At 41.5% G+C, this 72,089-nt stretch overlaps 1 pseudogene across 1 annotated transcript; it reads right to left on the reverse strand.

The window, feature by feature from the left end:
- Nucleotides 1-31,254: 31,254 nt before the first annotated feature.
- LOC306661509 (AP-3 complex subunit sigma-1-like) lies at nt 31,255-32,044 on the reverse strand (annotated as a pseudogene). The gene has a single exon. The product of its transcript is annotated as an AP-3 complex subunit sigma-1-like (transcript).
- Between the last annotated feature and the right edge of the window lie 40,045 nt (nt 32,045-72,089).

The raw sequence follows: 72,089 nt of genomic DNA on the forward strand, positions 1-72,089 counted from the left end.
CAACCATTTTCCCTCCCACCAGCCCCTGGCCTCCACTGTTCTTCTCTGTCTCTAAATTTGCCTACTCAGGTAAATGGAATTGTACGACACTCATCCTTTTGTGACTGGCTCATTTCACTTTGCATAATGTCCTCCAAGTTCATCGATGAAGTGTTGGTCAAATTCCTTCCTTTTCAAGGCTGAATAGCATTCCACTCCGTGTGCGTGAGTGTTTGTATACCATGTTTATTTATCCATTCACGAATGCACAGACATTCGAGTTGCATCTCCCTTTTGGCTGTTGTGAATCATGGTGCGTTGAACACCATGCATAGAGATCTGTTGGAGTCCCTGCCTTAAGTGGAAAAGCTGGGCCACACGATAATTCCATGTTTATATATTTTAGGAATTTCTATATGTTTTGAAGTAAGTTGTTTTTCCATTTTAATGAAGAAGAAACAGAGAGAGATTGGGTGATTTGCTCAGTCGTTCAGCCAGCAGTTGAGAGAACTAGAACCCGGAATTGGGACCACAAGTTGATAATCTCGACTTCTGCACCATATGGAACGCATCAAAATGCGTGCAGGCTCTTCCCTCACTGTGCTGAACCTCTAGGTCTCAGTGAGCTTTTCAACATTAAAAGCAGCACTGCCTCAAATAGCTTTGCATATGTATGTGTGTTGCTATTTACGTCATTAGGAGTAAATTTTAAAAGTGGACTGAAGAGGAGAAGGGGCACGAACATTGAAGAATTTTAATATGCACCACGCCGCCGTGTCCCCCTCCAAGGCGGTTTTACCGATTGATTTTTCACTGCTGTGCACAGGGGCCCTTGAATCACTACGCCCTTGAGTACTGATAGTTAAATATGTGATTGACAATTTGATAGGTGAATATAATTTTAATTTTTGTCTTATAAGTTACTGGTGAAGTGAAGCATTTTATTCCTGGTTGTTGAACAAAGTCTTGCTCCTGAGTCTGACGACACGTTCATTTGTCTCAATGGCTACTGAGCTGTTGGTAAGCACCTGTGCAGTGACATCTTTGTCCACAGGTGACAAAAATAAAAGGCAACTTGGGGCCGTGAGCCTCCTGGGGTGAAGCATGTTCCCAGGGCACCCTCATTGAACACTCTGCCACTCACAGAGAACTGGGCTTAGTGTGCAGGTAGCCGGCTGGGTGAGTGAGCTGCGGTTGGCACTTCTACAAGCCAAGGCCCCCCAGATGTGGTCTGAGGGCTTGAGAGAAAAGCACTGGCACTGGAAACAGCGGAGGCCAGGACGAGGAGGCCACAAACTGCGCACCATACTCAGCAAAAAAGAAACAACGAATGGATAAAGAAAATGTGGTATGTATAAACATGATGGAATATTACTCAGCTTTAAAGAAGAATGAAATTCTGGCATTTGCTGGCAAATGGATGGAGTTGGAGAATGTCATGCTAAGTGAAATAAGCCAATCCCCAAAACCCAAAGGCTGAATGTTTTCTCTGCTGTGCAGAAGCTGACTCACATTAAGGGGAGTGGCTAGGAAAGAATAGTTACTTTATATTCGGTAGAGGGCAGGGAAGGGAGGGGAAGGGGCATGGTGGATGGAAGGATAGTGGAGTGAAACAGACATTATTCCCTCAGGTGCATGTATGACTGCATGACCCATGTGATCCTGCAAGATGTACAATCAGAAAAATGAGAGGTTCCACTCCCTTTATGTGTGACCTATCAGAATGTATAAATGCACTCTACTGTCGTGTATAATTAGAGACAAATAAAATTAATTTTTTTTTAAAAAAAGGCATGAATTTCTGGCAGAGCTATGGCAGAGGCGAATCTCACAAATGTGCCAAGGGGAAGAAGCAGACACAGAGACCTTCCCTTTAAATGCAACGTTCAGGACAGGCAATTGCAGAGAGAAAGTGGATCCGGTTGCCTGGGGCTGGGAGCGGGACTGGACTTCACGGTGAAGGGCATGAAGGATCTTCCAGGCGTTGACGATGCTCTGAAACTGATTCACGGTGCCACTCAGTGACGTCACTAAGCAGATCAGAGTTGTACACCTGAAATAGGTGAACTTTATGATATGCAAAATATATCTCAATAAAACGGTAAAGAAAAAGAAAAAGGCAAGCTGTCTACGTGATTCAGAGGCTCACTGACTTAGACACGCTGAAGACAGCGCATCACCTGGAAAGCCGGGGAAACAAGAAAGGGATGAACCAACCCAGCGCAGGCCCCGGCCTAAACCTCCTAAGCTGCCCTTTCCACCGCGCATGCTCGGCGCCTCTGTCCTCCGCTGGGTGCGTCTGGGAAACACTGAAGCCAACTTAAAACAGCCTTTTTTGCTGGGCACACTGACACAGGCAAGTAATCGCAGCAGCTGGAGAGGCTGAGGCAGGAGGATGGAAAGTTTGAGGCCCTAAGCAACTGAGCAAGACCCTGTCTCAAAATAAAAAATAAACAGGGTTGGGGATGTGGCTGGGTGATGAAGTGCCCCTGGTTCAATCCCAGTACCAAAAACAAACCCACAAACAAAAAAACCCACAGACTAAAACCAAACGGCTGCATCACTTTTGTCTGCTCCACCGTAGGGAGCAGTACAGATGTCCAGGGAAGTTCTACTTTAATCATTTGGAGCTTGGGAGTTTTCACTGTTGCTCCGGCGAGCCCAGGGGCAGCCCCGGGAGGACCGCTGCTGACGCCATTGCTGCCTAGTCTTCCAGCTCTGGTGTCTGCCCGCCCTTGGGCGTATGGGGTTCATTTTAACCTCATGGTCTAGGATAGTGGTTGGAATTCCAGCCATCACATTTGTGCTTCAGGATGGAGGAACAGGAGACAAAGAAGGGACGTGTCTTTTCACTTTCAAGGCAATTTCCTGGAAGTCCGTCTCCCTATCTGTAAGTCCCTCTTCTTCTGCATTGGAGAGTCACATGGCTCTTCCCTTCTCTAAGGGAGGTTAGGAAATGTGGTAGCTACACGCCCAGGTAAAACTCAGGATTCTGTTACTAAGGGAAAAGTAATCGATGGGTGGATATTTGGAGACAACGGGAAGATTCATCTTTTCAGATAAGAAAAATTGAGGTAGAGCTGCTAAGTGAAATATAGACTGCTCAGTTAAATTTGAATTTCAAATGAATAACAATTTTTTGAAGAACAATTGTATTCTAGATAATGTACAAGACATACTTATGCTAAAAATTATTCATTGTTTATGTGAAATTCAAATTTAACTCAGCTTCCTGTGCTTTAATTTGCTAAATCTGACCATCTTGTTAGCCTCTGAGCTGCGTGCCCAGCCACCACGCTGGAAGTCAGATTTATCCAGCCTTTCTATCAGGATCTTTTGCTCCTGATCTATCTTTTAGGTCCTCCCTGTGAGATAGAGGTCACTAGCCACCTTCTGTAAATAAGAAACCCAGGCTCCGAGGACCTGAGATGACTCCAGCTTTATTGCTTACTAACTACATGACCCCGGACAAATTATTTAAATTATTTGTGTCAAAATGCCCTTATCTGAAAAGTAAGCAAAATAATAATAATGATAATCATAACTCTTGTTGGGTTGGTGTAAGGATTAAGTGAATATGTGTCTAAAGCTTGCAGTTCAAGGCTTGGCATGGAGGAAGCCTTCAATTATGTTAGGGAAATTGATTGTTTCTGCTGGTTGTTCCACAATCACAGAGATCTGCTCTGACTCAGATATTCTGGCAGCAAGACCATATGGTACTGCGGGAGTCATGCAGATGCACGTGAGGGATGTGACTGTGGACACTCTTCTTTCGAGTACTAGGATTGAACCCAGGGCCTTGGGCATGCGAGGCAAGCGCTCTACCTCTGAGCTACGTCCCAGTCCAGGTCACTCTTCAGGAGAGTAGGAATTCAGCCACACTGTGAAGTGCGGCAGGAAGCGAAGTTTCGTTCCTCTTCCAAACATGGACTCCTGGCACAATCTGTTGCATCCCTTGACAGATGTCTCTCGGTTTCAGTGCACTGATGTACGCCGTCTGTCTTTTTAATTGATCGATTTTGCTGCAGGCCTATTGAATTTATTAGTCTTTTACAATAACTAGCTTTTGATTTGATGACGTCTTATTTTTCCTATTTCTTTAATTTCCAATATTTTCTCTATGGTTTCAGCCTTTCTTCCTCAGGGTTTTTGTTAAAACTTCTTGTGTTTAAGCAGAGTTAATTAATTTTTAATGTTTCTCCTTTTACATCAAAATTCTTTAAAAATTTTTGTATGTATTTCATTCACCGCACACACACACATATGTGTTTTTACACAAATGTAACCAGATTCTGTGCTTCCCCATATTCCTGCTTTTGCATACACGGTTTTCAGTGTATACTTCTATAATGACATACATTGAATCTTCCGTTTCTCTTAGTATTCATATGATCCAATAGAGATACTTACATACATACATATACATATACATATCAAAAACGTGTCGCCATTGTTTAACTTACAAAAACGGGATAATAACATATTATCTGTCACGTTCATATTGTTTTCACTTGATGCTTCCAATGGTTTAGATGTGAGGTGTCCCCCAAAAGCTCAGGTGTGTGACAGTGCAAGAAAATTCAGAGGCGAAATGATTGGGTTTTGAGATCCTGGGCCCAATCAGTGAACTAATCCCCTGGTGGGGATTGACTGAGAGGTGACAGTAGGTGGGTAGGATGTAGCTGAAGGAGGTGGTCATTGGGGTGAGCCGTTGGTATATATTTTGTGAGCTGAGCTTAGTCTCTGTTTCTCGGTGTGATGTCCCGAGAATCCTCCCTCCACCACACTCTTCCGCCATGATGTTCTGCCTCACCTTGGGCCCAGAGCAATGGTGTTGGCTGCCTGTGGACTAGACCTCTGAAAGCGTGAGCCCCCAAGTGATCCATCCTTATCTAACTTTTCTTATCAAGTCTTTTAGCCAGAACAGCAGAGAAGCTAAGTAAAATAATGCTGTTTTGAAACCCTTGCAAGTCGTCCAGCAGGTCTCACTGGTTTTCTACCGTGGACTACAGGGTGTCCCACAGTGGGCTGCTTCTTGGTTTGCTCAGCCACTTCTCTGTTGGTGCTTGTTCACTTCATTTCTGGTTCATTGCCACTCAGAGCAACACTGAACCAACACCCCGGTGCTCAGGTCCTAGGTACTCAGGCTGAAGTTTCTAGAGGAGATATACTATTAATTGAATGGCGTGGCTGAAGGGAATGTGTATTATTAATTTTAATAGATGTTAGCTAAGTTGTTTTTCCACAAACGCTGACACTGATTACGTTTCCACCAGCTAAAGCAGGCTTCTCAGTTTAGCCCATTTGACTTCAGGGGTCTTCCACTGTAGTCTCACAATGTTGTTCTCATGATTATCTCCTCCTCTTCCTCCTCCTTTCCTCCCCTCCTTCCTTCTTTTGGATATTCCTGGGCATTTTTTTCCCTTGTGTATGGTATTAAAATGTGTACAGGGATGGTCAACTTATAATAAAATAGAGAATTCAGACACTGATCCCAAAATATTTGAAAAGCTTAATTAGTGGAATTTTAGAAAGTTTGCTTAGAAGGGATTGATTATGGACCTAGAAGAAAATAATAGTGAATTCACATAATACACTCTCAATCTGCTCAGCTGCCCTAACAAAATTAGACCCAGTGGCTTAAACAGCAATGCATCTTCTCACATTTCTGGAGGCGGGAAGTCCAAGAGCAAGGGGACAGGAGGGAGAGGGCTCTGCTCATGGCATGACTTGGTCACCCTCTCATGTGGTGGAGAGAGCAAACATCAAAACTCGAGTACCAATGTCCACCCTATGACTTCATTTAACACATTATCTCCTTGTGAGTCCTGTCTCCAAATACAGTTAGATCAGGGGTTATGAAACTGAGCATGAGACAATTCAGTCGATACCATACGATGCATACCAAAAATAAGTACATTTAAACATTTAAATATATTAGAATGAGTGAATAAAAATCTTAAAATACATCCAGAAAACCACATGGAGACCTTCCTATCCCATAGCTAGAGACCACAGAATCTCTAAGGACCAAATCAGTAATAGGCATGAAAACATTTTAATATTGCTGATAGATCAAGAGGCAATGTCTAGAACATAAAAATGTGCTTACGATTTGACTAGAAGATAATATTAGAAGAAAATGGATTTGAAAGGGCATCTCAATGCTTGTTTCTTTTTAACTGATGTCTAGCTGAGAGCAAATGTTCACATCAGTAGCTATGTAGCTACTGTACAGATTAAAAGGTAGAAAAACTCCGACACCCCAAAAGACTCCCTCCAGCCTTTCCTGGGTCAACATTGCCACCTTAGCAGTAACAGCTGCTTTTATGTCATCGTAGGTTAATTTTGTCTGTTCCTGAAGTCCTGAGAGTGGGATCACATTGTATGTTCCTGTATCACTGAGCATCCAACCAGAAGATGTAGTGAACTGCTGCCTCTCAGCCAGCTCATCTGTGAGACTCTTGCTGAGTTTTCAGTTGAGTTGTCAAAGTTTAAAAAATATGTTTTCTGGATGTAGGTCCCTGTCACGTGTACATTTAGTCTGGGGTTTGCCTATTTGCCTTATCTTTTTTTTTGGGGGGGAATAGTAGTTCTTAATTTTTGATGAATAGTTCTTTGCATTTAAAGAAATTCAAATTATATTTTTAAAAAATATATAAAGAAATCAGATCCTAAGTCAACATGGTGAAGATTTGGGCCTACTTTTTTCCTAGTAGGTGCAGGGTCTCTGGTCTAGTGCTTAAGTCTTTGATCCACTTTGAGTTGAGTTTCATCAGGGTGAGAGAAAGAAGTTTAAATTCATTTTGTTACATGTGGATTTACAATTATCCCAGCACCATTTATTGAATAGGCTATCTTCTCCAGTGAATGTTTTCGGCACCTTTGTCTAGTATGAGGTAACTGTATTTATCTAGTTTTATCTCTGTGTCTTCCATTTGGTACTGTTGGTCTACATGTCTGTATTGGTGCCAGTACCATGCTGTTTTTATTACTATAGCTCTGTAGTATAGTTTGAGGTCTGGTATTGTGATGCCTCCTGCTTCACTTTTCTAGCTAAGGATTGCCTTGGCAATTCTGGGTTTTTAAATTTTTCAAATGAATTTCATGATGGCTTTTTCTAATTCTATGAAGAACATCATTGGGATTTTAATAGGGATTGCATTAAATCTGTATAATGCTTTTGGTAGTATGGCCATTTTAACAATATCAATTATGCCTACTCAGGAGTATGGGCGGTCTTTCCATCTTCTAAGATTTTCTTCAATTTCTTTCTATAGTGTTCTGTAGTTCTCATTGTAGAGGTCTTTCACCTCTTTTGTTAGATCGTTTCCCACATATTTTATTTTTTTTGAAGCTGTTGTGAATGGGGTAGTTTTCCTAATTTCCCTTAATCACTGATGTATAGGAATGTATTTGATTTATGGGTGTTTATTTTATAACCCGCTACTTTCCTGAATTCATTTGTGAGTGTTAGAACTTTTCTGGTGGAATTTTTTGGCTCTTCTAAATATAGAATCATGTAGTCTGCATATAGCGATAGTTTGAGTTCTTCTTTTCCTATTCCTATCCCTTTAATGTCTTTCTTTTGTCTAGTTGCTCTGGCTGGAGTTTTAGGACTATCTTGAATAGAAGTGGTAAAAGAGGGCATCCCTGTCTTGTTTCAGTTTTTAGAGGGAATGCTTTCAATTTTTCTCCATTCAGAATGATGTTGGCCTTGGGTTTAGCATATGTAGCTTTTCCAGTGTTGGAGTATGTTCCTACCTATTCCTAGTTTTCCTAGTGTTTTGAACATTAATGGATGCTATATTTTGTCAAATGCTTTTTATGCATGTATTGAGATGATGCTATAGATTCTTGTTTGTAAGTCTACTGATATGATGAATTACACTTATTGATTTTCTATGTTGAACCACCCTTTCATCCCTGGGATGAACTCTACTTGATTTGGTACACTATCTTTTTAATATGCTTTTGTATGCAATTTGCCAGAATTTCATTGAGAATTTTTGCATCTATGCTCATCAAGGATATTGGTCTGACGTTTTCTTTCCTTGATGTATCTTTGTCTGGTTTTGGCATCAGGGTGATATGAACCTCATAAAATGAGTTTGGTAGGGTTTCCTCCTTTTGTATTTCATGGTCTATATTGAGGAGTATTGGTGTTAATTCTTCTTTGAAGTTCTTATAGAACTCGACTGAGAATCCATCTGGTCCTGGGCTTTTCTTGATTAGTAGGTTTTTGATGGTGCTTTCTATTTCATTACTTGTAATTGATCTATTTAAATCCTCTTGTCCTCCTGATTCAGTTTAGATAGGATGTATGTCTCTAGAAATTTGTTGTAAAATCAAGAATCAATAAATGGGACAGATTCAAACTAAAAATCCTCTTGTCAGCAAAGGAAACAATCAATAATATGAAGAGAAAGCCTACAGAATGGGAGAAAATCTTTACCACATGCACCTCATAGATAGAGCATTAACCTCCAGGATATATAAAGAACTCAAAATCTTAACACCATAAAAACAAATAACCCAGTCATTAAATGGGCTAAGGAACTGAACAGACACTTCACAGAAGAAGAAATGTCATCATTCAACAAATGTATGGAAGAATGTTGAACATCTCTAGCAATTAGAGAAATGCAAATCAAAACAACTCTAATATTTCATCTCACTCCAATCAGAATGGCAATTATCAAGAACACAAGCAACAATAAATGTTGGTGAGGATGTGGGGAAAAAGGTACACTCATACATTGCTGGTGGGAATGCAAATTGGTGCAACCACTCTGGAAAGTAGTGTGGAGATTCCTCAGAAAACTTGGAATGGAACCACCATATGACCCCACTATCCCACTTCTCAGTTTATACCTAAAGGACTTAAAATCAGCATATTATAGTGATGCAGCCAAATCAATGTTTATAGTCACTCAATTCACAACAACTAAACTATGGAACCAACCTAGATGAACAGATTTTAAAAAAGTTTAAAAAATATATATAATATATATTATAATATATATATGATGGAATTTTACTCAGAAAAATGAAATGATGGCATTTGTTGGTAAATATATTGAGCTGAAGAATATCATGCTAAAAGAAATAAGCCAATCCCAAATAACCAAAAACTGAATTTTTTTTTCTGATATGCAGATGCTAATTCACATTGGGAGGGGGCTAGGGAAGCATAGAGTTATTTTAGATTAGGTAGAGGTGATGGAAGGGGAGGGGTATGGGGACGGGAAGGATGGTAGAATGAATCAGACATTATGACCCCGCAAACCTATATAACTATATGACCAATGGAATTCTACATCATGTGTAGCCAGAAAAATGAGAAATTATACTCCATTATATATGATGTGTCAAAGTGCATTCTACTGTCCTGCATAACTAATTAAAAAACAAATGAAAAATTTTTGAAAAACTGTCTAATGTTTTCTGTGTCCTGATTAAGAAATATTCCCTTCCACAAGGAGACGGAGATATCGTCCTGTGTTCTCTGCTGGACATTCTCTGTTTGTGACCTCTACTTGAGATCCATTTTTGGTGTGAGACAGAAGTCAAGGGGCTCCTTTCTCTAATGAGTGGCCTGTGAGTCACTATAACAGGTACTTGATATAATCAGTATGTAGAGAGTGGAGGTTTTTAGGTTCTCAGTTCCAGAGGTCTCTGTCCAACACCAGTTGGCTCCCTTGCTTTTGGGTCTGTGGCCACCTATTTATGGCGGGGGGACATGGCGGAGCAAAATTGCCTTCCTCCTGGCCAGATTGCAAAAGGGAGAGGAGGAAGAGGGGGTTGGGGTTCCGTGACCTCAGTGGCTGCAAATGTCCACTGGGCCCCCTCCCAAGGGCCCCCCACCTCCTACTCCTGCCACATGAAGCCTTTAGCATGTGGAGCCAGTGCCTCAGCATAATGCATTGACAGCAGCGTTCATTGGTGATGCATATTCCAAATTGCTAAAAAAAAAGAAAAAAAAAAGGAGATTTCTTACCAGAAGGAAATGATGTGCATGTGGAGGTGGGGCTATGCTGTTTGGGCTGATTTAATCCTTCCACAATGTACACACAGCTCATGACATCACATGGCGCCCACACATGTGTAAGTAGTGTCTGTCAACCAAGAATAGAATTCAAACATGCTTTTAAAAAAGAAAACACGATTTCTCACCCCTGAGCTGCAGCAGGGCACAAGCAATCCCCCAAGTGACCCTGTCTGGGGTCTACTCCTGACTCACTCTTCTCCTTCTGTGCATCTATCATTACACCAATACTTGAGAATTTTGGAAACTTCTAGTCAATGTCCTCCAGATTTCTAACTCAAAAGTTTTTTAATTGTGTTTTCATATAAACTTTAGAATTAGTTTGTCAATACACACACACACACACACACACACACACACACACACACATTCTTTCTGGGTATTGATGGACATAATATTAATCTATAGATCAATTTGAAGGGAATGGTCATCCTTATTATAGGAAGACTTCTAAATCCATGGAATTATACTTTCAGAATTTTATTTTTTTGCTGCTATTTTAAATGTCTTTTCAATTTTGTTTTTAATTGTTTACTGTTTTGCATATACTGACCTTGCGTTCACTGACCTTATTAAATGTATTTATTTAATCTAGCAGTTTCTTTGAAGGATCTAGCTCAATGGAATAGAAGTAATGATAGAAATTTTATCTTGGTCCCAACATCACACTTCACCATTGAGTATGTTTTGAAGATACCCTTTATCAGATGAAAACAAATATTTTTCAATTCCTAGTCTACTAGTTTTTATTTTAAAAAAACAAAATGATGTTGAATTTTGCCAAATGATATTTCTGCATCTTTTGAGATTAGTGTATGATTTCTGCTTTTCTTCTGTTTATCATGAATTATGGAACCAATTATGGAAGATGAATGTTAAATCATCTTTACCTTCCCAGAATAAATCCTTCTACATAATTTCTTTTTTTTCTCTTCCTCTTCCACTTCCTCCTTCTTTCTTCCTATTTAGAATTTTTTCTATATTCACAAGAGAGATTAACATGCAATTTTTAAACTCTGTTTATATGGATGTTTATATGAATGTTTATTTACTATATTCCTGGAATAAGTAAAAATAATCCCTGAATTAAACTTGCTAATATTTTGTTTTGGATTATTGCTTCTACAATCATGAGAGATATGGATCTAATTTTTCCTCCTTACAATTTCTCATTGAGTTTTTGGATGTGGTTATACTGAATTCATAATGGGAGTCAGGAAGTGTTGTGTTTTTCTAGTTTTCTGGGAGATTTTTAAAATATTTGTGCACTCTACATCTAATGGAATCCACCAGTGGAGCCAATTAGTTATAGGACTACTTATATTTTCTATTTCTTCTACTATCTGGGTAAGTGTGGTTTTTAGGGAGCCTGTCAGTTCTATCCATTCAAAAACTTATTGGCATACAACAACACCTTAAATAAGGCGTTAATTTTCAGGATATAAAAGAACTCAGAAACCTTAACACCAAAAAACCAAATAACCCAATCAATAAATGGGCAAAGAAACTAAAAAGGCACTTCTCAAAAAAAAAAAAAAAAAAAAAAGAAAAGAAAGAAAGAAATATGAATGGCCAACAAATACATGAAAAAGTGTTCAGCATCTCTAACAATTAGAGAAATGTGACATTTCACCTCACTTCAACCAAAATGGCAATTATCAAGAATTCAAGAGATCCAAGATGGCGGATTAGAGGGAGGCTGTGTTCCTTGTAACTCCCATTTCAAGCAGAGGATATCTGTTTCTTGGCGAGGCAGTTTTTGCTGCTTATTGATCCCCTGCTATTTACCCCATTTGTCTGCTGTGATCACCTACAGTCTGTCAGCATATCGATGCCTTTTTTGAGTGCAGATTGCTCACTGTCAGGCGTCTATCATCCGCCATTTGCCTGCTTCTCGCCTGTCCATCGCCTGCCTTACACCTATCCATCACCCAATGCACAAGTTTCACCTCCTGATTGTCCAACAACAGTCAGCAAACTGATCGCCGACCACCAGTGGAGCACCAGCTGCTTGCTGTTGCCTGAAAGTTCACTGTTATAGTACCTGCAGGTTTTTTTTTTTTTTATTTTTTATTTTTATTTATTTTTTTTTTTATTTTTTTTTTTTATTGTAAACAAATGGGATACATGTTGTTTCTCTGTTTGTACATGGCGTAAAGGCATACCATTTGTGTAATCATAAATTTACATAGAGCAATGTTGTTTGATTCATTCTGTTATTTTTTTCCCTTCCCCCCACCCCTCCCACCCCTCTTTACCCTCTATACAGTAGTTCCTTCCTCTATACTTGCCCCCCTCCCTAACCCTAACTCTAACCCTTCCCTCCCCCCCATTATGTGTCAACCTCCACTTATTAGCGATATCATTCGTCCTTTGGCTTTTTGAGATTGGCTTATCTCACTCAGCATGATACTCTCCAATTTCATCCATTTGCCTGCAAATGTCATAATTTTATCATTCTTTATGGCTGAGTAATATTCCATAGTATATATATACCACAGTTTCTTTATCCACTCATCAATTGAAGGGCATCTAGGTTGGTTCCACAGTCTGGCTATTGTGAATTGAGCAGCTATGAACATTGATGTGGCTGTATTTCTGTAGTATGCAGATTTTAAGTCCTTTGGGTATAGGCCAAGGAGTGGGATAGCTGGGTCAAATGGTGGTTCCATTCCAAGTTTTCTAAGGAATCTCCACACTGCTTTCCATAGCGGCTGCACTAATTTGCAGCCCCACCAGCAGTGTATGAGTGTACCTTTCTCCCCACATCCTCGCCAACACCTGTTGTTGCTCGTATTCTTGATAATCGCCATTCTAATTGGGGTGAGATGGAACCTTAGGGTGGTTTTGATTTGCATTTCTCTTATTACTAGAGATGTTGAACATTTTTCCATATGTTTGTTGATTGCTTGTAGATCTTCTTCTGTGAAGTGTCTATTCATTTCCTTAGCCCATTTGTTGACTGGACTGTTTGAATTCTTGGAGTAGAGTTTTTTGAGTTCTTTATAGATTCTGGAGATTAGTGCTCTATCTGAAGTATGATTGGCAAAGATATTCTCCCACTCTGTAGGCTCTTTCTTCGCATTGCTGATAGTTTCCTTTGCTGAGAGAAAGCTTTTTAGTTTGAATCTATCCCAGTGGTTGATTCTAGCTTTTATTTCTTGTGCTATGGGAGTCCTGTTAAGGAAGTCTGGTCCTAGACCAACAAGATGAAGATTTGGACCTACTTTTTCTTCTATAATCTGCAGGGTCTCTGGTCTGATTCCGAGGTCCTTAATCCATTTTGAGTTTAGTTTCGTGCATGGTGAGAGATATGGGTTTAGTTTCATTCTGTTGCATATGGATTTCCAATTCTCCCAGCACCATTTGTTGAAGAGGCTATCTTTTCTCCATTGCATATTTTTGGCCCCTTTGTCTAGTATGAGAAAATTGTATTTATTTGGGTTTGTGTCCGTGTCCTCTATTCTGTACCATTGATCTACCTTTCTATTTTGGTACCAATACCATGCCGTTTTTGTTACTATTGCTTTGTAGTAGAGTTGAAGATCTGGTATTGCAATACCCCCTGTTTCACTCTTCCTGCTAAGGATTGCTTTAGCTATTCTGGGTTTCTTATTCTTCCAGATGAATTTCATAATTGCCTGCTCTATTTCTGTAAGGTACGTCATTGGGATTTTAATTGGAATTGCATTGAATTTGTATAGCACTTTAGGTAGTATGGCCATTTTGACAATATTAATTCTTCCTATCCAAGAACATGGAAGATCTTTCCATCTTCTAAGGTGTTCTTTAATTTCTTTCTTTAGTGTTGTATAGTTCTCATTGTAGAGGTCTTTCACCTCTTTTGTGAGATTGATTCCCAAGTATTTTATTTTTTTCGAGGCTATTGTGAATGGGGTAGTTTTCCTAATTTCTCTTTCTGAAGATTCATCACTTATGTATAAAAATGCGTTGGATTTATGGGCATTGATCTTGTAACCTGCTACTTTACTGAAATCACTTATGAGTTCTAAGAGTTTTCTGGTGGAATTTCCAGGTTCCTCTAAATATATAATCATGTCATCAGCGAACAGGGATAGTTTGAGTTCTTCTTTCCCAATTCGTATCCCTTTAATTTCTTTGGTTTGTCTAATTGCTCTGGCCAGAGTCTCAAGAACGATGTTGAATAGAAGTGGTGAAAGAGGGCATCCCTGCCTTGTTCCAGTTTTTAGGGGGAATGCTTTCAGCTTTTCACCATTTAGAATGATATTAGCCATGGGCTTAGCATAAATGGCCTTTACAATATTAAGGAATGTTCCCACTATCCCTATTTTTTCTAGTGTTTTGAGCATGAAGGGGTGCTGTATTTTATCAAATGCTTTTTCTGCGTCTATTGAAATAATCATGTGATTCTTGACTTTAAGTCTATTAATATGGTGAATTACGTTTATTGATTTCCTGATGTTGAACCAACCTTGCATCCCTGGGATGAAACCCACTTGATCATGGTGCACTATCTTTTTAATATGTTTTTGTATGCGATTTGCTAAAATTTTGTTGAGAATTTTTGCGTCGATGTTCATTAAGGATATTGGTCTGAAATTTTCTTTCCTTGATGAGTCTCTGTCTGGTTTAGGTATCAGTGTGATATTGGCTTCATAGAATGAGTTTGGGAGGGTTCCCTCCTCTTCTATTTTATGGAATACTTTGAGAAGTATTGGAATGAGCTCTTCCTTAAAGGTTTTGTAGAACTCGGCTGAGAACCCATCTGGTCCCGGACTTTTCTTTGTTGGTAGGCTTTTGATGACTTCTTCTATTTCAGTACTTGAAATTGGTCTATTTAAATTGTTTATGTCCTCCTCATTCAGTTTAGGCAATTCATATGTCTCTAGAAACCTGTTGATGTCTTCGAAATTTTCTATTTTGTTGGAGTATAGATTTTCAAAATAGCTTCTAATTATGTTTTGTATTTCCATCCTGTCTGTAGTGATATTTCCTTGTTCATTCCGAATTTTAGTGATTTGGGTTTTCTCTCGTCTTCTCTTTGTTAGTGTGGCTAAAGGTTTATCAATTTTGTTTATTTTTTCGAAGAACCAACTATTTATTTTGTCAATTTTTTGTATTGTTTCTTTTGTTTCAATTTCATTGATTTCAGCTCTGAGTTTAACTATTTCCTGTCTTCTACTACTTTTGGTGCTGTTCTGTTCTTCTTTTTCTAAGGCTTTGAGCTGTAGTGTTAGGTTGTTTATTTGTTGAGTTTTACTTCTTTTATTAAATGCGCTCCATGAAATAAATTTCCCTCTAAGTACTGCTTTCATAGTGTCCCAGAGGTTTTGATATGATGTTTCTTTGTTCTCATTTACCTCTAAGAATTTTTTAATTTCCTTCCTAATATCTTCTGTTATCCATTCATCATATAATAGCATATTGTTTAATCTCCAGATGTTGGAATAGTTTCTGTGTTTTACTCTTTCATTTATTTCTAACTTCAATCCATTATGATCTGATAGAATACATGCTAGTGTCTCTATCTTCTTGTATTTGCTAACATTAGCTTTGTGGCATAATATATGGTCTATTTTAGAGAAGGATCCATGTGCTGCTGAGAAGAAAGTGTATTCACTCTTGGTTGGATGGAATATTCTATAAATGTCCGTTAAGTCTAAATTATTGATTGTGTTGTTGAGATCTATGGTTTCTTTGCTCAATTTTTGTCTGGAAGATCTGTCCAGTGGTGAGAGCGGCGTGTTAAAATCACCTAGTATTATTGTGTTGTGGTCTATTTGGTTTCTGAAATTGAGAAGGATTTGTTTGACATACATAGATGAGCCACTGTTTGGGGCATAGATGTTTATGATTGTTATATCTTGCTGATTTATGCTTCCCTTAAGCAGTATGAAATGACCTTCTTTATCCCTTCTGACTAACTTTGGCTTGAAGTCCACATTATCGGAAATGAGGATGGATACTCCAGCTTTTTTGCTGAGTCCATGTGCATGGTATGTTTTTCCCCATCCTTTCACCTTTAATCTATGGGTATCTTTTTCTATGAGGTGAGTCTCTTGCAGGCAACATATTGTTGGATCTTTCTTTTTAATCCAGTCTGCCAGTCTATGTCTTTTGATTGATGAATTCAGGCCATTAACGTTCAGGGTTATTATAGAGAAATGATTTGGTTTCCCGGTCATTTGGTTCATTTTTAAAATTTTGTTTATTTATTTGTTTGACACAACTTGTTTCCTCCTTTATTTGACAATTCCTTTAGGATAATTCCTCCCTTTGCTGATTTGCTTCTTTGTTTTTCATCTCTTCCTCATGGAATATTTTGTTGAGAATGTTCTGTAATGCTGGCTTTCTTTTTGTAAATTCTTTTAGCTTTTGTTTATCATGGAAGGATTTTATTTCATCGTCAAATTTGAAGGTAAGTTTTGCTGGGTATAAGATTCTTGGTTGGCATCCATTTTCTTTCAGGGCTTGAAAAATGTTGTTCCAGGACCTTCTAGCTTTTAGGGTCTGGATTGAAAAATCTGCTGATATGCGTATTGGTTTCCCCCTGAATGTAATTTGGTTCTTTTCTCTCACAGCCTTTAAAATTCTGTCTTTATTTTGTATGTTAGGTATTTTCATTATAATGTGCCTTGGTGTGGGTCTGTTGTAATTTTGTGTATTTGGAGTCCTGTAAGCCTCTTGAACTTGATTTTCCATTTCATTCTTCAGATTTGGGAAATTTTCTGATATTATTTCATTGAATAGGTTGTTCATTCCTTTGGCTTGTTTCTCTAGGCCTTCCTCAATCCCAATAATTCTTAAATTTGGCCTTTTCATGATATCCCATAGTTCTTGTAGATTCTGTTCATGATTTCTTACCATCTTCTCTGTTTGTTCAGCTTTGTTTTCAAGGTTAAATATTTTGTCTTCAATGTCTGAGGTTCTGTCTTCCAGGTGTTCTATCCTATTGGATATGCTTTCTATGGAGTTCTTAATTTGGTTTATTGTTTCCTTCATGTCAAGGATTTCTGTTTGGTTTTTTTTCAATATCTCTAACTCTTTATTGAAATGATCTTTTGCTTCCTGTATTTGCTCTTTTAACTGTCGATTGGTGCGATCATTCAATGCTTGCATTTGCTCTTTCATCTCATCATTCAATGCTTGCATTTGCTCTTTCATCTCCTCGTTTGCTTCTCTGATCATTTTAATTATGTACATTCTGAACTCCTTTTCTGTCATTTCTTCTGCCATGCTGTCATTGGGTTTTATTGATGTAACATCTAGATTTGTTTGCAGCATTTTCTTTCCTTGTTTTCTCATGTTGTTCAGATATCAGTGGACCGCTGAGATATTGCAGATTTCCTCTGTTGATTTACAATGACCCTGAAGATTTCTATATATATCCCCTCTTAGCCTTCAGTAGGCTGAAGTCTTGGAGGAGGTTGATAATGCGGTGCTCCACAAGGAAGCTGCCTCTCTAGGAGTGGTGGCCTTCAGGTGGGGTATATTCCCTGCTAGTGGGCAGAGGTGCCTCCACTTGTTGACCAAAGGTCATCCAAAGGGGACCTAGGCTGTGGGCTGAGGCAAGGCCTGTTTGGGCCTGAGCCTCTGGTTTTACCGTCCTTGTGGGAAACCTCACCCAGCAGGGAAGACTCACCCGGTGGGGAGGTCTCGCTGGTCAGTTTCCTCCTAGAGGTTCCCCTCAATTTACATCTACTGCCTGGGCTGGGCTGCCTTCCTCTGCAAAGTTTCCAGGGGCCCGGCCCTACCTCCTGGGCCTGGGAGCCTCACCCTTCGCAGATGAATCTCCTTAGGCTGCCCCTCCTCAGAGAATTTGCCCATAGGCCTGGAACCTTCGCTCCGCCCTAAGCCTGTCTCTGTGCGGCTCTTCCACCCAGAAGCCTCCTAGATCCTGGGACCCTGTTCTGCACCTAATCGCCTGGCTGCGTGGCCCCTCCTCTGAGCAGCCACCTGTGGCCCCGAACAATCGCTCTGAGTCCCAGAGACCCGCCACAGGCCTCTTCCTCCAGACAGCCACCCAGTATGCCGGTGCGGTCACTAGGAGTCCAAGAAACTCACTTCGTGCCTCCTCCTCCCACCAACCATCCGTAGCCCGGGGCAATCAATCACTCCGAGTCGAAGTGACCCTGCCCGTTCCTCCTCCTTCTCCAGATAACCCCCCGGGTGTTCAGGAGCAGTCCCTCTGAGTGGCTCTGAATCCACGTGACCCGCTGCACGGGTCCTCTGGGCCACCGCCCGGAGCTCTGGTGTGGTCCCTCAAGACCAAGCGTCCCACCACGCTTCTCCTCCAGGCAGCCCCCCTGTGTTCAGGAGCTGTCACTTTAAGACCAAAGCACTCACCACTTGCCTTCTCCTCTGAGCAGCCGCCTGGAGCGCTAATGCAGTCACTGCGAGTCCAAAGGACCCGCCGCGCTCCTTCTCCTCCTTCTCCTACTCCTCCGGGCAGGCCCCGGGGTTCAGAAGTGGTCAGGGTCCAAACAGCTCGCCACGCAGCCCCTTCTCTGGCAACCGCCTGTAGTTCCCGTATAGTCACCCGAATCCAAGCGGCTGCTCCTCTTCCTCCTTGTCCTCAGGGCAGGCCCCGGTGTTCAGAAGCGTCGTTCTGATTCCAAACAGCTCGCCGCGCGGCTTCTCCTCTGGCAACCGCCTGCAGCTCTGGCGCAGTCTCTCCGAATCCAAGTGGCCACGCTCCTCTCCTCCTCCTCAGGGCAGGCCCCGGTGTCCTGAGTCCACACAGTTCTCCCCGCCACTCCTCCCCCGGGCAGCCGCCGGAGCCCCAGTGGCTGCTCCGAGTCCCAGCGCTGTGCCCAGCGGCCTCCTCTATGGCGCTCCAGCGGGGGGAGGGGCGTCTCGCCGGCAGTTCTACTTCACAAAGTTTCCTGCGTTCCGGGACCCCCGTCCCATCCGGGATGCCCCCCCAGGGGGTGAGAGTCACCCGGCTACTTTGAGTTGGTCCCAAGCGTCTCAATATCTCCTCTCTTGAATCCTGAGTTCTGGAGCAACACGTAATGCAGCCACCCTCTAGGCCGCCATCTTGAAAACCCGTACCTGCAGGTTTGATTACACATGACTGCCGCTATTTTGAGACAATAGCCAGGCCCCGGAGGACCCCTGACTGGACTGACTGAGCCCTGTCTCCAGGATTCTTCAGCCCAACCATTCACTCCCTGGCCCTGGAGCCCTCGCATTGACTGGCTACTCCCTCTCACCAGGGCCCCCAGACCAACTGACTGTGCCCTATCACTGGGACCCCAGAACGAATGATTGCACCCGGCATCCAGGATCCCACAGCCACACCAAACACACCCAACCTCCAGGACCCCTGCCGGACCAACCACATCCCACCTCCAGGACCTCCAGCTGACCATGTCCACACCCTGAGCTGCAGCTCCCCATTTGCCGACACATTTCGAAGCCAGAGTGGCCATCTTGGATAATCCTGGAAGCCTTAGCTCCAATCTTTAGGTGGCGCAAATCCCATCCTGAGGCGCCTGCTGGAGGCTTGAAGCTCATTGTCAGGTACCTCTCATGCATCAGGCTACTGAACACTGGGAGGTTTCATTACTATATGACTGTTATACAGTAGATTTTCTTTTTTCTCCTTATTGAAAATTTTTGTTTTTATTTCTTTACTTTTCTTGCTCTCTTTTTCTTTTGTTTACCTGTTCCCTCAGAGTATCTTTCTCCCTTTTTTGCATGCTAACATCCAATTTCTTTTGATTACACTCTCACCCTTTCTATTATCTAGAACTTCTGTATATTCTTTTCTTATCCCATTAACAGCCACATTCTACATCCCTCTGCATCCTCTTTGTCCTCCATTAGAAACTGCAGACCTTATTACAAATCTGTTTGTTTTTCTGAAGATAATATTTGAACTCATTCTTTTTATTATGACAATTTTGTTTTTGTCCTCATAGGGGCTATTTGGTCTAGGATTGCATAGTATCTGAATTGGCACTGCTAATATTGATCTCCCCTTAAAGAAAGGGTTTTGGAAACCTATAGGGCCACTATAAGCCTATAGGGGGAAATCTGCAATACCCCCAGATCTGCACTGCTAGAGGGGAAGATACATGAACAACATGAAAAAACAAGGGAAGAAAATGATCCAAACAAATCTAGATTCTATAGTAATACAATCCAATGACAGTATGTTAGAAGAAATGTCAGAAAAGGACTTCAGATTATACATAATTAAGATGATTTGCAAAGCAAAGGATGAGATAAGAGAGCAAATGCAGGCAATGAATGATAATACCAATAAGCTGAAAGAGCAAGTGCAGGAAGCAACAGATCATTTCAACAAGAGATAGAGATTCTCAAACAAAACAAAACAAAACAAAAAAACAAATGGAAATCCTTGAAATGAAGGAAACAATAAACCAAATAAAAAACTCAATGGAAAGCATCACCAACAGACTAGACCACTTGGAAGACAGAACCTCAGACAATGAAGACAAAATATTTAATCCTGAAAATAAAGTTGCCCAAACAGAGAATATGGTAAGAAATCATGAACAGAATCTCTGAGAACTATGGGACATCATTAAAAGACCAAATTTAAGAATTATTGGGATTGAGGAAGGCACAGAGATATAAACCAAAGGAATGAACAACCTATTCAATGAAATAATATCAGAAATTTTCCCAAACCTGAAGAATGAAATGGAAAATCAAATACAAGAGACTTACAGAACACCAAATGCACAGAATCACAACAGATCCACACCAAGGCACATTATAATGAAAATGCCTAACATTCAAAATAAAGATAGGATTTTGAAGGCTGCGAGAGAAAAGCATCAGATAACATATAGGGGGAGACCAATACGGATAGCAGCCGACTTCTCAACCCAGACTCTAAAAGCAAGAAAGGCCTGGAACAACATATTTCAAGCTCTGAAAGAACATGGTTGCTAACCAAGAGTCCTAAACCCAGCAAAACTACCCTTCAGATTTGAAGATTAAATAAAATCTTTCCATGATAAACAAAAGTTAAAAGAATTTACAGATAGAAAGCCTACACTACAGAATGTTCTCAACAAAATATTCCATGAGAAATAAATGAAAAACAACAATGTAGATCAGCAAAGGGAGGAACTACCTTAGAGAAAAAGCACTCAAAGGAGAAACCAAGCCAACTTAAAAACCAAAAATAAGCCAAATGACTGGGAATACAAATCATATCTCAATAATAACCCTGAACATTAATGGCCTAAACTCCTCTATCAAAAGACATAGACTGGCAGAATGGATTAAAAAGAAAGATCCAACAATATGCTGCCTGCAAGAGACTCATCTCATAGAAAAAGACATCCACAGACTAAAGGTGAAAGGATGGGAAAAAACCTACCACGCACATGGACCCTGTAAAAAAGCGGGCGTTTCCATCCTTATATCAAATGAAGTGGACTTCAAGCCAAAGTTAGTGAGAAGGGATAAAGAAGGACATTCATACTGCTTAAGGGAACCATGAATCAGGAAGACAAAACAATAGTAAATATTTATGCCACAAACAATGGTGCATCCCTGTACATCAAACAAATCCTTCTCAATTTCAGGAATCACATAGACCACAATACAATAATTCTGGGTGAATTTAATGCACCGCTGTCACCACTAGATAGATCTTCCAAACAAAAACCAACCAAAGAAACCATAGAACTCAATAACACAATCAATAACCTAGACTTAATAGACATATATACCATATTCCATCCATCAACGAGTGGATTCACTTTCTTCTCAGCAGCACATGGAACCTTCTTGAAAATTGACAATGTATTATGCCACAAAGCAACCCTTAGGAAATGCAAAAAACTAGAGATACTGCCTTGTATTCTATCAGATCATAATGGACTGAGAGTAGAAATCAATGACAAAATGAAAAACAGAAATACTCCAACACTTGGAGACTAAATAATGTGAAATGTGCTATTGAATGAAACATTGATAACAGAAAACATCATGGAGGAGATAAAAAAAATTCTTAGAGGTCAATGAGAATGATGATACAACATATCAAATCTCTGGGATACTATGAAAGCAGTACTAGGGGGAAAATTCATTGCATGGAGCGCATTCCAGTAAAGAATGAAAAGTCAACAACTAAATGACCTAACATTACATCTCAAAGCCCTAGGAAAAGAAGAACAGAATAACAGAAAAAGTAGTAGAAGACAGGAAATAATTAAAATCAGAGCTGAAATCAATGAAATTGAAACAAAAGAAACAATTCAAAAAATTGATAAAACAAAAAGTTGGTTCTTTGAAAAAGTAAACAAAATAGACAAACCCTTAGCCACACTAACAAAGAGAAGGAGAGAGAAAACTCAAATTACTAAAATTCGTGATGAAAAAGGAAATATCACGACAGACACCACTGAGATACTGTACATAATGAGAAGCTACTTTGAAAATCTGTATTCCAACAAAATAGAAACTACCAAAGACATTGACAAATTTCTAGAGACATATGCTCCTCCCAAACTGAACCAGGAGGACATACACAATTTAAACAGATCAATATCAAGCAATTAAATAGAAGAAGCCATTAAAAACCTACCATCCAAGAAAAGCCCAGGACCAGACAGATTCTCAGCTGAGTTCTACAAGACCTTCAAAGAAGAACTCATTCCAATACTTCTCAAAGTATTCCAGGAAATAGAAAAGGAGGGTACCCTACCAAACTCATTCTATGAAGCTAATATCACCCTCACACCCAAACCAGGAAAAGACACATCAAGGAAAGAAAATTTTAGACCAATATCCTTGATGAATATAGATGCTAAGATCCTTAACAAAATATTGGCAAACCGTATCCAAAAACATATTAAGAAAATCATGCACCACGATCAAGTGGGGTTTATCCTGGAATGCAAGGATGGTTTAAATCAATAAACATAATCCATCATGTCAATAGACTTAAGGATAAGAATCATATGGTTATTTCCATTGACGCAGAAAAAGCGTTCGACAAAATACAACACCCCTTCATGCTCAAAACACTAGAAAAAATAGGGATAGTAGGAACATACCTAAACATTGTAAAGGCTATTTATGCTGAGCCCATGGCCAACATCATTCTTAATGGAGAAAAACTGAAACCATTCCCTTTAAAAATGGGAACAAGACAGGAATGTCCTCTTTCGCCATTTCTATTCAACATTGTCCTCGAAACTCTAGCCACAGCAATTAGGCAGACTAAAGAAATTAAAGGGATATGAATAGGAAAAGAGGAACTTAAGCTGTCACTATTTGCAGATGACATGATTCTATATTTAGAGGATCCAGAAAATTTCTAGACCTTATCAATGAATTCAGCAAAATAGCAGGCTATAAAATCAACACGCATAAATCTACAGCATTTTTATACGGAAGCGATGAAACAGCTGAAAGGGAAATGAGGAAAACAACTCCATTTGCAATAGCCTCAAAAAAAAAAAAAAAAAAAAAAAAAAAAAAAAAAAAACAAACTTGGGAATCAATCTAACCAAAGAGGTAAAAGATCTCTACAATGAAAACTTCAAAACATTGAAGAAAGAAATTGAGGAAGACCTTAGAAGATGGAAAGATCTCCCATGTTCTTGGATAGGCAGAATTAATATTGTCAAAATGGCCATACTACCAAAAGTGCTATACAGATTCAATGCAATTCCAATTAAAATCCCAATGATGTACCTTACAGAAATAAAGCAAGCAATCATGAAATTCATCTGGAAGAATAAGAAACCCAGAATAGCTAAAGCAATCCTTAGCAGGAAGAATGAAACAGGGGGTATCGCAATACCAGAACTTCAACTATACTACAAAGCAATAGTAACAAAAACGGCATGGTACTGGCACCAAAATGGACAGGTAGATCAATGGTACAGAATAGAGGACATGGACACAAACCCAAATAAATACAATTTTCTCATACTAGACAAAGGTGCCAAAAATATGCAATGGAGAAAAGATAGCCTCTTCAACAAATGGTGCTGGGAAAACTGGAAATCCATATGCAACAGAATGAAACTAAAACCTATCTCTCACTCTGCACAAAACTCAACTTAAAAAGGATCAAGGACCTCAGAATCAGACCAGAGACCCTTCATCTTATAGAAGAAATAGTAGGTCCAAATCATCAACTTGTTGGCTTAGGATCAGACTTCCTTAACAGGACTCCCATAGCACAAGAAATAAAAGCAATAATCAATAACTGGGATAGATTCAAACTAAATAGTTTTCTCTCAGCAAAGAAAACTATCATCAATGTGAAGAGAGGGCCTTCAGAGTGGGAGGAAATCTTTGCCAATCATACTTCAGATAGAGCACAAATTTCCAGAATCTATAAAGAACTCAAAAAACTCTACACCAAGAATACAAATAACCCAATCAACAAATGGGCTCAGGAAATGAACAGACACTTCACAGAAGAAGATCTGCAAGCAATCAACAAACATATAAAAAAAGTTCAACATTTTTAGTAAAAAGAGAAATGCAAATCAAAACTACACTAAGATTCCATCTCATCTCAATTAGAATGGCAATTATCAAGAATACAAGGAACAATAGGTGTTGGCGAGGATGTGGGGAAAATGGCACACTCATACATTGCTGGTGGGGCTGCAAATTAGTGCAGCCACTCTGGAAAGCAGTGTGGAGATTCCTTAGAAAACTTGGAACGGATCCACCATTTGACCCAGCTATCCCACTCCTTGGCCTATACCCAAAGGACTTAAAATCAGCATACTACAGAGATACAGCCACATCAGTGTTCATAGCTGCTCAATTCACAATAGCCAGACTGTGGAACCAACCTAGCTGTCCTTCAATCGATGAATGGATAAAGAAACTGTGGTATATACAGTGGAATATAACTCAGCTATAAAGAATAATAAAATTATGGCATTTGCAGGTAAATGGATGAAATTGGAGAATATCATGCTAAGTGAGATAAACCAATCTCAAAAAAACCAAAGGACGAACAATCTCGCTGATAAGTGGATGATGACACATAATGGGGGGTGGGAGGGGGGTAAGAATGGAGGAAGGAGGGACTGTATAGAGGGAAAAGAGGGGTGGAGTGGTGGGGGGAAGGAAAAAATAACAGAATGAATCAAACATCATTACCCTATGTAAATGTATGATTATGCAAATGGTATGCTGCTACTCCATGTACAAACAGAAACAGGTATCCCATTTGTTTACAATAAAAATAAATTAAAATTAAAAAATTTAAAAAAATTTAAAAAAGAAAACAAACAAAAGAATTCAAGTAATAACAAATGGTGGTGAAGATATGGGGAAAGATGCATTCATACATTGTTGGTGGGACTGCAAATTAGTGTAACCACTCTGGAAAGCAGTATGGAGATTTCTCAAAAAACTAGGAATGGAACCACCATTTGACCCAGTTATCCCAGTTCTCAGTATATACCCAAAGGACTTAAAATTAGCACAGTACAGTGATGCAGCCACACCAATGTTTATAACAGCACAGTTTACAATAACTATGATATGAAACCAAACTGGATGCACATCAACAGATGAATGGATAAAAAATTTGTGGTATATATATACACTGTGGAATACTACTTAGCCAAAAAGAAGAATGACTGTATGACATTCACCAGTAAATGAATGGATCTGGAGACTATCATGCTAAGTGAAATATGCCAGTCCCCAAAAACCAAAGGTTATATGTTTTCTCTGATATGTGAATATTAAACCACAACAAGGGAAGTGGGGAAGGATAGAAGTTCACTGGATCAGACAAAGGGGAATGAAGGGAATGGAGGGGGAGAGGACTAGGAAAGACAATGGAATGAATCTAATCTAACTTTCTTATGTACATACATGAATCCAGCACAACTAATCTCAACATCATGTACATCCACAAGTTGGGAATCTAATTAGAATAAGATGCACTCCATACTTATAAAAATATATCAAAATAGATTCTACTGTCATGTATAACTAAAAAGAACAAATAAAAAATTATTGGCATAAAGTTGTTCAAAATATTCTTGCATCATTTAAATGTCAAAAAAATTCTGTAATATTGTCTCTTTATTCCTGACATTTGTAATTTAGTTCTTACTCTTTGGTTTGTTTATTTGTCTTGCTATACTTTCATCTCTTTTACTAATATTTTCAGAATTAACTTTAGGCTGTGTTGAATTTCTCTATTGTATGTCAGTTTTCTCTTTCAGTTTTTCTGCTTTTATTTTTCTTATTTTCTTTTGTATTATTTGAACTTAATTTGGTGGGGCCTTTGTTTTTTTCAAGTTTATTTGAGCTGGAAGCTTTTATGATTGACTTTCCAATGTTCTTTTCCTGATATGTGCACCTAAGTATTTCCCCTCTCAGTCCCACTTTAGCTTCATCTTAAAATTTAGATTTTTGGTATTTGAATTATTTAATATTCAGCTAAAATATATTTTAAATTCCATTTTGATTTCCACTTAGACACATGTACTATTTAGAGGTATGTTGTCAAATTTTCAGTCATCTAGTGGTTTTCTAGTTGTCTTTCTGTTATTGAATTCTATTTCAGTCCACGTTATTGGAGTTTACTCATTAAATCATTTCTCTCCTTGGAATGTTTTGGGATTTGACTTACAGCTCCCAGTACAACCTGTTTGTGCACATGTTCCTTGTGTATTTGTAGCAGATGTATATTCCGCATTGTTGGATGCACACAGTTCGATCAGTTTGCTTAATCATATTGTTCAAATTTTCTTTAACCTCATTATTCTGGCTGCCCTATGATTGACTGAGAGATCTATGTTAAGATTTCCAACTGTTATGTGGTCTGTGTACATTTCCCTAAGATTCTATCTAGTTAAAATTTATACATTTTAAAGCTATGTTATTAAGGACTTTTAACTTTAGGATAATTATGTCTTCCTGTTGAATTGACTCTTTTATTATTCTATGTCTCACTTTTTCTCCCACAATAACTTTCTTTGAAGCTGCCTGTCTCTGATGGTAATAAGTTATCCATGCTTTCTTAGTATTTTCCTATTGAATGATACATATTATCCATCCTTTTGCTTTGACCTTGCCCTTTATGTTTAAAATGAGTTCTTGTAATCAGCACAAAAGTGGTTCTTATTTTCTCCAGATTGACAGTCTTTCCATTGGAGTGCTTATTTTCCTTTAATGGAGTTACTGATATAATTGGGATCATGTTTATCTTGCTGTTTGTTTATACATCCTTTCTGATCTTTGCTCCATGACGCCCTGGTCACTGTGTAGTTGGTATTGATCAGTATCTTTATTAGTCCATTTTGTCTTCTCTTTTTCTTGGGATTAGTCCTTCACGTATCTCCACTTACCTCTTTCCTTTTTTTTTTTTTTGCTATTATTGGAGCTTATATCCCTTAATACATGCTGTTATTTTTATAAAACGTTGCTATTGTTGCTTGGAGCAGTCAATACATTTTTAAAGGGACCCAGCTATACTTCACTCCATTGCTTTCACTCTTTCTGCATTTGCATGCATCTGAAGGAGGACTCGATGGTGGTACCAAGTGACTTCATTTTGTGACTCTGTTCCATTCTCTGAGTCACTTTCTCCTTCTCAGCTAATCTCAAACTCCAGGAACAGTGGAGTGGATCTCATAATGGGGACCACATAACTTCCTCAAGTAAGGACGATTCCCCTGTCCCCAAAAACCTCGCAGAACCAGACCGAGGTGATAATGGGCAAGCCACAGTCTCACCAAGCCTGCCTGCTTCCCTGAGTACTGCAGTAGGGATGCCTTCTGCATTGCTGGATGCGTTCAGCTTGGTCAGTTGGTTCAATACTACAAATACTGTTTAGATGTGAGTGTCCCCCAAAAGCTTGTGTGAGACAGGGCAAGAAAGTTTAGGGGTGAAATTATTGATTTTTGAAAGCCTTAACCTAACCAGTACATTAATATCCTGATAGGGATTAACTATGGGCAACTGTATACAGGTGACTAGAGGAGGTGCATCCCTGGGGATGTGCCTTTTGGGTATGTATTTTGTCTGTGCTGAGGAGAACTAACTCTCTCTCTCTCTCTCTCTCTCTCTCTCTCCTTCCTGGCGCCATGTCCCAGCTACTTTCCTCCACCTCATTCTTCTGCCATGATGTTCTGCTTGATATCAGGCACCAAGAAATGGAATCGGCCATCTATGTACTAAGACCTCTGAAACCCTGTGTTTACCTCCACTTACTTGTCTCCTCTGGTTAACTGTAATGAGTGGCCAAATCTGTTCTTTTGGGATATTTAGAGTTAGGCTCCCAGAACTAGGACTCTGGTAACATCCATCTGTGTTACCAGTAATAATTTTCCTTTATTTTGCTAACATCATCTCTTCTAGTATGAGTCTGCAGACCACAATTCCTCTCCCTTTGTCCCTAAGGTTTGAAGGATATTTTCTCTGGAATAGAATTATTTTCTTTCAGAGATGTATAGAGGCAACCCCTTTGTTTTCTGGCTTTCATGGTGTCTGTTGGTAAGTTCTCATTTTGGGATCTCTGAAGGCAATTTCTCCTTTTTGTTTGAACTTTAATGATTTTCTTTCTAACATTGATATTTAGTTGGGCTATGAAGTGCCTAGCTGTAGTTTCATATTTATTTATTTTTCTTTGAATTTGCAAAACAATTTTGGATATGTGGATTGATGTCTTTCACCATAGTTGGAAAACTTTCAGGTATTATTTCTTCCAATATTTCTTCTGCTTGATTCTCACTCACTTTTTAAAAAAAAATTAATTTTTTATTGATTCTAATTTGTTGTATATGACAGTAGAATGCATTTATATATTTTGATATATCATACACAAATGGAGTGTCATTTCTCATTTTTCTGATTATGCAAATTGTAGGATCACATCAGTCATGCAGTCATATATGTACTTGAGGTCATAATGTCTGTTGTCATAATGTCTGTTTCACTCTATATTTCCTACCCCTATACCCCTTTCCCTCCCTTCACTCCCCTCCACCTCTCACTCACTTTTCCTTCCAGAACTTCAGTTGCATTTATGTTAGGCCTTTTGACCCTATCTCACAGGCTTCTTATGCTCTGTTTTGTGTTTTGCATTATTTTTATTTCTCTGTGATTTGATTTCTACCTTTTCTATTGACTTGCCATTGAATTTTCTTGTCCTATGTCTGATGTTGAACTCATTCAAAAAGTTTTTAATTTCTATTCTGCTGATCTCAAATGTCCATTTGATTCTGATTATTCTTCACTGTATATTAAAATTTGAGTATATGAGGAAATTAATATTGATTACTATTGAGTATCTCTCATGGGTAAAATTTGTTGAGTGGTGAGTTTTGCCGGAATATTTAGGTAGGGCATCATCCAAATTAGTGATCAATTTCCAATGTCAAGGTTTATAGGTCTCTTCACTTGGGTTTGCCAATTCCCTCTCCAGACAGGATTTGTCCAATTTTCTAATTCTTCTGAGAGTCAAGTGAAAGTAAGGGTCTGAGATGCCTTATTGTTCAGCTCCAGGGCTGCAAATGTCCCAGCACACTGTTTATTGATCCCCAAGAAAACTTGGAGGACTCAATGGAGAGATTTTGTATACTTTATTACTTATTCATTCCTTAGTGGTGGCAGGCAGAGATAGAGTGGAGGGCTACACCATGCTGATGAATGGGGGACTATATAGGACGGGTGCCCACTGAGCAGGCGGAGATCTTCAGATATTTTATGAGTACGATTCTTTTATTTTACAACCACAATCACTCTGTTTTGATCCTTACCTAAAGATTGGCAATAGGGGAAGTGGCCAGCTACCCTCTCCAAGTCCTTCATTATCACCTTCCTTAGAGTCCTTCTTATCTCACTGCAAGCTTTCCCAGGCATTGCTTAGTGTTACCCTACACTTATTTTTATCTACCTACATCTCTCTATCTATATTTTAACAACATTTCACCTTTCATCTCTTGCATACTTTTTCTTTTGCTCTGTTTTGTGTGGAAGAGTATAGAATTGCTCTAGTCAGTTTTACAGGTAGTAAATTCTTTTGCTTAAAAGAGAGAGAGGGGCACTTGGTCATGTGAAGTTAATTAGGAATTTGGGGAGGTCTAATTGCTCTTCAGGTAGACAAGGAATTCTGTTCTTGCTCTCTTTCATCTTCATGGTATCAGGAACTTTGATTTTTTAAGTTCTTCTGGGATTATATAAATTAATTAATTAATTAATTAATTAATTTATTTATTTATTCATTGTGATTGTTTTGGTTCAATTTGGCTTTTTCCTTTGCAGGAACTTAGGTCTTAGCTTTCCTTGATTTGTAAAATTGTTTTCATTTTGCAAAATTGTGCTATTATTTCTCATCCAATGTTAGCTTCTCTTCTGGTCTCATTACCTTTTGGGTTTATACAATCTTATTTCTTTTATTATCACTATGTAAGTTTCAAGGAGGTATAGAGATAAACTATATTTAAACTGAAGCCTACTTTAAATTTTTAATTTCACAACCAGATTTTTAATTTCTGAAACTCATATTTCATTCTTTTTGAAAACATTTTCTTAGGTTTCTCCCCCATAGAGTTTTATCTTTTCATGTTTCTACACTTTATTTCATCTCTTCACTGATTTTAACCATTACTATCCTAGAGTCTCACACCGTTTGCTTTCTTATTTTAAGTTCTTGTGGGTGCTAAAGTTCTTGGTGTGTCTGCTGAATCACCCCCATTGAATCATTACCTGAATAATTTGTAGTTATTTTTCTGTGACCTCATCATCTTTGCAGATTATTTATTTCCTGGATAGTCCAGTGACACCTGTGCAATAGCAGTTTTCCTTGAGAGTGGTTTTGTATTAGTTTCTTTTATAATCTCCAAAAATATATACCAGTATAGGGCCAATTGAAGATTGAATGTCTTTTTTTTTAAACAGTGATAAAATACACTTTTCTTTACTTTGTTGAATCAGAGGGTCATAAAAAAATTATTGCTAAAGTAGGTATCAGGCAAACAGGTGCTTTAGAAGTCCAGTTACCTTGGAATTTAAACTAAGAGAAAAAGGTCATAATGTTTTCATGCAATACACATTTGGTTCTTTAAATACAATTGTGACAAACAGCAGAAAGAATTAAGGAATGCTGCACTGATGATACATACAAAACACCAACATTTTAGGTTGTACGTAATTAAAGAAATATCTTACTTTTCAAAATACTGTAATTGCCAATACATAGCGGTATGCCTTAGGTGGGCATAGGAATGCAATTTTAAAAAGGGGGAAAGACTCACACTGGAACTACTTAATTTCATTAAAACCACTGAGCAAGAAAAGCAACATTGAACTTCCATACTGATTTTACACAATTTCTATACAGTACCTTGACTTAAATATAAGAGCAAAAGTTAAGACTCTCCTCCTCTATTTTTGGTAAACAACTGCATGGTAAATTTAGATGACTTTTCCCCCTGGATTTTACCTGGGAGTGGCCTTTTTAATATTTTATTTAAAAGAGGGCAGGTTTGGCACTTTTATACTGATGTCACCAATGTTAATATTTCTTGGGATCTCAGGAAGATTCATATTCTTTACAGCTGATACAGCCCGGGCTGGAGCTCCTGCTAAGCCAGCCTCAGATTTCTCCAGTTCATTTTGTGCATCAATTTGTGTAACAATCTCATTCATGTTGGTCTCCAATACCATTTGCCCCATCACCATTTCTGCAAGAATGTTGTGAACCTTGTCTACATGGAAAATTAAATCCAGTTCACAGACATTTTCAAAACATTTGTCTAAGGTTTCCACGAATACTTGAATTAGATCTAAAAATGCCAAGTTCACTTTCTGAAGAATCCACACAGAAGTCAAAATATAGGGTTGCATAATGTCTATAAATCAGTTTGCTGTCAGATCCTCCAATTAATAATTCTCCTTCTAGGAAATTACAAACACTTTCATCTCTCTTAGATACCAAAAGGAAAGTCTCTCTGAGGACTTGCTGTTGTGTATCTTCACCGTAGGGTTGGTAGATCTTGGAGAACCATGCTTCCCCTCGTTGTTGAAGATGAGGATCGCCTTGATCATGGCTGGGTGGGCCCACGGGGTGGGCGCTGGGGGCCAGGGCGGGGGCAGGGAGGCGAGCCTTGCCTCCCCATCTCGCCAGGGATCCTTCACCCGTCCCCTCCCGCGCCTGCACACGCTCCCGAACCACTCTTGAATTTCTTGAACCAAGAACTATTCTATCATGGGAAGGGGACATATTCAGACTGAATATTTACGGGTGGCTCACATTTGGGATTTTAGTTTCTCTAGGGAAGTGGTTTTTTTTTTTTTTTTTTTTTTTTTTTTCATCTAACACTCTAACAGAAGTAAGATTCTTTATTTCCTTTTTCTAGTTAGGGAAGAGTTTAAGTTCCTCCTCCTCCGAGCACTTAGCTCTTTGAGAAATGTGTCTCTCTGTTCTAGTTTAAACCCCTGCACAGCCAAGACAATTGCAGCCCAGCTGTCCTGATCTGTGTCCAGAGCTGCTTCCCCTCAGCCTGCCATCATCAGTATGAAAATGGAGGCCCAGTCTTTAAACTTCTTCTTTCTTTGCTACCTGACTACTTATTTCTCTCTTTTTCTTCTGAGTATGACTGTGAATTTTCTTTGTGGTGGGGGGAGGTGCTAAAGGGAGGGAGAATTATATTTTATCCAAAAGCTTAGTGGCTGTTCCTAGAGTGTGGTAGAGATGAAGATGGGATGGTCATAGTATCCCACCTCACCATTGCGCTGCACCTGGAACCCTACATACTGTTAATGTCTTATTCTACCTACAAAATTGCTATTAGTAAGGAACAATTTCTATATTAGTATGAGTGTATTAGTACTCAGAACTTTTAGAGGACCACACAGTATCCCATTACATGCATTAGCTCATTAGATGCATTGAGGATTGAACTGTAACAGAACTGGGGTCCTCCAAGAAACTGAGGTACTGCAAAGAGCCCCTCTTCAAACCCAGATTCTTGTCATCAAGTCAGAAAGATTTCTGACATGTCACTCAGAGTAACAGAAATGAGTTTATTGAAGGGATAGGGAAAGGGCAAGGGCATGCTCTCACAGGAGAGTGTGGGTCCTCTCTTGTACTTCAGTTTTATTGGGGATCCCAGAGAAGTTTCCAGAGAATCCCATCCAGATCTGCCTCTTGACTTTTTAAGTTTTGTTTTATTTATTTTTTCTAATTAGTTGTAGTGACAGTAGAATGTATTTATACATTTTTATAAATCATACATACATGGAGTATAATCTCATTTTTCTGACTGTAAGAAAACCCACAAAAACCACGCCAGACACGGGAAATCACATAAGGGAGTTTATTAAGCAGAGTGTCTCCCTGCAGGGTGAGAGAGAATGAGAGGAAATGAGAAAGGGAAAGAGAAAGGGCGTGTGCAAGAAAGAGTGTGGAAAATGAGAGAAAGAAAGTGAGTCGGGGGAGAGAAAGCATGAGAACAGATGGCGGGGTAGCCACCCTTAAGCAGTTGAATTCTGCAAGGCTAACAGGGGACCGATAATGGAGAAGGATACTTGCAAGCTGACTGATGAACCAACAGCTAGCTAGGATGTTATCCCAACATCCTACTTGTGCTGACAAGTAGTTGGGAAGCGGGGAAAATGGCTGCAGCGGAAAGGGCGGGGGAGCAGCTTTCATACTGACAAGCTAGGTTGTGATGCAAAGGGCCGGGGAGCAGCTTTCATACTGACAAGCTAGGTTGTGATGCAAAGGGCGGGGGAGCAGCTTTATACATTACATTCCCCCGTTTCTGTTTTTATAAGAAAATCTTTTGTTCTCCAGTTCTTTCCTGCCTTCTCTCTCCTTCCTGCCTAAGTGACGAGGGCTGGTTTTGCAGGTGAGATGTAAAAAGTCCATTCTCCCAGGGGCAGTGTTTGTCTTCCAGACTTCCAGAGGCAGATGGTTTTCATGGACTTCATTTCCTTGATTTAACTGATCCCCTATGTCTACACTATCTGCCTGTCCCCAATTCTGACTTCATTTCCCCCTCTAATTTTAGGAACTCCTTCACTGCTGTAAGGAAAGGGGGTGATGACCAATCAGGCTTCTTCAAGCTGGAAAGGGGCAGTGTGGGGCAAGCAGTTTGGAGTTCCCTTTTTAGAAATCAGGTCAATTGGGGAGTCCATGGTAGAAGTCTGGTTGGGGAAGAGCAGGTTATAAAGGTATCTGGGGGTGGGTGATTCTATGAGAGAAGAACAAAAAGACATGAGTACTGAAATGAGATTGATACAATATAAATGTTGCAGAATCTGGAACATGCCAATGAATATCATGAAGGTGACAGAAGTCAATAATTCCTCACCAGGGGGTGGAAGAACTGAGAAGTTGTTCCCATAACAAGGCCTAGCAAAGGCTGCAGAGGACAGGCCTTTATTTGGGAACTTTAACATTGTCCAGGTTATCAGGAATGTAAACACAACATTTAACTCTTAATGTCATTGATGTCCCCAGAAAATATAGTTAACCTGTGTTTAACAGAGATGTCTATACCTCTGTTACTTAGGGCTAGATAATCATACTAGCAAACATTGATTAAGCCTACCTATGTAGCTTAGGAAGGTCTGTAGGACTTAAACTGACTAAAAAACTGACTCTGGCAGTTTCTCTTGACAGTTATCAGGCACATTTGCCTAAGAATCGCTCTTTTGTAGCTTTTAACCTTTATTTAGTGGGCTAACACAAGTGTACATTTAAGTTACATTTAACTATTATTTCTTTTAAATGCCCAAGAATGGCTATGTTTTGGTTTTAACTGTTTTGCTAGGTGTTTAAGATCAAGCTGGTCAAAGTGATCTGTTCCTGTCTGTTAAAGAGTCAGCTGAGTTCCCACAGGGGTCACTCATAGAGAAATTGAGAGTCTTAGCTTTAGTGCTGTCCATTAGGCAGGGTCTCCTCAATGAGGTGGCTTCTCTTGAAAGCACCAGGGATGTCTCCCTTTTTCCTTGACCCTCCTCTGCAGCAGGTGCACTGATTGGCTTTTCATCTTCTAGTGGCCTCATCAATCTCCCTGTTTGGGAGGTTGTGTGACTCAGAGTTTCAAAGCTCCTTAGAGAAGTCCTCTTGTTCCCTGGACTCGGGCTGATTGAGGGCAAGACCCAAATACTGGCTTTTCTTGGCCTCTATATTTAATCTCAATCTCTAAGTTTGATCTTAACCATCAAGCCAGCCAGTCTCACCAGTCATAAAGTAAGAGTGCTGGGCTTTAATTTCAGTGTCTATAACTGTACAGTTATTTATTGCCTTTTATCTAATTGGGGTCTACATGATCTGTCCTATATAATTTCAAGTTAATCTGTGGTGTACTTCTGCAAAATATTAATCAGGCAACAGTTAGAGTTTACAAGGAAAATACAAAATGGAATCACCATCAGTAAAACATTCAGTTTGTGCAATAGCTATCTTGAATTTTGGCTGAGTTATTCATTATATCCCCTGTAAATGAGTTAATAAAGTCTGGCTTACTTTGGAGTCATTCTAACATGCAGCAGGGTGAGAGGGGAGGCGGAGCCTTATCTCAGGTAAGGTGTGGCTCTTTAAAAATCTTAAGTGAAATGTTCTAATTCTGATGTTGATCTTTACACCTTTCTTAAATGTCATTTTAAGAAGTTTACATATAATGACTCCTGAGTCTATATGAACATTAGTTAACACAATTTAACATTATATCTAAAACATGAATTAAAGAAAGTTTGAGAGAGTTTTTAACTTTCCTTTTGGGTGGCAAAGTGGCAAAATGCTTTAGAAATAAATCCCCAATAACATTTACTCTTCTTAGAAGTTTAAAATTACCATTACAGACAAGTTTAATTTGGAGAATAGCAGCTTGATAAATTTTCTGCTTTCAAGGTTTGTTTACCTGGAAAATATGAACACATTTAATATACAAAGAATAATGTTTTTAAGTATGTTACTCCATGGAATAACTTTGTAAATTAATCAGATGTCTCTAACAAACACATTTGAGTAATCCCGTACATGTCAACTGTAATTCACTCATCTTATTATAAAGAAAAACAAGATATCAGACAAGTGTACCAACAGTATTTGCCGTCTCTTTCCTGTTGAAGAAAAGTCCTAGAAAAATTGATGTTAAACATTTTATAAGCATCAACATTTTATTAGTTTGACCACCTAGAGACTTGTGAGTTAATTTTAAAGATATTTTAAGTTGAACCTTTTTAAATCACATGAATTAAAAGTATTTGGATCCATTTTTTTTAATTTTAATTTTATGCACGCTTATATTTAACACCAAAGCAAAGGCCTTGTAATGTATATCTCCATTGCAATGTAAAATAACTCTAGAGTTGGATAAAAAGAACTGATCAAAAATCATTAACTTAGGTATGTAGGATCAAAATTGTGAGCTCTAAAATATAGCATTTAAGAAAAACAAAAGTCCTAGAAGAAAAATGATAATGGCCATTAATTATAGCATGAGAAAAATGAGAAAGAGAAGGGCAGAGAGAAGAGGTAAAAAGGAGAGATAAAATGTTCTTCCAGGAGAAATTTAAAATGGACACTTTTTTCCTTGGGTTTGAGACTGGTCTCCCACTTAGCATTCTGGCTTCCTCCATTTACATTTTAATGTAAGCCTTGACTGAGATCTGAATGGAACTAACAGGTTTTAGCAGAAACTTGATGCCTAGGGCATTTTAACCCTTTTTCCTGGTTAGTAATCAATTCCAGTTTGGATGCACAAAATTTTGAAACAGTCTCCCACTACTTGTGGGGAATGGGGCTGCTACATCATACTCCTTACTGGGACATGCCACTAATGGTTGGGCTGGTTAATCCCTCCACAACGGCGTATGCAGGACCTCGTGGCAGGAGGGCTAGGTGGGCTAAGCTGGGGAATGGAAGCAGAAACAGAACGGGGTAAAGGAGATGGAGAAGCAGGGGGAGATGGAGAAGCAGGGGCCAAAGGCGCCCGAGCCTGCAGGAAGAGCCAAGAAGCAAGAAAGAAGAGACTTGAAGATAGGGAATCTCTTTCCATCTGCCCACTCGCTCACGGAAGCTGTGTGCCATTACACAAACAGATTTTGATGGCTTTAAGCTGGGAGTCAGGCGAAGGGTTCCCAGGGTTGAATCTGCCGGAATGGAGGACCCAGATCCCATGGTGGAGACTGATACAGCCGAGTCTGTGGCCAGGGTGTCCCAAGGCCAGAGTAGTCGGCTGGAGATGAGGAGGCAGCACATTGATTGTGTCTTTACACAAGCACCAGCGTGTGCCAGGCAAAAGCCGAGGAGGGTTGAGGACCTGATATCAGGGTTTTTGAGTGCGAGTGCGAGCATTAAGATGAGCGTCAACCCTGAGAGAGAATCTCCACCATAAAATCAGGAATCCACCTGGCAGATAAGACTGACTAAGGGTCCAGCAGTAACTATAAGAGTTGTGGCTGGGGTACCTCTACCTCTTAGCTGCCTTGAGGGTCCCGGATCAAAGGTCGCTTCTCAGGTCGGCAGAGGAGTGTTTAAATTGGCCTAGGGGAACCCACCTAGGGGACTCACCAATCTGAAGTTCAGTGATGGATGCAGAGCAGGGCAGAGTGTCCGGGCAGAATGGAAGGTGAGGCTGTGTCCAGGGGGCACTGGGGCAACAGATGGGGTTCCACTTGCTTAAAAGACAGTGGAAGAGCCCACCCAAGTCACGGCACCAACGTAAGAAAACCCATGAAAACTACGCCGGACACGGGAAATCACAGAAGGGAGTTTTTTAAGCAAACAGAATGTCTCCCTGCAGGGTGAGAGAGAAAATGAGAGGAAAGGAGAAAGGGCGCATGCAAGAGAGTGTGGAAAGCTAGGAAAGTGAGTCGGGAGAGAAAGATGAGAAAAGATGGCGGGCTAGCTACCCTGAAGCCATTGAATCCCGCCTGGCTAACAGGGGACCAATAATGGAGAAGGATACTTGCAAGCTGACTGATGAACCAACAGCTAGCCAGGATGTTCACAGACTGACAAGTAGTTGGGAGGCGGGGAAATGGCTGCAGCGGAAAGGGCGGGGGAGCAGCTTCCATACTGACAAGCTAGGTTGTGATGCAAAGGGCGGGGGAGCAGCTTCCATACTGACAAGCTAGGTTGTAATGCAAAGGGCGGGGGAGCAGCTTCCATACTGACAAGCTAGGTTGTGATGCAAAGGGCGGGGGAGCAGCTTCCATACTGACAAGCTAGGTTGTGATGCAAAGGGCGGGGGAGCAGCTTTGTATTACACTGACTACATATTACAGGATCATACTGGTCATAATGTCTGTTTCACTCTACTATCATTCCTACCCCCATACTCCTTCACCTCCCTTCCTCTTGACATTTGACTGACAACAGGGTGACATCAGACTTTTGAGTCTCTACTGTCATGGCAAATCTAGGTCACCTTGGCCCATGCTGACCAGTTCCAATTGAATTCTTAACCATAAGTTCTTACAGATTTTATGGTTAAGAGGAACTATCCTTATCTCCCAGAGTTTCAGGATCTGGTCACAAAAATGTCCTGGGTTCTTCCCATCAACATTATCTTGAGCCTGCCTTTCTCTGGCAGTTAACAAGTAGTTTGCTGAGAAAGGTGACACATCCCGTCCAGAAGCCAGGCAGTGCTGCAGGTAAATTGCTTCTTGGAAAAGAAAGCATGTGGGGGTCAGCACAGTGGGCCCATTTTATGGAATTATTCTCTTCACCTCGGGTTCCCACCATTCACATCTGCCTGTTCCCTAACAGAACCACCACTTTATTTGACTGACCACAGTTTTCCGTATTATAAACACAGCTGTGTTGTGGATCATTTCATATATTGCCTTGCCTGAAACAGAGAATAGAATTTCTGAGTTAAAGAATATGTTCACTGCAGTTTACAATTTTATAGATACTGCCACCAAAACAGAACTTTAACCTCCTTTTTGGCTAAGGGGAAATGCCACCTCTCTGCTGTGTGCCTCCTCTGAGAAACATTCCTTGAGGTCTCCTCTGGCCCCTGCAGGTGAACGACTGACATAAGGAGGATTGGAGCAGCAGGTTCTTGGGATGTGGCTAATCTGTTTGGAGCAGAAGGCCATTGTTTTATAACCACAGGTGGCTTCTTCCAAATTTGAAAAAGTCAAACAAAAAATGTCCAGTGGGACCCACAGTCAGGGCCCCTTCCCACAGCCTGTCTCTAGCTTCCACCAGATCCTCACACAGCAGCTGGCTGTCTCTGGGCAGCATCCGGAGTCCTGCCTGGGGGAGGGGTTTTCAGGTGTCACAGTGGCCTTCCCAGAGGCAGAGGACTTTCTCCTAATCTCACCTCAGAAGATCAGCAGGATATTTAGTTCCATGCTGTTTTTTAAATGCAAATGAATCCCACAGTAGGTAGAGGAGAAACTTCTATGGATGGCAGGCTCCCCTCACAGAAACGCTTTCCAAGAAGGAGGGAAGAACGGGCTCCTGCAGCTGAGGGACAGAGCCTCAGGCAATTCGTGACTCTGTTTGAGTTTAAAGTGTTTGGGAAATATTTCTCAACCTTCTTTGTGTTTCTGTCCTCTGCGAACATAGAGGGTAGAGCCAGGGAAACATCCTCAGAGGAGTTAAGCACATTTGTTCATCTGCACCTGGATTCCCAGCCTGCTCCACATCAACTTGCTGTGTGACTTTGTGGGGCTTGGCAAATGGTGACTCATTCTGGACTGAGGAAATGTACTGAGAGTTGGAGATCTCAGGATGATCGCAACTGAAACTCACTCTGCTTCCTGGTTAGTGTGTGATCTGGAGGATAATCTCTTTACTTCATTAGCCTGTTGTCACCTCACCTGTAGCTTGAGGAGGATAATAAGTACCTTCCCATTAGGGCGGTTGTAAAGATTAAATGAGATATTGTAGGGGATGGGGTTGCAAAGTACTTAAAGAATACTTAAGATAGTGTACATTGTATTTCCCTATTTGTTATTAATAATAGTAGCACTTGTTGTTGATACTCCTGGTTATTGTTGATGAGTTCTGCTTCCTCAAATGTTGAAGTATAACACCAGGGAAGCACGGGAGGCAAGCATGTGAAGCAAGTTTTATTTGATGGTAGTAACACAGACTTCTCCAGGGAGGGAGAAGGGGCCAGGAGTGGCATTCTGGTATCACAAGAAGTGAGAGCGCCCTGCCCTTTTATAGATTAGGGTCTCCTTTGTTCTCCTGCCCTCTCCCCCTCCTTATCTGTCTTCTTCCTGCTTACTTCCTGTGACTAGGCCCAGGAGATGCTGGTGAGATGGCAAAAAGGTGAGAAGCAAAGGGGCAGGGGGAAGGGCCAATGGAGCGATTCAGGCAGGTAAGGGGGGCATTAATTAGCAATTCCCTGCCTGCAGCCTTTTGGGAGGGGTAGTATAGGCAGGTAAGGCCTCCGGAGACCTTGGCTTCCATTCTGCCAGAGGCGGTCGGTCTCCAACTTCCCAGACTCAGATGGCCTCCATTTCCTGGATTCTACCCGATTCCTTATTCTACACTAACTGCTTATTTCAGCTTCATTGTGATGATGGTGATACTTATAGTATGCCAAGCAGGGTTTGCTTTTTGTTCTTGAATTGAGGTTGAGGTTCAAAATTGAGGAACTAAAATTCTGAACATCACATATTCCAAGTTCACTAACCCCCATAGAAGCTGTTGTGGTTTTGAGGTGGGGTGTTTCCCGACTGCGCCTGCGTCACTGCAGGAATGTTCTGAGGTAAGATGGCTGGTTGTGAGCATCCTTCCTGATGGGATGGACTGGGCGGTGACTCTGAGCAGGTGGGGACGTGGCCGGGAGGGTGGCCTGGGGGTGGGCCTGGGAGGGGTCCTTTTCCTTGTGGCCCCTTCCTTTCCACTCCCTGCCTCCTGGCTGCCATGAACGGAGCAGGGCCACTACACCAGTCATCCTGCCATGATGTCCTGCCTCGCCTTGGGTCCAGGGGAATGGACTCCACCCGCCATGAACTAAACCTTTGGAGGAGGGCGTCAAAACAGACTCTGCCTCCTCTGGGTTGTTCTTGTTGGGCATTTTGGCTAGTGATGAAAGGCTAACACAGAGGGCTACAGAAAGGGCATCTGTTTAGACGCTGTCCCTGACTCTCATCCTCCAGAGTCCACAGCCATTCAGTGGCAGGGCAGGACTGGAAGTGAGAAGCTCAGGGGAGGAAGCTGCTCGTGAGGAAAGGCTCTTTCCACTGCGCTCTGCCTCGCCCCTCCACCCACGCCGAGAGGAGAAAGGGGAGGCGCTGAAGAGACTCACTCAGTATGCGACTCTGCGGCGGGCCCTTGTGCCAGCCCTCCTGGGAATCCTGTCGTGCTCCTGCATCCACAGAATGTCTGATGGGGCTGAAATTAAGAGGAAAAAATGAGAGAGTCTGCACAGCTGGCCAAAACGGTGAGAACGCGGTGTCTGTTGTCCAAGCCCGGAGTCTGTGGAAATTTGTCACTACCGCCCAAGAAGACAGATACAGCAGATTCCAGAAGTCTCTGAAATCTGTCTCCTTCTCTCGCCCCTCCAGTCTAGGCTGGGGGTAGGGTGATGGGAAGAGTGGGCTGAGGAGACTGAATTTGATTTTTGGTGGGACAGGAAGTGGAAGGAGGGAAGCTAGGAGAGACTGAGCAGGAAGGGGGTTGCGAGGGAGGGGAAGGAGGTGGATCAGTGCTGACATCATGATTGTCTTTGTGAGGGACCAGCCCCTCTTGGCCCTTGCTAGGACAGTGCAGTATTGGCAAAGCGGGCACTACCATGTATTGAGAGAAAGATTTTTTTCTTTAATAATTGGTTCGGGGTCAACTGAATATCCAAATAGAAAAAAATTAATAATGACATATATGCCATGCTGTTTACTAAAAAAATCAATGCAGATTTTTAGATTTAAATGTAAAAATTGGGACATCAAAATGGAAGGTTAGTGTGCGGCAGTGTTTCTCCTAGCTTGGCTACCCAGAACTTAAACAGCGGGAACTCCTCCTCTCCCTGAGGCTTAGAGGGAAAAACCCTGGGGGTAGAGGGACAGTGTGCCCTGCTGAACCGAGGCTATTTGACTCATTAGTCGGATATTTAAGAAACCCCTCTACACTGGTGTTTATCCATCACTGCCAAGAGCTGATCCAGGAACCATCCTGGGCCTGCATCATGGTGGAGTCTACACAACTGGGAACCCAGATGTGTGAGTGGCAGCTCGTTCGATGGGCTGGTCTGAGCCCAGCAAACCCGTGGAAAGTCAGAAACTGGGAGCATTGGTCCTGGCAGAGCACAGGTTAGGCCCAAGAGAGCTGGGCTCTTCCCAGCTCCGCGAGTCCTCTGGCCTCAGAGGATCAGAAGGTCGGAAGATGGTGTGAGGGCATTTTGCTCTCACCCACTGGGTTCCTGGGGCTCACCTGGGTTGGCACTTTCCAGGTCCGAGCACCAGCCTGCTTCCTGACTCCCTCCCCGATCTGGCATCTGCTGGTCCCCAGGACCCACCAGGTCTGGCATCAGTCTGGCACCCTACAGAGCCCTTGGCCACCCAGTCCCCAGTCTCCCAATCCCTCCCTGGCCCCAACCCTGCTCATTATGTGCAGTTTCACCTTGACCCACCCAGCGCAGAACAGCTGGACTGCGACATGGCCAGGCCTCAACTTGCCCCACATTTTGCTTTATCACCAAACCCACCAGTCCAGCCTACAGCCTCCCCTCAACCCCCAGGATCTAGCACCAGGCCCTGTTCACCTGCCACCTGGAAGTGGCCAGCTGCTTTGCTGCCACCCATAGCCCAGCTTCCCCAGCTTTGCTTCCAGATCTGCAGCCTGACCCTCACATGCTAATCTCCCAAGAAGGGAAATTAGGAAGTATTAAACTCCAGCTTTCAGAATGGTGAGCAACACAATAAAAAGGATGCAAAACCCACAGCTCATACTATCAAGCTTAGATCATACCTCGAGAAGAAACAAGAAGAACCAGGTCTGTTTTGCCTTTGGATTTTGGGTTTCTATAATAGATTTTTGTTTTATTTGAATGTGTATTGACTGATTCAAGGACTCCTACACATATTCGTATCTGTTTCTCCCTCCTCATTTCAAGCCTTGTTTTTCTTTCTTTTTTCCCTCTTTCTTTTCTTTTCCTTTCTTGCATTTTTTCCTGTTTTTGTTGTTGTTATACTTTTTCTTTGTTTTTTTATTTTGTTTGTTTGATTTTTTTTCTGAAGGTTATTTTTACATGCTCTTTATTTTGAGGGTTAGGGTTTATGATGAGCTTATTTAGATTTTGTTTAGCATCATATTTATCATGACTCTCTCTCTCATCTCCCTTTCTTATTTATCTATTTCTGACATCCAAAATTGCTCTTTTCTCCCTTATATTATTCTTTTTCTCTTGTCCCCTTTCAAACTAACAAAATTTCATAAGTTACCCCTGTATCTGTACTGTTCACCCTTTGAAATTGCAAACACTTTTCTATCCTCCTGTCTTCCTTTTTACACATGCTCAACTCTATCCTTTATACTTCTTAATACTAACTAAGGTCTATGACATCTGCCCCCACCACCAATGTCACAGCAATAACTAATGCAGTGGAAGGCATAGACAGCACCTATTGTTTGATTTTAAGCCACACAAAATACATATGAATGTATTGTTTTTATTGATGGAAATTGCAGATGCCACTATCCAATGTATCATGCCAATTAACAATAGATATCAAAATAGGAACTAAGGACCTAGTCTACTGCTATATGTTATTTGCATACATTGTTGCTATTGTTATTGGGTTGCTGCTGCTCCCCCCACCCCCTGCCAATCTGTGAGGTCCTAGTAACATAGAGGGACACTATAAACTCATAAGGTAGAAACTCTACAGCAGCAGATCCATTCAGATAGATGGGTATGCAGATAGGCATGCAGATATGAAAAATCAAGGGAAAGAACCATCCCAATTAACCCAGAGCACCTCAACAGCAGAATTTATTGTCACCACGGGGGAGGAAATGTCAGAAGTAGAATTAAGAAAATTCATGGTCACACTGATCAACAAAGTAAAGGATGATATAAGAAATAAAATCAGAGAGAAAATACAAGAAGTGAAAGATCATTTCAACAAGGAGGAAGAGATCCTGAAGAAGAATCAGTCAGGAATCCTTGAAATGAAGGAATCAATACACCAAGTTAAAAATTCAATTGAAAGCATCACCAATGTACTAGACTACTTGGAAGACAGTTTCAGGCAATGAAGATAATCTATATGATCTAGAAAATAAAGTAGACCCATGGAAAAAGATGTTAAGAGACCATGAACAGAACTTTGAAGAAATATGTGATAACATGAAAAGACCAAACTTAAGATGTATCAAGATAGATGAAGGCTCAGAGATACAAATCAAAGGAATGTACAATATTTTCAATGAAATAATGATAATGAAATAAAATAATATCAAACCTTAAGACGGAAATGGAACATTAAATGCAGGAGGCTTATAGGATCCCAAATATACAAAATTACAGCAGACTTACTCCAAGCCACATTTTTATGAAAATGCCTAACATAAACAATAAGGATAGAATTTTAAATGCTGCCAAAGAAAAGTGACAGGTAACATTTAGAGGGAAACCAATCTAAATCTTATCTGACTTTTCAACCCAGACCCTCAAATAATAGATTTTGGAAATAATATATAGCAAGCTCTGAAAGAAAATAGTTGTCAGCCAAGAATACTAAACCCAGCAAAATCAAGCTTTAGAACGGACAATGAACAACAAAAAAACCTTCCATGATAAACAAAGGTTAAAAGAATTCACAACTAGAAAGCTGGCAGTAAAAAAATACTCAAAAAAATAGTTCACGAAGAAGAAATGAAAAATAAAAGTGAAAATCAGCAAGGGAGGAGCTACACTAGAAGAATAATCAATCAAAGGAAAAACTAGTTCAAATTAAAAATGAATAAATCAAAATGATGGACTGAAAATCATACCTCAATAATAACATTGAATATAAATGATCTAAGTTCATCAATCAAAGGACAAAGACTGTCAGATTGATTTAAAAAGCAAGACCAAACAATATGCTGTCTCCACAAGACTCACCTATAGGCAAAGACATCCACATACTGAAGGTGAAAGGATGTGATAAAACATCACTCACATGCATCTCATAAACAAGCAGGGGTTTCCATCCTCATATCAGATAAAGTGTACTTCAAGCCAAAGTTAATCAGAAGGGAGCAAGAAGGTCATTTCATACTGCTTAAGGGAAACATACATCAATAAGACATAACAATTGTAATATTTATGCCCCAAACAAAGGAGCATTTATGTATATCAAACAAACCCTTCTCAATTTCAAGATTCAAATAGACCACAACACACCAATTCTGGGTGACTGTAACATGCCACTCTCATCACTAGATTATTCTTCAAACAAGAACTAAATAAAGAAGATACAGAAGTAATAAATATAATTAATAATTTACACTTAGGAGACACATATAGAATATTTCATCTAATAAGGACTGAATACAGTTTCTTCTTGGCAGCACATGGGTCCTTCTCTAAAATAGACTATATCTTATGCCACAAAGCAACTCTTAGCAAATACGAAAAAAAAAAAAAAAAAATAGTAGAGAGAGATAGTTCCTTGCATTCTATCAGATCATAATGGAATGAAATTAGGAATCAACTATAAAACAAAAAACAGAAGCTAACACCTGGAGATTAAATAATACACTATTAAATGACCAATGGATAGTAGAAGAAATCAAGGATGAAATTTAAAAAACACTTAGAGGTAAATGAGAATCGTGGCACACCATCAAAAATCAGTGGGACACTATGAAGGCAATGCTAAGAGGAAAGTTCATTGCACTGAGTGCATTCTTTAAAAAAATAGAAAGTCACCAAATAACCTAACATTACATCTCTAAGCCCTAGAAAAAGAACAGATCAACACCAAGAGTAGTAGAAGACAGGACATAATTAAAATCAGAGCAGAAATCAATGAAATTGAAACAAAAATTCCAAAAATAAGTTTCATGATTGCTTTTTCTACTTCTATGAAGAATGTCATTGGAATTTTAATAGGAATTTCATTAAATTTGTATAACGGTTTGGGTAGTATGGCCATTTTGACAATATTAATTCTGCCTATTCAGGAGCATGAGAAGTCTTTCCATCTTCTAAGTCTTCTTCAATTTCTTTCTTTAAAATGAGAAATTACACTCCATCTATGTGTGAGCTATTACAATGTACAAATGCATTCTACTGTCATGAACAACTGATTAGAACTAATAAAAGAAAAATAAATGGTGTACATTTTAGTAAGAAATAGGGGAAAAAATTCCAAAAATAGATGAAACAAAAAGTTGGTAATTTGAAAATTAAATAAAATCCATAAAACCTTAGCCAAACTAATGAAGAAAAAGAGAAACTCAAATCACTAAAATTCATGATGTAAAAGGAAATATCAAGATGGACACTATTGAAATACTGAAGATAATCAGAAACTACTTTGAAAATCTAGAATCCAATAAGATAGAGGCTCAGAAAGACATCAACAAATTTCTAGAGACAGATGACCTATCCAAATTTAACCAAGAAGGCATAAAAAATTTAGACAATTTCAAGCAATGAAATTGAAGACGTCATCAAAAGCCTACTAACAGCTGAGTTCTACCAGACCTTCAAAGAGGAACCTATACCAATACTCTTCAAATTACTCCATGAAATATAAAAGGAGGAAACCCTTAAAAACTCATTCTAGGAACCTAGTATCACCCTAATACCAAAACCAGAAGAAGACACATCAAGGAAAGAAAAATTCAGGTCAATATCCCTGATGAATATACATGCAAAATTTCTTAATAAAATCCTGGCACATTGAATGCAAAAACATTAAAAAGATAGTGCACGATGATCAAGTGGAGTTCATCCCAGGGATGCAAAGTTGGCTAATAGTAAATCAATTGGAAATCAGTAAATGTAGTTCATCACATCAATAGACTTAAAGACAAGAACCACATAAGTATCTCAATTAATGCAGAAAAAGCACTTGTCAAAATTCAGCATCCATTCATGTTCAAAATGTTAGAAAAACTAGGGATAGTAGGAACATACCTCAGTGTCAGCACAAACAGATGCCAAATGTGAAGTGAGTGTTTGCATAAGATGTGCAGCCTCACTGGGACTTGTTGCCATTGTTATCTCAACAAAACAACAATGTGGAAAAAAAAAAACAAATAAAAACAAAGAAATGGCAAATTCAGATAAGCTTCATGGAGTCCTTGTGAGCATTGGACACTAAGTTCTTTCCATCTATTGCCTCATTTAATCCCCTGGTGACCCAATGAAGTGAGTCATGCTGTGATCTGTGATGCACACTGCACGGGGGGGGGGGGGGGTTGGAGCACAGACAGGTGCCTGATCTGGACAGTGGGTTAGTAGAGGACAGCCAAGCTCCTGAGGAATGAGTGGAAGGTCTTAGTATTTAGGGGTCAGGTGATGATGCTAGCTTTGTGTTTAAGTTCACAAAGTAAAAAAATAAAATATAAATGATTCTATCTCACTCCAGTCAGAATGGCAATTATCAAGAAAACAAGCAAAAATAAATGTTGACAAGGATGTGAGGAAAAAGGCTCACTCATATGTTGCTGGTGGGAGTATGAATTGGTGCAACCATTATGGAAAGCAGTATGGTGATTCTTCAGAAAACCTGGAATGGAGCCACCATTTGACCCAGTTGTCCCACTCCACAGTTTATACCCAAAGGACTTAAAATCAGCATACTGCAGTGACACAGCCACATCAATATTTATAGCAGTTCAATTCACAATAGCTATGCCATGAAACCAACCTAGGTGCCCTTCAACAGATGAATGGATAAGGAAAATGTGGTATGTATACATGATGGAATATTAGTCAGCCATAAAGAAGAATGAAATTATGGCATTTGCATGTAAATGGATGGAGCTGGAGACTATCATGCTAAGTGAAATAAGCCAATCCCTAAAAAACAAAGGCCAAATATTCTCTGTGATATGTGGATACTGACTCACAATAGGCTGGAAGTGGGGGAGGAAAGAATAGAAGTTCACTGGATTAGACAAAGGGGAATGGAGGGATGGGGGATGGGAACTGGAAAGACAGTAGAATGAATCAGACATAACTTTCCTATGCTTATATGTGAATATACAACCAGTGTAACTCCACGGCATGTACAACCACAAGAGTGGGATCAAAATTGTAATTGACTGCACCCTATGTATGTATAATATGTCAAAATACACCCTACTGTCAAGTACATTTAAAAACAATAAATAAAAATATTATTTAGTGCTGAAAAAAATGTAAAAGGCAGAAAGGCAAAGATTTACTAGGACACAGTATGCACTAGAATTTTGCTATATTATATTATATATATTAATATATATAATATAATTATATTAAACTGATAAATTTCTGTTTTTTAAAAAGAATAATTGAGGTGGTGAAATACTATATATATGTGTGTATAGTATATATATAATATAATAATATATAATACTGTATACATATACATGTATGTGTATATATCATAAAAACATATTGTTAATATATAACAAATCATATTTAATATGTATATACATATATACATGTATGCACACATATGTATAATCCATTCTCTTTATCTTTCAGTAGGAAAGCCAACAACCAATAGAAAAAAAGCAAAATATCTGAACATACTTGAAATGACTTCAAAATGAAGATATCTGACAATTCCAATGAACATGAGTCCTAGTCTCTTTATTCATCAGGGAAATGCAAATTAAATAAGATAATGAAATAAATGAGATAATCATATACAACCACGAGAATGGCTTAATTAAAGGACCTGATAATACTAAAATGCTAGCATGGAATTAGAGAGATTGGTACTTGTATACATGGATGGTGGGAGTTTAAATTGATACAGCCAATTTGGAGCATCATTAAGCAGTAAGCACTGAGATGGATGCAGAACTCATGACCCGCACTGTCCGTCCTAGAGGTGTCCCCTACAGGAATGGGTGCACATGAGTGCCAAGTGGCATGCGTATGCATTCTTGAATTAGCATCATTTATAACATCTTCAAACTGGAAACCCACAGTCCACAGACAGGAGGACGGTTAGATCCACCGTGGCACATTCAAAAGAACGGCGAATCACGAAATCGTGACGCTGAGCCAGAGTGCCGCACACTCTGGGTTTGATTAGGCAATTCAAGCATTTAGACTCAAGGTAACAACTTTCAACTGCTGTTTGTTTATTATTATTATTTTCTGGTTGTTTTGTGAATTCTTTGTTTCTCCTTTCTGGGGTCCTTTATGAGTCAGCGATTTATGAGTCAGTGACAGGCTTTGATTTCTCTCTCCTCATCTTTGTTTCTCTACCACAGGCTTTGCTTTATAGTTACCATGACACTTAAATAAAACATCTTAGAATCCTAACAGACTGTTTTTAAGCTGATAACAACTTACCTGTGATTGCATACCAAACCTCTACACTTCTATTTCACCTCTCCAACATTTTGTTTTTGATGTCGCAGTTTACTTTTTTATATTGTGTATACCTTAAAAATCATTGTGGCTAGAATTATTTTTAATAGTTTTGTCTTTTTAACTTTTATAATGTGATTCACAGACCACTATTACAATATTATTTTGAATCTGTGATGCTATTGATTAATATCTTTTGTTTCAGCTTGAAGAATTCTCTTAAACATTTATTATAAGGCAGTTCTAGTGGCGATAAACTCCCTTGGTTTCTGTTTGCCTGGGGAAGTAGTTATCTTTCCTTTTATTTATAAAAGACAATTTTGCTGGATATTCTTTGTTAGCAGGATTTTTTGGTTTTTTTTTTGGTACTTTGCATCTTTGCATGTATCTTCCCACTGTCTTCTGGACTGAAAAATTTCTGCTGAGAAATTTACTGATGGTCTCTATGGGGTTCCCATGTATGTTAGAATCTTGTTTTGCTCTTTACTAGATTTCCTCTCTCTTCAATTCTTGACAATTTGATTATGATGAGTCTTAATGTAGTCTTCTCTGGGTTGAATCTCTTTTTAAATTCTTTTCATTTTTACAGACTGCATTTTGATTCATGGTACGCAAATGGGGTACAACTTTTTGTTTCTGTGGCTGTGCACGATGTAGATTCATACCATTCGCGTAACCATACGTGTACATAGGGCGGTGATGTCTGCCTCAGCCCACCGTCTCTCATACCCCCTCCCTCTCCCTCGTCTCATTTCCCTCTGCATAATCCAAAGTTCCTCACCTTATCAGAGACCATTACATTTTCTGTATCTGGATGTTTCTGTCTTTTGCATAATAGGAGACGTTTCCAGCCATTATTTTTTAAAGTCAGCTTTTTCACACTGTTTTACTTTAAGATCTCCAAAATATGAATTTTGTTCTCTTGAAGGTGTTCCATAGATCCTCTAGGCTTTCTTCATTTCTCCTCACTCTCTACTTTTTCTTCTTCTTTGACTCTATATTTTCAAATGACTTGTCTTTGAGTTCAGTTTCTTTCTTTTGCCTGATCAATTCTGTTGTTGACACTGTGATATTCTTCATTTCTTTATTGCATCTTTCAACTACAGAATGTGTTTGGTTGCTTGCTGTGACTTCAATGTGTCTTTTAAACGTCTAGTTTTGTTGGTTTGCTGTTTTTCTGATTTTGTGGAATTGTTTCTCTGTGCTCTTTCGCAGTTCGAAACAAGCATCTTGAATTATTTGTCAGGCAAACCATAGATCTCCATTTCTTAGGGACCAATTACTGGAAAATTATTGTGTTCCTTTGGTAGTGTTATGTTTCCTGTTGCTTTGCTTTGATGTATGTGCATTTAATGGACTAGTCACCTTCTCTAGATTTTATGAAGTGGCTTCAGTGGGAAAGACCTTATGTTAAAGACCTTACGTTAAAGGAGGATGCAGGCCAGCATAGTGATATGCAGTAGTTATGGCTGAGGGTACAACACTGCAGTCTCTGTGCAGCTGTGTTAGCTGAGGTCGGCATTGGCGATTTGCAGGGGTGCTCCGTGGCCAAGACTGGGTGTCTGTGGAGGTGGTGGGGAGTGTTGGGACCTCTGGTGGCAAAGGGTGTTGGGGTCCTCCTGATCTCATTTCTCCAGCGAGAGACATTATGACAAATGGATCCCTCTTGGCATTGAGTCCAGGTTGCCCATATACTCATAGTGTTGGCAATTGTGTCTGAAGCACGGTACCCCTGGAGTAGAACAGGGGTACATGTGTGGGAACCACAGCTCCAGGATCCAGGGTGGAAGTGGTGCCCTCCTACCACTCTGGTACCTGTGGAGCCTTCAGGGAGCCAGGGTCCACAGAACCTGATCGGAGGCCCACAGAGATCTCTAATAGCTCCAGAGTCTGGGAAATGTCACAGTTATTTGTGGCGGTGAGGTTGGTTTCTGGAGCATGGATACGTGCAGAGAGGTTGATGCTCTGGGCCTGGGGTGTGACTCCAGGGTCTCAGGTGCAGGCAGGTGTGCTGCGGCTGCAGAGCTGGAATCTGGAACGTGGGTATTTTCAGCAGAACTGCAGCTCTGGAATTTTGGACACACACTGGCTGGGGAGTTGGTGGCCCAAGTCTGGTGAGGGCACAGTTGTGGCTCCTTCTTAGTGCAGTGATGCGTAGTGTCTCCCTCTCTGGGGGACCTTCCGGTTGTCTCAGTGGTAAAAGGTGCCAGTGTCCCCTGCAGAGCAGAGGAGAGCTGCAGAGCAGTGTCACTCACTGCTAAGGCTGACAGCTCCTGCCCTGCTTCCGTGCTTCCAGCTGTCTCCAGCCACTTCATATAGGTGGATCTTTGCAGTAATCCTCTCTCTGTGTGATCGTTCTCCTTTTGATTTATTCAAATTAATCAATCGTTTTGCTCCAATGTATTGTCGCAGAGCTCACCTGGACCTCTGAGTTCTCCCAAAGTTCTCTTCGTCACGAGCAGGCATCTATTTGTTGGTTTCTGTGGGGAGTGGAGGCTGGTATCTCCTCCTCTGCCATCTTGCCGATATCACTCCCAGTTCCTTCATTCAAGAATATTTATGGTGCAATACCATGTGCCAGGAATTGCTCCAAACTCGGAAGTTACAGTAGCAAATAAAAGAATCCCTTGTTTCCCGGGTGTTATAGTTTAGCGGGAATTTTAGTGGGTTTGACACTATTTCTTATGGTTTCTAGCTATGTGAGCTTTATCTTTTTAAAACCATCATTTGATCCTCTCACTGTTTTGATTCATGAAAATTAAATGACATAAACTTGCATGCAAGTACCAGGCTCCTAGTAAACACTCAATTAATATCAGCAGTTGCTATTTATTATTTCAGGGCACATGTGTGGAACGTCTTTTTAATTTGTTGCTGTGAGCTTTCCGAGGAAGCCATCCGCTAAGTAAGGAAGATCTGCCATGACGAGACATGAAAAGAGCTGAGCCGTAACCACCCCCTCTGCCTCTGGGTACCACCCATTGCTCCCCACCAGTACTGTACCCCCCCCATAAGCAATGGAGGAGCCAAATAGTTTCTCACAGTTTTTGAAATTCTAAGACCTGTGAGTATCTGACTGCAAGATGTGGAAGAAATGCCGGATCCAGAGCCCAGAACCTTAGGTGGAAGTCTGAGCCATTTCCGAATTCCACCGAAGGCTTTGGAGACTTGGTTCCCTCTCTGAACCCTTGCTCTCTTTCTGCAGGAACCGAAGGGCAGAATGAGGAACCCAGTGCCCCTCATTCTAGTCTGCGGTGGTCTGAGGTCAGGGTTAAGGTCATCAGCTTGACAAAGGACTTCGGGAACACTGGACTAGGACTGATGGCCTCTGGTCCTGATGCTCATTTACTAGAGGTTGATGATCTCAGCCATGACAGCAACTGTTGGCTGAGCATTTACTGTGTTCTAGCCACCGTGCCATGTGCTTTACCCGTACTATCTAACTTAATCCTCAGAATAGTTTAAAAAAATTTTTTAATTTGTTCTAATTAGTTATACATGACAGTGGAATGCATTTATGCATTTTGATATATCATACATAAATGGATAGTAGAGTAAAACATAATAGTTTTTGTGGTTTTCTACTTTGTAGATGAAACGATGAGGAACTCTCCCCAGGTCAGAGAGTGACGTGGAGTGGAGCAGGGATCGGATCTCAGGAAGTCCCATTCCAGGGTCCCTCCTGCCCTTGGGACCGTGGCAGACACTTCACTACCCCAGTCTGGGGGCTGGTTTTCCTATAGAGTCATTTTCATGGATCTGTGAGCCTAGAATCCATAAAGCATTTAAAAATTGTCTTCATCGGATCAACAGCTCTTAACATTGGGCTTGTTGCTTTGATTTTGGAGCCGAGAAAGCTGAGGATTGGAAAAGGTGGGTGAGTTTGCAGAGATTCATGCATGCCTGGGTGAGTAGCAGAGAGGGGGCAGCTTGTGCTCCTGATTCGGAGTTCAGGGATTTCTCTGAAGCATAGCAACTGGCTCTGTGAGAAGAGAAATAATCACCTCCCTGCGGCCTGCATCACATGCGAGAACGTGAGAAGGTGATTTGGAAGGTGTAAAATGCCCAGCAAACACGAGTCCTCCTGAATTCAAGCTCTCAAGCAGGTCCCCATCTTCCTGGTACGTGTCTGCCCACAGCGCCTTCCTGCCCAGCCATAATGAGCTCGCCTGGTGCCGTGGGTGGACAATGACACTGCAGGCCATCCTCCTTCCCCCTGGCCTTTCAGCTGCTTGAGGCTGACACCCCGCAGTCCCTGTGGCCGGCAAGCTGACAAGTTAATTCTGCAGCAGGCCAGGCTGGCGTGAGCCCGGCAGGCATGTCGTGAGAGGGGTCCTGATTTGCTGCGCAGGAAGGGGAAAGCCAGGTGGGCAGAATGAAGTATCAGAGCCAGAGTGTCCGATGCAGGAGGCGGGGCCGCAGTTCTTGGCTTCCCTGGAGAATTTACTGTCCACCTGGCTTGACTTGGTTAGAAGGAGATGGGGCTGATCAGCAGGCCAGTGGCGACTTTGTTACATGGAGAACTCGGGATTGCTTCTGAGATTGATGTCAGCACACAGTAAGTTCCAGAGATGGTGGCCCTGTTCCCTTTCTTTCTGTTTTCCTTCCTTTCCTTCCTTTCTCTTTCTCTCACTCTCTTTCTTTCTTTCATTTTACAGAAGCTCGCAGCTCATGGGGGTTTGCAGCAACTGATTGCTCAGTAGCTTTGGTCTGCCCTGACCCTGGTCCTATAAACTGACCCCCACCTCCTTCCTGTGATGCACCCAGCTGACAGCCAGGAAAGTAGAACTGGGGATATACCACTGTCCTTGGTGCCAGTGTGCAGAGGAAGCAGCTCAGTTCACCAAAGCTCACAGGCAGAGCAGCCTATTGTTCCAGAACTTTCCTTTCCTCCCGTCTAGCTCCAATTCTGTTCTAGTTTGTGCCCTAATATTGGCCTTGCTCCTTGTCTTTAGGCATGTTGGTCAACTTTGGTCTGCCTGGGTTGCTAACAACATAACAATGCCCCAGGCTTGTTTTGAACTTGCCTGTACAGCTCTGTTCTCTGCCAGCTCCTCTGATAACAAAATCGGTCTGTCCATCACCCTCGTCCCTGTGATCATATCACACTATTTCTCATGGACATCTGGCTAGGTCTGTCCTCCCAGGACCCTGTTGGACCTTGCACTCTTCTGTACACTTCTATGAGAACAGGTTAGAGGACAACGGATCTTACCCAGGAACTCGGGGCCACAAAGAAGAGAATGAGCAGTATTAGACGGGAACGGGGGTGGGGAGAGGGGCAGATTTGGAAGAATTTTCCCAGAATTAGATTTGAGGTGATACTATTGTATTAGTCAAGGTTCTCTAGAGAAGCAAAACCAGTAGGACAGATAAGTCTTCTGGTATTCATGGGGGATTGGTTCCAGGATTCCTCACAGATACTAAAATCCCCGGATGCTCAAGTTGCTTATGTAAAACCACATAGATAATATTTGTATATAACCTCAGACATCCTTATGTATGCTTTGAATCATTGCTAGATTACTTATAATACCTAATACAATGCAAATACTGTGTAAATAGTTGTTAAACTATGGTGTTGGGGGAATAACGACCAGAAAAAGACCATCCGTTACATGTTCAGTACAGATACATTTTTTTCTCTCCCAAATATTTTTGATTCATGATTGATTGAATCCATGGTTGTGAAACCCCAGGGTACAGAAGCCAACTGTATGTATTGATCTATCACTTACCTGCCTACTTATTAGAAATACATATCCATGTCTTTGTATATATATATATAGAGAGAGAGAGAGAGAGAAGGAGACAGAGAATGACTTTATGCAGAATTGTGTCACATGGTCACAGATCTGAGAAGCCCCATAATTTGCCTTCTGTAGGCTGAAGATCCAAGAAAGTTGTTGCTATAATTCTGTTTGAGTGCAAAGGCCTGAGAACCAGGGGAGCTGGTCATGTTAACCTCAGTGAGCAGGGGAAGGTGAGGCGAGATGTCCCAGCTCCAGTAGTGAGGCAGGAACAAAGGGGCCATTTCCTCCTCCTTCCACCTTTGGTTATATTTAGGCCTCGGGGGATTATGTCATGTCACACCCACCCACATGGGGAGGCTGTGTAGGCCACAGAGTCCACTGATTGAGAGCTGATCTCATCGGAAACTCCCTCTCAGAAACACTGAGAAACACTGTTTAATCTGGATACTCTGCGACCAATTTCCAAATAAAATTAAGCACCCCAATAGCAACACCAATATCGCTCCCACTAATATTGCTTTTTACAATAACATCTGCAACCCCCAGTGCCCACTGAGTGCTTATGTGCTGGGCCATGCGTATTATGTGGAGTAAGACTATTACTGATAAAGAACCTGAGACACAAGAAGGTGAAGCAATTATCCCAAGGTCAAAGGGTAGTCAGCATTGCAAGCAGAGTGCAGAGAAGATTTGGCAATGAGGACTTCCTTGTTTGGGCCCTTGGTGACCCCCAGTGGGGGGATAACAGGAGGGACTCCTTAGAAAATTAGGAAGGAGCAAGAAGCTCTGATATTTCACATGATGGGAAACCTGACTCACTCTGGCTTGCTGGGGCCCTAACCAGAGTTCAGAAGTACGGCAGCTTTGGAGATGGCTTCACTAGGGGCTTGAGGGCCCTGGGGCTGCAGCTCCATCCAGCCCCAGCTCCCTGGCTCTCATCTTCTTTGTCATCTGCTTTGATCCAAGGCTGGCTGCTTATGACGGTCATTCGGGTGCAGAATGCTCCGGACCCGCACTGCTTCCTTGCAAACACTCAGGAGCAGAGAGATAAGTTTTCATCTTCACCACCGAGTAAATGTCTTGAGCCTCATCTTTAGACAAGGCAGGGCCTATGCCCACAGGAGAAGGCTGTGTGCTGGCTGGTATCCGCCTCTGGGAGGCTCCTGGTCTGACCCAGGACAAGGTAGCATGGGCCTGAGGGTGGCGTTTGAGTTTGCAACCCCTGTGTTCAAGGATCTCAGTACCCGTTCCAGCTATGGCATGGGGGAATCTACAGGGGGAGATAGGGCCACAGGGGAGTAGACCAGAGAGGCCTACTCGTTAGCCATCCTGTCTGCTCTCCAGCTGTGACCTAGGAGGCCACCGTAATCCATCCACCCCCGCCCCACCCCTGGGTGGTGGGAAGAGGAACAGTACTGGCGTGGCGGAGGAGTGGCTGGAGGCCACGGGCTGCGCTCTGCAGTCACCCACCCAGGTCATGCAGCTGGGGCTTTGTCCTGCTGGTTTCTTAGGGACCAAGGAAAAGAGCAGATGGAGAGAGCAGAGAGCCAGCTTCCGGCTGCACTCAGTCCCTGGCAAGCCCTGGGGCTCAGTATGAATCCTCCCAGAGCCCAGCACACCAGGAAAACATCAGAGTCCCCTCCTTAGGTTCAGCCACCAGCTCCCTCTGGCCACTGGGTCAGCTCAGATCACAGGAAACTGAGATCTCTGCACATGAGATCTCTGTCCCAGCAAGAAAAGTACCAGAAGGCCGGGCTGGGGCAGGACATGGTCCCAGGTTGGTAGCTTTCAAAGGTTGGGCTTCTTATCTATGCATTTTTTTTCTCTTTTTTTCTTTTTTACACACCTCTTGTTTCCAGTTGTTGACTTTGAACCCCAGCCCACCTTTGGCCCCTCATTACTTTTGCCTTATAGTTCACTTGACTGTGAATCTTTAAGTTTATCCTTGATGTTGAAATTCTCATCCTCAGATATTTTCACAACTCGTGGAAGCACACGGGACAATAATGACAACAGGGCTCATCCATCGAGGACCTCCCCCCGCCTTGAGTTTCACAGACATTATTCTAAAGACACACGTGTTGGCGATTATTCTTTCTATTTGCCTCTGAGAAAACCAACGCTTAGAACAGGCAAGTAACTTGCTCGAGACCCCTCTGCTTATGAAGCGATGGTGTCAGGGCCCCGGTTAATTTCTATCTGATTCCAACACCTTTTCTTTTGATAACACTCCATTCTATCCTTTATTAAGGCAGAGCAAATGAGAGCAGAGAACCAGCTGGAAGACCATCATCAGGAAGGAATAAGCACTTGTATATGTGGCCCCCGACCCCATTCCCCAGGGCTCTACTTTCTACCTGGGCCTCTTTCCGTCATATTTCTCCTGTGTTGGTTAGCTGTACCTTACTGTAACAAATACCTGAGATAAAACCACTTGCACAGAGGAAAGGTTGGCTGTGGCTCACAGTGTTAAAGGTTTCAGACCATGACCAATTGACCTCATTGCTTTGGGCCTGTGGTGTCACATGGTGATGAGCATGTGTGCCAGAGCAAAGCTCTTCAGCTTATTGCCGGGGCATGAGAGGGAAGGGTCAGGACCACCATTCGTTCAAGGGAATGCCCCTGAGGACCTAAATCCTCCCCCTAGGCTCCACCTCTTAGAACTTCCAGCACCTCCCCATGGGGCCACGGGCTGGGCGCCAAGCTGTTGACTCACACAGACCTTTGGGGAAAACTTATCTGGACCACAGCGCCGCTGGCGACACAATGCCAAGCCCCCAGGGGCCATAGCTTCCATTTTAACAGTTGAACCCAAGCTAGACAAAGCTCCCTTTTCCTCCATTCCTTTAACACAACGGAGACAGCCTGGTATTTTCAGAAAGATTTTTACTAAACACAAGGGAAACTGAAAGGCAATAATTGCAGCAAATACAGGCAGTGTAAAAATAGCCGACTTTCCAAATACACATTTTTGGCTCTAGGAACCACAGTGGAAACAGCAGAGAGCTTTTCTGTTGCCCAAACCCGACGTGAAGGAAGCAGCCCACTCCCCTTCCCTGCCAAAAAAAAAAAAAAAAAAAAAAAAAAAAAAAAAAAAAATATATATATATATATATATATATATATATATATATATGTATATATAGAGTCTTTTAAAGTCCACTTTGGTGGTGCTCAGTCCTGTCCATACTTTGATTGTGGCTGAGAATCAAGATCTGAGCTGGGGAGGAGGAATGGATGAGCAGGGGAGGCATGGCTGCAGGACCCATGCTCCGTGTCCTTGACCCCCATAAGCTGGTGCCTCCCAAGACGAGACTCTAGTTCAGCCTCCTCTCCCGACACCTCTGTACGTGGCTGTCCCTGAGCTAAGGGAACTCATCTTTATTTGAACCCAGCATCTGTCTTCTCTCCAAACTCTTCCCTACTCCTCCAGCAAATGGACCACCATCCAGTTAGACAAGAAAGATCCCAGGAAGAAAGTCAGTCCGGAATCTTCCCCAGGTCCCGTTGGCCATGAAGTCCTGCAGGGGTGTTTTTGTTTTTGGAATGTCTTTACTTCTTCCCATCACCTCCAACACCACCCACGTTCAAGTCGCCCTTATCCCTCGCCAGCACCACTGTCTCGGCTCCCTAGACTGCTGCTTCCTTCGCTTCTCCCTCCTTGATCTGTTCCCCATGTGAGGGCCGAAACTTTTCAAGTACACATGCAATGATGCCATTTTTCCTGCCTAAAGCCCTGTAAGGCTTCTCCATTATCCTTGAAGCAGAGTTCCAACTGTTTTAGTCAGTCTTGTATTGCTGTGACCAAAAGACCCAGAAAGAAAATCTTAGCGGTGGAAAAGTTTATCCTAGCTCATGGTTTCAACGGTCACTGGACCCCTTAACTCTGAGCTTGAATGAGGCAGAGCATCATGGTGGAAGGGTGTGGCTCAAGGAAGCAGCTCAGGTCAGGACAACCAGGAAGTAGAGAGAGGGCTCTGCTCACCCAGTATACAATAGGAGTCCCATGTGCACACCCTGTGACCTGTTTCAGCCCACGCCCTACCTGCCTTACAGTCGCCATCCAATTAATCCAATTAAGTGGTTTAATCCACCAGTTCATTTACAGCTCTCTTAATGTAATCATTTCACCTCTGAATATTCTTGTATTGTCTCATATTTGAGCTTTTGGGGTGCCCCACAACATACTCAAACCATGGCACCGACCACAGTCCAAACATAGACCCCCACCATCAGACTTCCTGTGGCTGTTGTGCTTGGTAACTTGCACCTTGACATTCTGAGCCATGAGCATATCAGCAAATGTGCTACTCGGACATCTGGGCCTTTGTAAGTGGAATGCCTGTCTTCCGGACCCACTTATCTGGTCTCATCTAGGACGTCTTAGATATCACCTGCTCTGAAATGTTTTCTGTGTCTCATAAACTGGAATTGAGTGCACCATCTATGGGTCCTAACTTAATACCTACTATATGACACTTGCTAGATTTTATGGATTTCTGCCCAACCGCAGGGGTCCTTGGGGAAAAGCAACCATGACATCTCATTCATTGTTACAATGCTGTTTCTTCATCAGTGCCTGTCACAGAGTAGGCAACGTTCAATAAATATCTGAGAAATGGGTGAACAGATAAGCCTGTGAACACGGCGACATGGTAGGCTTGGTGAGGGAAATGACTCGACCGAACCTTGGCACAGAAACAAGACTGACTTGACAACCATTTCCAGAACATCTCCTCTGCATTCTTCTAGGTTCTGGGCAATATGGACCTGAGGGTCGAACTCTTTACCAATCAGCAGGACCTGAGCTTGGACCAGACTCCTGTCACCTCACCTTGTAGGAGGTTTAATTAAGCACTCCAAGTCAGCGGATTCCTTGGCGAGGGTCTCGTCTGGCCCAGTTTACAGGAGCAGAAGTATATTTTAAGAGAAAAAGTAGTTCCTCCTTCTTTCTTATTCTCCCTTTCCCCTTCGGTTTTCTTTACTCGTGCCTCCTTTCCGCTTGATGTGGAACCCCATGCTGTGTCTGCCTCCACCCCTTTCATCTTCCGCTTTTAATTCATTTGTGACGCTCTGGATCTCACTTAGGTTGTGCAGTATTTAAGAATGTGTTGGTGGGACCAGGGCTAATGCGTTTCTAAGGTGGGATGTAGCATCTCAATTGATTACCCAGGATCCTCTCTGACTGACATGCCCCCCCATGAGCATCCAGCAGAGGAGGGGTGGGTGAGGCAGCCAGGAAAGAGCTGGAAGGGGATTAGTGTTAATTCCTCCCAGACACCGCCCTGTGATGTTCCTCAGTCAATGAGAGATTAGACGGGAGCAGGTTTGAAGTCGGCCCTCTTCTCCTTGCCCCTAATCCCCTCCTCTCCGTTCCCACCCTGGGCAGCGTGGGAGCCCTGGCGTATCTGCTGATGCACACAGAGCCCCGCCAAGGCCTTTTCCTCTCCCGAACGTCTCAGGAAAGCCCAGAGCAGAGACTGCTGGTGTTGTTTCCCAGCAAGCGGGATGATGGGGGAGTGGAAAGATCACAGCGGCCGCCGTGTGGTCCAGGGGGTTGGTGGAGGGAAGGTGAGCGAGTGGGCGTGTAGTTACAGGAAGGGGAGAGAGAAGATGGCAGGGAGACTCTGACCAGCATCTCCTCACTGCTGAGGGGCCACTGTGTCCCCGCCGCTGGGTGCCCACACCTTGTGAGATGCCCTCCCCTTCAGTGTGAATGGACACTGTGTCTTGCTGCTTGCTTTTAACCAGTTGCTTTTAACCAGCTGACACGTCACAGGCAATGGGACCTCATCCTTGTGATCATTATTTCACTCAAGACTCATTTTGCTACTTTACTTGCTCAGGTCTCCTCTCTGTCTCTCTTTTTCTGTACTGAGGGTTGAACCCAGGACCTTGGACATGCTAACTAAGTGCTCTACAACCAAGCTACACCCCCAGCCTTCCTTATTTTACGTTGAAACAGGGTCTTGCTAAGTTGCCCAAATTGACCTCAAACTTGGGATCCTCCTGCCTCAGCCTTCCAAGTAACTAGGATTATAGGTGTGTACCAGGCACCTGGCTGGAGGCCAATCTCCCTTTCTCTTCTCTCTCCCTTGTTCCCGCTCACTCTGTTTATGGCTGGCTTTGAAGAGGCAAGTCACCATGAATCCTATAAGTGCAAGAAACGAAATGCTGGCAACCAGGACATGAGGTTGAAAGAGGACTTTTAACCTCAGATGAGACCCCAGCTCTGGCCAGCACCTTGAATGTGGCCTCATGAGACCCTGAGCAAAGGACCCTAAGCCATGTCTGATAATCAGAAACTGAGACAATAAATGTGTGTAGTTTTAAGCTACTCAGTGTGACATTTCTTTCTGCAGTGATAGAAACTGACAATGATATAAAACTGAACGGGGGAGCGTTTTCCTTTTTGCCTTGAACACCAGAAACTGGATTTTTTATCTTCTTCCGTGACCAAAATGCCTTGTTTGTTTGTTTTGCAATGCTCGGGATTGAATCCAAGGCCTCCTGCAGGCTAAACGAGCGCTTTTCCACTGAGCTACTTCCTTCCGCCTTTTAAAAAATTTTATTTTAAGACTCAGTCTCGCCAAGTTGCCAAGGCTGGCCTCAAACTCATGATCCTCCTGTCTCAGCCTCCCAAGTAGCTGAGACTGCTTAATGAGGAAACTAAATCTGTTCATACTCATGTGAACTTGACTGCCCAAGGCTCGGGTTGTTGCCGTCCAAAGAAAGTCACCAGTACGTACTCCAGGGCACCTTCCCAGCTAAGCTCCCATAGAATTTATGGGTCTTTCTGACCAGTTTAGATAGCTCACTATTTCTTGAATTATGTCCCTTTTTTAGGAGGGGAACACTTTTAATTTTCCCTTTTTCTTTTTAAACAATTATTTTCTTGACAGGCTTTTGAGATCTGCTCTCTAGGCTCCATAGCTGTGGCTGGGAAGGAGGGGACTACATTCATTGTCAACTTCAAAACTCCTTTCTCAAAGCACACACAGCTCCTCTAGGCCAGAGTGGCTTGCCCAGGCGGGTGGCTCCCAACTCATTCAGAACATTCCTAGTTAAAAGGCAGCCGCAGGGGCGCAGAGTCTCCTGGAAGCTGGAAGCAGCTCTCTGAGAAGAGACAGTATGAGCACTGGTTCTGGATACAGCTTTGGCTCCTTAATTTGTGAGGGCTCGGGCTTCAGACAGACAGAATCGCAACGAAATTCTAGTGCAGGCGAGCAGGTCCCTGGCTGTGAGCAAGTGATTTAACCTCTCTTGGCCTGTTTCCCTTTTACACATGTGATGATTGTAAAAATCAAATAAGGTAACATGAAAGCTTCCCAGCTCCTTAGCTGCCCGAATGATCATTTTTTCCCCTCCTTTGTGTGAGTGGTGGAGGGATCTGAGGGAGGGGAAGGACAGAATGACGCTTCCCAGGGATGAAATGCTGCATCTCAGGGCCCGAAGAGGCTAGCTCTGTCCGCGCTCTTTCCTCCTCTCTCTCTCTTTTTTTAACTTTATTTTTTTTTATTGTTCTAATTAGTGGTACATGACAGTAGGATGCATTTTGATAGATCGTACGTACACGGAGTGCAATCTCTCATTTTTCTGATTGCACATATCGCAGGATCACATGGGTCACGCAGTCCTACATGTGCTTAGGACGGTACCTGGCCATAAATGCTAGCTCTTGCTGTTGCCTTTCTTTTTATCCTAGTCATCATTACCATTGACACTGGGCTCGTCATCGGATCTGTCCGTCCTCCAGCTTATCTTCCTTTCTGCAGTCGAGGTAATCTACCTGGCCTTCTTGAGTAACATCGGAGCTGGGAGTCTGTGTAAATCACATTTCCTGAACTTCCCTGCCATCTGGCTTTTGGTTCAGCTTTGCCAACAAGCAGACACTGTCAGAGGAGGGAGGCTTTGGATTAGCTTCTCCTCTTTCTGCCTTTGGCTGTCTCTGGAAGGGGCTGCTTCCTTTGTGAGCCTAGCGGTAGCCACAGCAGAGAGAGGCTCCCTTTTTGTCAATCGGAGCCTCAGCAGGACAACGCCTTCCAGGGCTTCAGGGGGGCCCTCCTGGCTGGTTCCAGCACCTGGGCAGTCCCGGCGCTGGGTGAGCCTAGCAGTGCGGAGCACAGCCCCCTGGGCTGGTGGACATCATCTTTCCTCTTGCTCCCTGAGCCCTGCAGGGGGTCGGGTCCCTGCCGTTCCTCATCTCCATCCTGTCACACCACCTGTTTGCTTCCTGGGCCTCAGCAACACTTTGGTAACTGGTTTCTTCTATTGCATCTTTTCTTCTAAAAAGTATCTTTGATTTCTGTTTTCCTGCGTGGAAACTGACTCTTGAAGTCTGCTCACCAATGGGGAGGGAGGTTGTAAGTAATTTAGAATCAGAGTTTCAGGGGTTAACTGATTCCTAATGACACCCCTGGCCAAAATGTCAGCATGGGAATTAAGCCACTTCAAACTCACTTTCTCAAGGCTACACAGTGGAGTATGGACATCTCCCTTTCCTCCTCCCTGAATTACCTCCGGGTGTGCACAGAGACGTCTGCAGCTGGTTGCCTTGTCTGCCTGTCTGGTGTTAGGATGTCAAGAATCATGTCATCGCTGTTTGAATTGTATATGATCATTTGTCCATCTCCTCTCCTTTCTTAGCATCGATCCGCTCCTCTTCCATGATGTAAAAAGGCTCTTGAAGAAAGGCCCTTCAATATCCAATAAATTAGCTCCTGAAAGGATGTAACTGACACTTACTGAATATTCCTCTTCTTACTGTCAGTTTTATTTTTTTAATGAGAAAACAGTGGAATGGAAATTTTTATCATCTGCCCATGATCACCGGTGTGGGGAGTGGTGGAGCAAGAATCTGAAAGCAATGTTGCCTGATTCCCAAACTCAGGATTTCAGTAACGACTTTCTTCTGCTATCCATCTATCTACCCATCCATCCAGCCATCCATTAAAACGAGTTCAGCACGTGCCACACACAGTGACAATCACAGTCATTGAGAGTGATGAGTCCTGTTCCCCAAAACATCAGAGATTATTCTATCCAGAGACGGTTTTGGAAAAGTAGGGACCAAGATCAGGGGCAGAGTGATAAATAGGGGTGGTGGAAGAAAGAGAAGATGATAAATGGAAAGAGAAGACAGCTGTGGGGTGCAAGGGCCCAGGCAGGCCGAGCGAGGCCTCTGGGCCCACAGCCTCCATGGACCTGAAGGTGGGGTCACACCCTATGTCACGGGGAACCAAAGCCCTCTCATCTTCTAGTTTATGTCTTTCCTTCAGGCTCTTTGGTTATTTAACAAAAGCATCAACCACAATAATAAAATAAGGTAACAAGCATGAATGTAAAGAATCATGAAAGGCTGCCGGCATGGGAAGCCATTCCAACTCCTCAGGAACACTAAGGGTTACTGGCGACCAATGTCTTCCCAGTCCTCCACTGCCACCTTCAGCACTGTCCCCTCCTCTGTCCAGTGGCCTTTCCCATCTTTGAGTGTGGAAGAGAATCTTGGTCCATATCAGACTCTCAGGACTCCTCTCCTGGTTCTGTGTTCTCCCTTTCCCTTTTCTCTCATGATTTCTCTGATTCTCAGTCTCTGCCTCCTTCTCTGTAGGTTGATGAAGGTTTCATGTAACAAATTCTGAGGCAAACTGGTAAAAACAATAAGGAAGTTTATTTCAAGCAAAGCCAAGTCTAAACATTAGAATCTTCCAGAGTTCGTTGATGTGGTAACTCAGCCATGTGATCCAGGACCCACATTCTTCCCATATTTCTGATCTCCTGTTTTAAGCGTCTTTCGTCTGGTCTTTGGACTAATGATAACAAGTGGTTACTCTTGCCAAACACTCAAGAGAAAACTGGGTCTAGAACCTATGCTGCTTCCACTTTCTTATCCAGCCTCTGTCCCACCTCCCTCCTCCTCTGCCTCCTCCTTTGCCTCCTCCTCCTCCTCCTCCTCCTCTTCCTTCTTCTTGGAAAACTGAGTTTTGTCCAGGAGCACCACAACACTAGCTTCATCTCATACCTCATTGGATGGAATCAGAGCTCATGTTCATACCCCAGTGAATCTCTGTCCATGGGATAGAAGGACCATGACTGGCCTAGACTGTGTGGGGTAAGGCATGGTCTGAAGCCCACTTTCTAAGACTTTACCCGATTGCTACAGTTTCCTGGATGCTGTCTGACAACACGAGACTCCTGGGTCAGGGACAAAGCAGCTTGATTATTTACTGGTCAGATGACATCGTGTGCTTCAACTTTACATTCCATTTCAGTATCCAGTGTCCCACAGGGGCAGCACAGGGGGGCGCTGAGGATTGACCCTGTGGGTCAACGTAAAGCAAGCTCAACTATGTGTATTTAGGGAATCAGAAGGAGGAGGGAAACAGGAAAAGCACTTGAGAGAATAAAGGTTAAAAAACACATTTGTTCAGTTCCTTAGCCCATTTATTGATTGCACTATTTATCTATTTTTTTTTTTTTTGGTGTTAAGTGTTTTGAGTTCTTTATATATCCTAGAGATTAATGCTTTATCTGAGGTGCATGTGGTAAAGATTTTTCTCCCAATCTGTAGATTCTCTCTTCATATTATTGATTGTTTTTTTGCTGAGAAGAAGCTTTTTAGTTTGAGTCCATCCCATTTATTGATCCTTGACTTAACTTCTTGCACTTTAGGGGTCTTGTTAACGACATCAGGTCCTAAACTTCACAGAAGAAGATACACAATTGATCAATAAATATATGAAGAAATGTTCAACATCTCTAGCAATTAGAGAAATGCAAATCAAAACTACTCTAAGATTCCATCTCACTCCAATCAGAATGGCAATTATCAAGAACACAAGCAACAATAAATTTTGGCAAGGATGTGGGGAAAAAGGTCCACTCACACATTGCTGGTGGGAATGCAAATTGGTGAAACCATTATGGAAAGTAGTGTGAAGAGTCCTCAGAAAACTTGGAATGAAGCCACCATTTGACCCATATATACCCAAAGGTATATACCCAAAGGACCTAAAATCAGCGTACTACAGTGACACATCCACAGCAATGTTTATAGCAGCTCAATTCACAATAGCTAAAACATGGAACCAACCTAGGTGCCCTTCAACATATGAATGGATACAAAAAATCTGGTGTGTATATATATATCTCACATATATATGTGTGTATATGTATATATATACACCAATATAAATATATAGGTGTATAAATATATATATATACATATATCTATAGATGGAATACAACTCAGTTTTAAAGAAGAATGAAATTATGTCACTTGCTGGTAAATGGACATAGTTAGAGAATATTATGCCAAGTGAAATAAGCCAAACCAAATAAAACCAAAGGCTGAATGTTTTCCCTGATATGCGAATGCTAATTCACAATGGCGGGAAGTGGGGCGAGGGAAGAATAGAGTTACTTTATATTAGGTAGAGGGGTGTGAAGGGAGGGGAGGAAGGATAGTGGAGTGAAACAGACATTATTACCTCATGTACAGGTACGGCTGCATGACTGATGTGATCCCTCAATATGTATAATCAGAAAAATGAGAGATTACACTCCATTTATGTATGATCTATCAAAATGTATGAATGCTTCCTACTGTCATGGTCAACTAATTAGAACAAATAAAAAATAAATAAAAAACACATTTGTGTTGGATGAAAACTGTAGTCACAGAACCAAAGAGCTCAATGAGTTCTGAGCGAGGATGAAGAACACCACTCCAATGAGTTCTGAGCGAGGATGAAGAACACCACTCCAGTACGCGTGATGACTGACTTTCAGAAAATCAGAAATAAAAGTGGGGGAAGGGACAGGAAGACACGCACAGAGGGCCGAATTTAACAATGACAACAGGCTTCTTATCGCAATTTATGCAAGTCAAAGACATGGACGTAATATATTTACAAAACAGGACAGGAAATTTTGTTTATCCAATTAAAATGATTTTTTCAATCATGAAGAACACAGGGCTGGGGAGATAGCTCAGTTGGTAGAGTCCTTACCTCACGTGCACAAGGCCCTGGGTCCAATCCCCAGCACCACAAAAAAAAAAAAAAAAAAAAAAAAAAAATGAAGAACAGAAACGATTTCTTTTAAAAGGCAAAAGTTGGGAAATTTGACAAACCCAACTAACCAAAAAACCAAACAAATAACAAAAATGCCCTGCTTTATAAATTAAACAAAACTTAAACTCTTTAGACAGAAGGAGAGTGAAATTTGATAGAATTTTCAATCTTGTGGGAAAAAATTTCCATCTACAAAGAGGAATAAATATCACAAGAATTAGTAAATGTTGGAAAAATATGAATACTGTTTTCCCTCCTTGGTAATCCCTTTAAAAGTTGGTTGACTGGCTACAGATACTGACCAACTGTGGATTACAACAAATCAGGAGCAAAGCATCAGTCCTAACAGCACCAGAGACGGGAGTAGGAGAAGGACAGGGCCTCCCAACTCACGGCCCTGTGTCCAGGTGTGGTTCCCTGCGGGCTGACTGGGGATCTGGAGTGGTAGGCTGGAAAGGAACCCCTGAAAAGTAAACAGCAGCGTGACAAGCCAGGAATGAAGACAGAATAGAACACAAGAATTTACTCCGTTAATTTGAAAAAAGGCAGGAAAAGAGGACAAGAAAAAAAACAAAGAACAGATGGAATAAAAAAAAAAGCAAGCATATACTACAGTGGTTTAAAACTCAACCACGTTTGTAATTACATTAAAGCATGATGGAATAACACCCCGGAGATGGTCAGATTGGATAAAAAGGGACAACCTGACTATACATTGCTTACAAGAAACGACTTAGATACAAGGACACAGGTAGCTTAAAGGTAAAAGATAGAAAAATATATACTGTGCAAATACCTATCAGAGTATCAGGCAGTTTTGAGTGTGCTATTGACATTCACCACTTCGAAGAATATTTAAATCAACTTGTAGTAACCAAGTCATCACTTCAATGAGGAAGCTGTTTCCAAGTCCGTGCTCCTAACTTCCGTAAGATGAAGGACTCCTGAAAGGCAGAGATCCTCTTTATTTGGGGGATTACTGGGGATTGAACCCAGGGGCACTCAACCACTGAGCCACATCCCCAGAACTATTTTGTGTTTTATTTAGAGATAGGGTCTCACTGAGTTGCTTAGTGCCTCAATATTGCTGAGGTTGGCTTTGAACCCACGATCCTCCTACCTCAGCCTCCCCAGCCTCTGGGATTACAGGCATGCACCACCACACCTAACAGGAATCATCTTTTATTATTTGTCTTTAAACTTATGGTTCCTGTATATTTATAGTGTGAGATCTGACCCATGCATGATAGGTGACTGATAATTACATTTTTTATTATTATTTTAGTTGGCATGTAACATTGTACATTTTTATGGGGCATAAAGTAAAGATTCAACACGTGCATCGATTAGGTGATGATCGAACCGGGTAACCAGCATATTCAATACGTGATACGTTCATCATTTCTTTGTGAGGAGAGCACTAGAAAACCTCTCTTCTAGCTCTTTTGGAATACACAATATATTATTGCTAACTATATCTGATAGTTATATTTTAAATGAATAAATAAGTGTATGACTGGTTAGGTGGGTAGGTAGGTGGATGGATGAATGGGTGGATAAATGAAGGAATGGAGGTACCTGGAAAGGCATTTATGCCTTATTATCCAAGTTGTAGTTCGTGCATTGAATAGAACTCAGTTTAGACCTTGAGAACAAACTTTTCCAGCAGCCTGAAATGTCACACATCAATGATCAAGGTGAGAATTCAAATTCTTTGGTGCAGAAAATAGACCCCAGGTTGGTTATTGGGACTGAGCAGGGGGTCCCTTCGTAGGTCTGAGGTTGGCAGTCAGCCAGAGAATGGACAGTGCTTGGTAGTCACAACACCAAGCTCTTCTTTCCAAGTGATCCCCCTCCTTGGCTCTGAGATCAAACAAAACACCCTGCCTCCTACCATTTCCTGTGAGGCATCCTGCTTAAAGCGACGTCTGGTTTTCTGAGAATGATATCTTTGTGAGCTATTATGTGTTTAAACGCTGCCAAAGAAACCTGTAATTACATCTGTTTCTCAATCTTAGACCATACGGACAATGTGCTTGCCAGAGTCGATAGGATGATCAGATTCATCAAAGTCATTCACAGTACATTCAATAGACCTATACCTCTTCACTGATCACAGTGTACTATATTTGTTTGTTTTGCAAAACAAGCTAGATGGGTGTTATGGATAACCACTGAAGATTGCTAAAGCAAATAAAAAAAATTTAAAAAATGACAGAGGAACAGGGGATTGCATTTTGAGAAAACATAAACATCTCAAGTAGAAAGGGAGGAAAGCAGCTGAGTCTTAGAGAAGAATCAGGATCTACAGAAATTTCAGGACAATCTCACTAACTTGGATGTTTAGTTTTCTTTGAACAATGACTTCATATTCCTTGGAAGGCTGTCTTTTCTTGTTCTTTGTTTCAAATGCTAAGCCATTGAAGTCCAACTAGTAGAATCTTGATTTAACATCTTCATTTACAGACCAGGCTTAACTAGGATGTCTTTCATTACACATTGTCTTTGGAAGAATACTCAAATTGATCCCTCTTGATTCAATGTCAAGTCACTTAGCAGAGACATGAATGTCACCGTATTGGGGGACAGAACTAATCAAAAATTCATTTAACAATATGTATAAGCATTCCAAAAGGTGGAAGCTCCCCAAGAGCAGGAACTCTCTCTCACCTCCGGCACACTGCCTGACATCCAGTAAGCAGTTGGGAGGATTCTCACTCTAATCTGTCTGATTCTGAAGCCCTGGATCACCTTCTCCCTGAAGTACTGGTTTCATAGGTCTGCATAGTTAGGTCATTGCCCTCTGGAACAGTAAGTGTAGGCCAAGTCATGCTACAATAACAACTAACCCTCCAAATCATATTGGCACAGAGCAGTGATTCTCAAAGTTGGGTCTCCAGAGCAGCAGCACTAGGATCACCTAGGAACATGTCAAAAATGCAGGTTCTTGGTCTCCATCTAAGACCTACAGAATGAGAAACACTAAGGATGTTATAAAGACTCCCTTTATCACACCCTCTGGTGTTCGATGCACACTGAAGTTTGAGAACCCCAAGCTTAGAAGCACTAAGGTGTGTTTCTCACTCTCCTTAGAGGAGCCCTGAGCTACCCTCTGTTCCATCTTTATTTTGCTAGCATACGGAGCAGCCCCTGTCGGGGTGGAAAAGAAAGATGTGGCGATCCCAAGTTTAGCTCCTACACCTTGGCACAGAAATTACGCTGTCCCTTCCACTGACATTCCATTGTCCTCACCAAATCAGATGCTGACGGGATGGAAACAGGCAATCCCGTCACAGGGAACACGTGTAGAGGGCTGTGGGACTCGTGCCTTTATTTCATTATTTTTTCATAACTCTATAGATTTATAAGTGACAGTAAGAGCAGGGCCTTGACAAATACTTTTAAAGGTCAAGGAACAATCATAATTTTTGCCATTGTTAAGATTGCTTCGTCCAGCCCGTGTGGTCACTTTTCTGGCTCTGCACCCCTGTGAACTACAATGACTGGCAGAATAGTAATAAAATTCACCCTGTATTTTTTCTTGTTTTTGCTCGAACATGCCAACTTAGACAAGTCTTCCCAGAACCACCATATTTAATATTGCCCTGTCCCTACTCCCTCTGTCACCTTATCACGTGACCCTATTTAATTTCCTTCACAGCACTTATACTGAGCTACTGCTACTCTATTACTTTAATCATTCTGAAATTTATTACCACATAAACTTCCCTAAAAAACGGGGACTTTGCCTATCTTTTTCATGGCTCTGTCCCCAGAACTGAGAACTGCACCTCACTTGAAAAAAAAAAAAATGTTCATTAAGCATTTTGGGATGTGAATTTGTTGATATCCCCTGAGATGGACCAACTCCGCTCTCATTGCTGTTTAAAATGGAGTTGGGGCCTGGGCTGAGCGTGTGCCAGGAGCTGGGGAAGGCAGATAAGGAGGCCTCCAACTCGATGCCCACACACGGGGCCCAATCTGGATTTGTTTCTGCTGGGTGAGGAATTCAGCTTATTTAGGGAAGCTGTAAGCGTTCGCTCATGATTCCACCCTGGTGTCGAGCTTCTTCCTCTCCAGCTTGGAGCGCACCCAGCTTTTGAAGGGAGGTTCCTCCTGTTTCTAATGAGAGGGATCAAATCTCCTGAAGTAATGCCTTGTTCTCAGCTGTAGAAAGGATATTGGGTGAGATTTGACTACTCATGACTGGGAAATTAACATAGAAATGGTGAAAGGAAACGAGACAATAACTAGCCCCTTCTCCCACTCCAAAGAGCTGGAGCGGGATATGGGCACTGAAGATTAATTGCTTCATTATTGATTACTTATTTTGTATCATATACACACTTAATGTTTCTAATTTAACAATCTAGCCATCTCACGAGATAGGTTTAAGTATAACCATTGCTTAGACAAAAACACTTAGGTTCAGAGAATTTAAGTGACTTACCAAAAGCTCTCTAGCTAGGGTTGAGTTTCACACTAAAATGTCCATTCTCCAAATCCAGGACTTTCATATTCTAATATAGATTTTCAAGAGAGAGAGAAATGACTCAGATGTAGGTGCAATTTCTCTATTCAAAGAATCAGAAAATCTTGCCTGATACAATGCTGTATTCAATAAATCACAATCACGGAACGATCCTAAGATTTACCAATTGTATCTTCGTAATTTCTGCTGTGAAGTCCTCACGTTATCCAAATAGCTAAAAGCATCTCCTTTAACAGGTTGAAGAACCTGAAATTCATAGACACAGACTGAAGTCTGAAGCTTAGAAAGGCAGACACTGGACCAGAACAACATGAGTTTGAA

Source organism: Sciurus vulgaris (assembly GCF_902686455.1).
Source record: "Sciurus vulgaris genome assembly, chromosome: 5".
NCBI lineage: Eukaryota > Metazoa > Chordata > Mammalia > Rodentia > Sciuridae > Sciurus > Sciurus vulgaris.